The sequence below is a fragment of the Hemiscyllium ocellatum genome, chromosome 26 (genome assembly GCF_020745735.1).
Source record: "Hemiscyllium ocellatum isolate sHemOce1 chromosome 26, sHemOce1.pat.X.cur, whole genome shotgun sequence".
Classification (NCBI taxonomy): domain Eukaryota; kingdom Metazoa; phylum Chordata; class Chondrichthyes; order Orectolobiformes; family Hemiscylliidae; genus Hemiscyllium; species Hemiscyllium ocellatum.
This window is the reverse complement of record NC_083426.1, coordinates 17,740,554-17,812,642: the sequence shown is the minus strand read 5'-3', so window position 1 is coordinate 17,812,642 and position 72,089 is coordinate 17,740,554. Positions and strand designations below refer to the sequence as shown.

Here is a 72,089-nt window from a genome sequence, read left to right as displayed (position 1 = left end):
ACCTACCTGAAGAATTGTGCTGTTGGATTAGTCTTTGATCCTTCCTGTGACTGTTGCAACTGGCCTTAAGTAGAAGGTAGGGGTTCTTAATGGTGCACGTAACAGCTGAAAGTGGACATTCTGTGCAAAATAATTACAATGATGTCCACAGTGTCTGTTATGTTTGAAGCAATATTTGAAGCCTCGCGTTGAACTAAAAGAACTAAGCAACAAATTTATTTTCTTAAATACAAAGAAAAAAATGACCATACAAAAATGAAATGGAGCAACTCTTCAAATAGTGACTTGTTGGTTCAGGAAAAAGACACATTTTGTCAAAAGCTCCCCAGTAACAGCTACACTTGCAACAATAACAGTTCAGCAGGAAAGCCAACATTTGTTCTGATTAAGAGAGTGCTGATCATGGATACTGGAAGTGAATGCTGATTAGTAGAAGTGTTTCCATGGAGAATGCATGCAATTATGTTAATTGACACAAAAACAGAAATTGCTGGAAAACCTCAGCAGGTCTGTCAGCATCTGAGGAGAGAAATCAGAGATAACATTTTGGGTCGAGTGACTCTTCCTCAGGGGTTCTGAGGAAGGATCACTTGAATTGAAACATGAGCTCTGATTTCTCTTCACAGATGCTGCCAGACCTGCCGAGCTTTTCCAGCAATTTCTGTGTTTGTTTCTGATTTACAGCATCCGCAGTACTTTTGGTTTTTAATGCTAATTGACAGTTAACCATCAGGCTTTATCTAAATGCTGAAGTTGGCAGGTTGACTGTGATTGCTCAAGGAATTGTTCTGGGAAATGAACCAGCAACCAATTGTTTTGTTGAAACAGACACAGTGCAATGTCATAATCTTTCCATTTGTAAATTTGTTCTTTGCAGACAAAAAAAAATTACACACGTTATGCCAGTTTCAACTCAACAAAGTCAGTTCATTTTCCATGAGAAAGCTCTGAGCATCATCGTCAAGCTGCCAGATTTAACATTTACATAAAGCTTGGCAGTTAACTGTCAAACAACATTAGTTGGTGCGGTCTCCATGGCAATGCCTTTTCCAGACAAATTCCGCTTGCCAACTTGCCATGCAATATTAGTATTGGCTTTTCTCCTTGAATTTGGATTCTTGTGCATTGTCCTGATGAGCGGAAGATGAAAAGCTTCCAAGAAAGCTTGATTCCCAATAGTAGGAATTTTTTTAAAAGTAGTACAATGAGCATTCAGGATCGATGTGTTCCTCTAAGTGTGAAGGGCAAGGTCAGCAAGTCTAGGGAACCCTGAATGTCAAGGAATGTGAAGAGTTTGAGGAAAAGAAGGAAGCAGATACAGTGCATTAAAACAGGGTAGGCTCTTCAAAAATATAGAGTGTTGGGGGTTGCTTAAAAAAGAAATAAGGATGGCAAAGAGGGCTGCAAAATATATTTGGCAGATAGGATTAAGGAAAACCCCCAAGGCATTTTCTTATTATATTAAGAAAATTACCAGGGAAGGAGTGTGGTCTCTTAAGAGACCAAAGGGGCAATATGCGCCTGGAGCCAGAGGACACGGGTGTGGCCTTAAATGAATACTCCACATCTGTATTCAGAGAGGAGAAAGGCATTGTAGCTGGAGATTTCAGCTGGAATTGCAAGGTTCTGGAACACATTAAGATTAATAAGGAGGATGTATTAGAAGTTTCCGCAGGTGTAAAGGTGCGCAAATCGCCACGGCCGGATGAGATCTATTCCACGCTGCTATAGTAGGCAAGGAATGAAATTGCTAGGACCCTGGTGAAAATATTTAGTACTTTGCTGGTCACTGGTAAACTACCTGATGATTGGAGGATAACTAATGTGGTTCCTTTATTCAAGAAAGGCAGCTAGGATAAGCCAGGTAATTATTGAGCAGTTAGTCTGACATCAGTAGTATGGAAATTATTGGAAAAAGTTCTGACAGACAGGATTAATCAATATTTGGAAAGATACAAAGTTAAAAATCACACAACACCAGGTTATAATCCAAGCGTTGCTACTTCATCAGGTGGCTGTTGGGTATAAAACAAAAGATTGTTTGTTAAGTCTCATGTTGGTTTCAGTTCTTTCATAATTAAATCCCAGAGGTTCTTTTAAAGTTACATTCTCAAGTAAACTTTAGCAATAGGTGCCATGTCGTCTCAGATAATGCATTGAAGGTGTGAGGTGCCCTGTGTAAGGCTTCCAAACAAACCTGTTGGACTATAACCTGCATGATTTTTAACTTTGTACACCCCGGCACCTCCAACTCTTAGAAAGGTAGGGATTGATTAGGGATAGTCACATGAATTTGTTGGAGGGAGATCCTGTCTCATTAATTTGTTTGAGTTTTATTTGAAAGGTGACTAAATGTATTGAGGAGAGTAGAGAAATTGATATGGTTTCCATGGACTTCAATAAGGCTTTTGACAAGGTCCCACATAGAGGGTTGGTCCAAAGGATAAGAACCCATGGGATACAAGATAAGTTGGCAATCTGGATCCAAAAGTGACTTGTAAATAGGATGGTGGAGGGATATTTTCGTGCTTGGAAGCCTGTGACCAGTGGTGTACCACAGAGATTGGTGCTAGGACCCTTGCTGTTTGTTATGTACATTAACGACTTGGATGTAAATGTAAAAGATATAATTAGTAACTTTGTGGATGACATGAAAATTGGTGTTGTTGATACTGAGGAGGATGGTCTCAGGCTCCAGTCTGATACTGGGCAGAGCAATGGCAGATGGAACTTAATCCTGATAAGTGTGAGGTGGTGTATTTTGGGAGGTCTAATAAGGGAAGGTAAATCCCGAGGAACAGAAGGACTTTGGTGTCCATAGATCCCTGAGGGTGTCAGCACAGGTGGACCGGATTATGAAGATGGTATATGTAATGCTTGTCTTCATTAGCTGGGCTGTAGAATATAGGAGCATGGAAGTCTTGTTTCCATTGCAAAACATTGGCTAAGTCACAGATGGAATACTGTGTACAGTTGTGGTCACTACATTATTGGAAGGATGTGGTTGCCCTGGAGAAGGTGCAGAGGAGGTTCACCAGGATGTTGCCTGGGATTGAAAGTGTCAGATACGCTGAGAGATACTGGGTAGATTGGATTTGTTTTCCTTGGAACAGAACAGGCTGAGAGGGATCTAACTGAGGTATTTAAAATCATGAGAGACATGGAGTGAATCATGAGAATCTCTTTCCCCATGGCAGGTGTGTCTAAGACCAGATGGCATAAGTTTAAGGTGAAAAGTAAGTGGTTTAAAGGACTTCTGAGAAAAAGTTTCGCCTAAATATAAGAGGTTGGCGGAGGCAGGTAATCTTGTAACATTTAAGGAGCATCTGAACGAGCACTCAGAATGCTTAGAAGGCAATGGACCTAGTGCAGACAAATGGGATTAGTGTAGTTTGGTGTTTGTTAATCAGCATAGACGCGCTGCATGACTCTGAAGTGTGTCTTTTACAGCAATTCAACAAGCTGTACTAAATTAGCGCTGTGTGTTGTGATTTATTAGGTTTTCGACCCCGTTCTTTTTACTTCCACCCAAGGGTCAGGAACTGACTTTGGTTTTCCACAAAGTTCCAGTTAGTCTATAATGTAAAAATTATCTAACCAATGCCTGTTTCTTTGAGAAAATACATGGAAAAAAACCAAAACAACAGAGCACCTCAGTTAATTCCATAGCAATTTGGCATACTTGGAATGTTCCCAAAGGAAAATGCAAATCAATTACCTTTACCTTCAAAACAACTTCTTTTGATTTTGGGAACCACATGAATTATTTATTTCTGTGTTTGGGAATAAAAACCATCTCAACAGACTCCCAGAATTCATAAGAAACATATTATTTACTGTTTCTTTTAGAGCTTGTTTGATCTGCAAGTCTACATTAATAACTTAAATCTTCCCGGTTCACGCTTCAACTTCAAAAGCCTTTTCTGAAATGTCTTGAGTCAAACAGCCTCCACCAGAAAGATTTGGGTGGGATATTGTGGATATAGGGGAGAATACTTTCACCCACCTACTCAGCAGCAAAATAAAACTTCCCTTTTGAAAAATAATTACCCAAAATTTGAATGATTTGCATCATTTTATCAGTTTCTCAATTAACTATTTCCAATTATCTTCAATTGCCACAAGGTACAGCTATAAAATGCATGCATTATGAAATTAGCTATTCGTAACAAGCGATTTTCTGTGGTATAGCATTACATTAAATACAATTTCTGATGTTTTCCTATAGAATTGCAGCAGGAATTCAAAATAATTGGGCAAAATTGATAAAAATAAGTCTGCTGAGTTCCAAAGTATTTCAATTCTAAAAACTCCTGAAGGCGCGCATGTCAGAAGAATGTAACTTATTTATCTTTAGTCGGGTTAAGATGGATATTGTGTGTTATTATTTTTATTTGGTCTTGCGATATGGACATCCTGGCCAGGTCAACATTGATTGCCTTTCATTTTATGCCCATTGTGTGCTGCCTTGCTGAGCAGCTGCAGTACTCATGATTGAGATTTATTATGAAAGTAGGAACAGGCGTAGGCCATTCAGCCCCTTGAGCCTGTCCCACAATGCAATGGGATCATGGCTAATATGTGGCCTAACTCCATATTCCTGCCTTTAGCCCGTTTTCCCTAATACCTTTGCTTAACAAATGTATGGCTATTTCAGATTTAAAATTAACAATTCAGCCACTATCCACTTCTTTTTGTGGAAGAAAATTCCAAACATCTACTACTTCTTGTGTGTAGAAGTGCTTCCTAAAATCTCTCCTAAAGAGTCTGCTCCTAAGTTTTAGACTATACCCCTTAGTTCTTAAATCTCCAACCAATGGAAATAGTTCATCATTATCTACACTGTCTTTCCCTTTTAATATCTTGAAGACTTTGGTCACACCTTAGCTTTTTAAATTTCAGAGAAAACAGGCCTAATTTGTATGATCTCTAATCAAAATACCCCATGAAGTCCATTGATCATTCTAGTAAACCTATGTTGTACTTCCTTCAACATATATCCTTCCCAAATGTGTGGTGCCCAGATCTGCTGTCAGTACTGCAAGTGGGATCTAACCAGGGATTTTGTATAACTGTAGCATAACTTTTACATCCTTGTACTCTTCTAGGTATAAAAAACAGCATTAGCTTTCTGCATTGCTTTCTGCACCTATTTGTGGCATTTTAAAGATCTATACACCTGAAACCCCAAATCTCTTTGGATATCTGCTATATTTAACTTCTGTGCCATTAAGGAACATCCTGATCTATCCTTCTACTGTCCAAAATGGATAACCTCACACTTACTTACATTGAACACCATCTACTGCAATTCAACCCATTCTCCTAGTCTCTCAATATTCCTCTGTAATTTTCATGAATGTTTGCAATATGGAGTTTTAACTCAGCCCAAGCAGTTTTTAGATATGTTTCAGAAGTTGGTTTGGGAATTGGGGAATGCGATGAATGAAGATGTGTTGTTGGGTAAGAAGAAAGGTGAGGAAACAAGAAAGAAATTATAATTTACAAAGCACACAATATGTATGCAATTTCTATGGCACCAATGTGATATTGAAATATTAATGTTATAATTATAATATTTTTGTTATTATATTATTGTTGCATGGGAGATTACTAAAATACTTTTTGTTTTTCAGACCTGCCATTTATCTTCGTTGGGCACCAGTGAAGCTGTAATAGGTCTTCAGTTTAATTACAGAAGTGACACTACTTTGTCAATAAAGACCACAAATATACCACATCTGATTTTCCTCATCTGAAGACATAAATTGCAGTTTACAAAGAAAAATAAAATCATTGATTCATACAAAAACATTTGTTTGGTGCTTATTTCAATGAATGAAATGCAACAAAATGTAGATAGTTGTGGACAATGCTGAAGGATGTTGTAGGTTACAGAAGGACATAGATAAGCTGCATAGACGGGCTGAGAAGCACAAATGGAGGTTAATGCAGGAAAGTGTGAGGTGATTCACTTTGGAAGGAGTACCAGGAATGCAGAGTGCTGGGCAAATGGTAAGCTTCTTGGTAGTGTAAAGAAGCAGAGAGATTTTGGTGTCCATGTACATAGATCTCTCAAGTTGTTATCCAGGTTGATAGGACTGTTAAGAAGGCATATGGTGTGTTAGCTTTTCTTAGTAGAGGGATTGAGTTTTGGAACCATGAAGCCATGCTGCAGCTGTACAAAACTCTGGTGCGGCTGCATTTGGAGTTATTGTGTGCAGCTTTGGAAAGGGTTCAGAGAAGATTGACTAGGATGTTGCCTGGTTTGGAGGGAAGGTCTTCCGAGAAAAAGCTAAAGGAATGAGGCTGTTTTCATAGAGAGAAGAAGATTGAGAGGTGACTTAATTGAGACAGATAATCAGAGGGTTAGATTGGCTGGACAGTGAGAACTTTTTTTCCAAGGATGGTGATGGATAGCACAAGGGGACATCGCTTCAAATTGAGGGGTACTAAATGTCAGTGGTATTTTCTTTACTCAGAGTAATAAGGGCGTGGAACGGACTGCCTGTAACAGCTGTAGACTCACCAAATTTACTGGCAATTAAATGGTTATTGGATAGGCATGTGGACAAGAATGGAATAGTGTAGGTTAGATGGGCTTCAGATTGGTTTCACAGTGCGGTGCAACATCAAGGGCTGAAGGACCTGTACTGTGCTGTAATGTTCTATGTTTTAATATAATTTGAAAGGAATTCACCTGTATCAATTCAAATTTGGCACAACCCCTGACCACAGTAATGCCAGACAGGCCTCCTGGGAATTGAATTGGGAAGGAAATTTGAACCATTTGGGTTTTGGTATCCCAAATTCTCTGGGCATTTCTCTTCACCGGATAAAAAAAGAACTTCTCTTTAATATGGCAGATTAATAATTTTTGGGGAGGCAAATATGATATGGAGTAGGACTTTGATTTGGCACAATGTTTTTAGTTAGATCCTTGCCTACTTATGGGTATTATTTTATCCTCATTCCTAGGATGTGGGTTTATCTGTCAAGGGGAGCACTTATTGTTCATTCCTAATTATCCTTGAGAAAGTAATGGTGAGCTGCCTTCTGGAACAGCTGCGGTCCACATAGTGTAGGTACAACCATGGTGCTATTCAGGTCAGAGGTTCAGGATTTCGATCTAGTGAAATCAAAAGAATGTTTTCGTGGCTCTATGTCAGGATGCTGTGTGACTTGAAGAGGAAAACTTTGAGTTTGTCCTGTCCCCATGCACCAGTGCTCTTCTCCCTCCAGTTGATAGAGACTGTGGGTTTGGAAGGTAATATCAACTCTTGCTTGTGGAGTTGTTGTACATTTTACAGATGGCACACATGGCTATCACTGCTCACTGGTGACAATGGGAGTCAATGTTTAAGATGGTGGATGGGGTGCAAATCAAATGGGTTGCTCTTGTTTTTGGATCATATTGAGTTTTGTGAGTGTTGTGGAGCTATAACATAATTTTAATGCTGATTACTTGTGTTTGGAAGGATGGAGGCCCAAGCTACAGATTATTTGTTTTTGCGTTATTCATCCATTCTTGCACTCTTCCACTGGATATTTATGTTTGTCTTGGGCTGAGGGCAAAATATACACTAAAAGGAATTAAATCCAAATCAAAATGGCAAAAAATGTACAACTGAAGAATCTTTCAATTTATGCTGTTTTGATGCTGAAAGAACAAACTGTTACAGAGAGAACTGTGGAAAATAAGACTGCTTGAAGAAATTCAGCACTGTAATTGTTCAATACATATAGATATTGATTTTAGATTCACACAACTATTATGCTGAGGTGCTTTGATGACACCATTGCAAATATAGTTGAAAGAGTCCAAATATTCCCAGTTGTGTGATTCCCTGCTGGAGAATTGGAACCAGATGGATCTTATTGAGTACGAGATCCTTGATTGCAGTTGTTAACCTGGGCCAGTCAGGAAGCCCTGGTTATAAAGAGGCAACACAGTGGGCTCAGTGGTTAGCACTGTTGCCTCACAGCACCAGGGACTTTGGTTCAATTCCAGCCTTGGTGACTGTGTGGAGTTTGCACATTCTTCCTGTGTCTGTGTGGATTTCATCAGGGTGTGCCAGTTTCTTTCCACAGTCCAAAGATGTGCATATTAGGTGAACTGACCATGCTAAATTGCATATAGTATTCAGAATGTGTAGGCTAGATGCATTAGTCTAGAGTAAATGGAGAGAAGTAGGGGAATGGTTCTGGGTGGGTTACTCTTCAGAAGGTTAGTGTGGATTGTTGGGCCGAAGGGCCTGTTTCCACGCTGTAGGGATATTATGATTCATTTGTTTAAAAAATATATATAAACAGGGGATTTAGAATATCCTCAGTTCAGGGAACTGACTCTGAGTTGGCTGGCAAAGTATTTTGGACTGGGAGACATTGCCTTCCTTCTTCTTTGTTTTCTGTTTATTTTCTTAAAAAAAATAACCAGGACATTTAGAATCTCCTTAAATCAGGTGAGTGACTCTGAGCTTTTAAAAAAAAGAAAATGTATAATATAAACTGGGGATTTAGAATCTCCTCAGTTCAGAAGATTGACTCCAAACTGGTTGGCCACAGCCAGTGCACTGGGGACAAGAAAGTAAAGGGTGACGTAGTGTTAGGATACTGGCCTCTGTGCACTTACTTCACCTGTTCATTTATTCATTAATCTTAAACCTTGTTGTTAAACAAATAATTCAGTACCATATTGATTTACTGAAATGAAAAGCCATTGTTATTACTTATGACACATTCATTTATTTTCACACTGAATTCTGGTAAATACAATAATGTGAGGATATCAGCAAGTTTATTTTCATTTTGTATGCTTTAATTAATTATTTATTTACGTCCTGAAACAATGCATTATAAGCAAATGTACTTGTCACTAATATATTCATTAAGGCCAATTACAACAATTACAATTTTCATCGAAGACTAGATGTTCAGAACAAATCATGTGGTAGGTTTGTCCAGCGTGACACTGGTAGTATTTACTACGATCAGAGTAATCAGGATATGTCCCATCAGACTTGCCTTGGCAAAATTCATGGAGTACAGTCACAACAGTTGAAGTTATGGCACCTGTAGAGGAAGTCACCCTGGTAGTTGTGCTAAAAGGTGTTGATAGCCCACATTCTGTGAAGCAGAATAAAAATAGTATCTTAATCTTTCTTTTGATTAAGGCTTCCATTTCCTTGTTAGACTCAACTGCCTCCACACATGACTACACTGTGACAACACAATAAGCAACATAAAATATGATGTGGAGGAACTGGTGTTGGACTGGGGTGGACAAAGTTAAAAATCACACAGCATCAGATTATAGTCCAACACATTTATTTGGACGAACTAGCTTTCAGAACAGCTACCTGATGAAGGAGCAGCGCTCTGAAAGCTCGTGCTTCCAAATACCAAATGGGTGGCACAGTGGTTAGCACTACTGCCTCACAGCACCAGAGACCCGGGTTCAATTCCCGCCTCAGGCAACTCTCTGTGTGGAGTTTGCACGTTCTCCCAGTGTCTGTGTGCTCTGGGTGCTCTGGTTTCCCCCCACAATCAAAGATGTGCAGATTAGGTGAATTGGCCATGCTAAATTGCCCGTAGTGTTAGGTGAAGGGGTAAATGTAGGGGAATGGGTCTGGGTGGGTTGCGCTTTGGCGGGTTGGTGTGGACTTGTCGGGCCGAAGGGCCTGTTTCCACACTAAGTAATCTAAAAAAAAACATCTGATGGACTATAACCTGGTATTATGTGAGTTTTTAAACATAAAATATGGCAATAGATTTCATAATAGGAAGTTTCACAACAACCTGTAGTTGTACAGCACTGGAGTGCAAAAAAGTGATTCATGGAGGCAAAGGAATGATACTGAACAACAGAAGGAAAAGAAATGAGTCAATGACTGAAACCAAGATTGAACAGGAAAGATTTGAGGTGGTTCGATTGGAAAACAGGATGAAGAAGTTTTAGGAAGAGGACTGAATAGAACAAGATAGTTGATGGCTCTATCACATTATTGGAGTGATGGAATGAATGAAACAGAAACAAGAGCTGGAAACGCAGCATGTGAATTCCAGCATGTCAGCCTGACAGAGGCGATCAAACAACATCGGGTTGAGGCTATTGAAGGAATATGAAAGCCAAATTGAGAACTTTGACTTTGAATCGAGTTGCTTATACTTACCACAAAAATAAGCTAAATTCAAAATTTACAAGTTTAAGTTTCTACTTTTTTGAAAGCATTGCCATTTGTTTGTGTTGTGTTTACTGAAGAACACAGTCTACCTAAATAAGAAATAGGACGAGTAAGCCATTTGGCCCGTGACTGATTTTGTACCTCAACTCCACCTTACCTCACTACAAACATAAAATAATTGCTCAAAATTCTACTGACTTTTAAAGGGTTGCAAGTTCAACGGATTTGCAAACCTTTTGGCGAAGTATTTTCTTGTTACGTCTGTCATAAATGGCTGACCACTTATTCTGAGAATGTGAACCTTTCCCAGTTGACCAAAAGCATTTTCTCAGTGTCTGTCAAGTCCCTTCAGAATGTTTATACAATGCTTCCATCTGGTCACTTCTCCGTTCTCTAAACTCCGTTCTCTAAATCTGCATGCAGGACCTCAGATATGCTCTATATAATTTTGTAAAACTTCTTTACTCTATATATGTTTTCCTCTTATACTGTATGTGTGGAGTTTAAATACATTCTCCCTGTACCTGTGTGGGTTTCCTCCCGGTGCTCTGGTTTCCTCTCACAGTCCAAAGGTATACAGATGAGGTGGTTTGGCCATATTAAATTACCCATAGCATTCAGGGATAAGCATGCTGGATGGATTGGCCATGAGAAAGAATAGAAGGGTGATTCTGGTTGGGATGCTCTTCGCAGGGTTGGCGTGGACCTGATGGACTGAATAATCTGCTTCCACACTGAAGGGATTCGAAGATTCTATGATAATTCTTCTGTAACTAATGTGCCATTTGGTTTTTAAATTAACATTAACATAATAAACCTTAACCTTCCATGATATTGGTGCATTAGCAGTCAAGACCAAGTGTAGCTTTTGGCTGGGAGCTAGGGGTATATTTGATCATTAGACCATGCGCTTGTGTGTTGTGCAGTCCTTGTTGCAAGTCATTGAAATGGTAGCATAATGGCTATGCTAATCAGATACAAATCACCTGATCTGATTTAATTATCTGAATGCATGAATTCAATAATCAAGAGTTGTAACTTAGATTCAATTCATTTAAAAAAAGACAGTTACGTTAGGAATGGTGATTACCAGATTGTTGCAAGAAACTTGACTGATTCAACAACGCTTTCTAGAGAAGGAAATCTGACCACCCTTATCTGTCTGGCTCACCTCTCTTTCTTTTAAAGTCCAGTAGGCAACCTTTCCTATAGGATAACCCCCAATCCCAGAAATGAGTTGTGCAAACACCTCTCAACTACTGTTAACACAATTACGTTGTTTTTTTCAAATAAGGAAGTCAAAAGCATACACAATCCTCCAGATGTTGTCTTATAAAGACTCCAAAAAACTGTAGTAATATTTTCCTATTTTTAATTTCCATTATCCTTGTAATTGACACCAACATTCCATTTGCAATCTTAATAACTTGCTGTTCGTGTATCCTTAACTTAAAGTTCTGAGACCTCTTCCCATTAAAATAGTGTACTGTTTTTCTATTTTTCTTGTCAGTGTCAGCAATTACTCACAATATACTCCATCTGCCAAATTTTTGCTCACACTCAACCTCTGTCTTCTGTTATTGACTCTATGCCTGTTCTTGACAATTTACTTCCCTATCTATCTTACAGGCATTGTCAAATTTAGCTGGCATCCATTCTTCCCTACATCCATGTCATTGATATTGATTTTAAGTAGGCCAGACTCCCACACTGACACTTACATCCTGTCAACTTGAAAAGATAATTCTTACTTTTTGCCTCCTGTAGGCAAGTCAATTCTTTATGTATATTGATATGTTGTCCCCATCCTGCCTCCCCGTTCTCTTAGCTTATGGGTTCTTAGCAAATTTGTTGTCCTAAACCTTTTAGTTGCCTAATTGATTTTGAGAATGTTGGATTTAGAGAGAGTTCTTGGAGGTAAAAGAATATGGGGAGAAAGTGGTACCAGGGTTGGATGAGTTGGCAGATCAGCCATGACCATATTAAAAGATGGAGCATGTTTGATGGGCCAAGTGGTTAACTCCTGCTCCTATTTTCTATGTTTCTATGTGGTGGTGAGTTGTCTGCTTGAACTACTGCAGTCTCTGGGATGCAGCCATACCCGCAGTGCTATTAGGGAAGGAATTCCAGGTTCTTCGCCCTGTGGCAGGGAAGGAGTGAAGCTGGTGATGTTTCTCTACATCTGTGACCCTTGTCCTTCGAAATGATGAAGGTTGTGTCTTTGGGCTTGCTGCCAGAAGTCTCTGGGGTAGTTGCTGCAGTGCATCTTTTAGATGGTAACCATTGCTGCCACTCTGTGTTGCTGGTGAAGAAAGTCAATATTGAAGGTGGTGGGTGGGCTGCCACTCAAGCAGGTGTCTTTCCTGGATGGTAGCAAACTCCTTGGATGGCTAGAGTTACAACCATCCAGGCAGGTGGAGAATATTCCATCACACTCCTGATTTGTGCCTTGTAGATGATAGATAGGCTTTGGGAAACTGATGAGTTCCGCAGAATTACTTTTTTTAGCCACTGTATTTATATGGCTGGTTTGGTTCAATTTCTGATTTATGGCAACTACTAGGATGTTGGTATTTGAGTCTTCAGTGACGGTTATGCTGCTGAATGTCAAGGGAAGGATGGTTAGATTCTCACTTGTTGGAGCTTGTCATTGCCTGGCACTTAAATGATGTGAATGTTACTGTGCCAGCTAATTATCAGCTCAAGCTTAAATGTTGCATTTGGATAATTATTGCTTTTATATCCAGTGCTGAATGGTGCTGAACATTCCATAATAATCATCGAACAGCGCTACTTATGTCCTCATGTCCTTATTGATGAACTAGCTGGTTGGGACCAGGACACTACTGTAAGGAACTTCTGTAGAGTTATCATGGGACTTGAGGTGGATTTACCTCCAACAACCATAACCATCTTTGTGCAAGATATGACTTCAACCATTGGAGAAATTTCCCTGATTCCAAGAGTCAGAGGTAAGTTGTGCTAGGGGTCCTTGATGGTGCTGAAAATGTGTTGCTGGAAAAGCGCAGCAGGTCAGGCAGCATCCAAGAAGCAGGAGAGTCGACGTTTCGGGCATGAGCCCTTCTTCAGGGCTTGTCCTTGACGGTGATCTCAATCAAATGTGTGACTCTTGTTTTGCTTTATCATCTCCTTTTTACTTTTATCTCTGCACTCTCTATCCTCCTCTAGGCTTTGTGCATTACAGAACACTTAGCTTCCTTTTTTTAGATTTTATCCTCCCTCAGTGCTACTCAGGATTTGTGAGCATCAGTCTTTGTACTTGCAGTAATAGTTTTTCCCATTGCTTTGACACTATTTACCTTCAAGAAACTGTTCCCATGGCACTTGTGTTAAATCATTTCACAGCTTAGTAAAATTATCCTTTGCCCAATTCAAGGTGTGAAGTTTATAAAGGCAGCTTCCATCATAAATGTTGACATCTTAACTTTAACTGGAAAATGTAAGCGTAAATATGATAAGAGGAAATTAAGTTATACATAAAATAGATTTGTGCACTTGAAATGATTTAGCTATAGGGCATAATTCAAGTTTGAGTGGATTAATATAGCATTTGTACTAACCATTAATATTAAGGAGTGTCTTCAATGTGGTGGTCAAAGGGTAAACTCCTTGACCACATTTATTTCCAGTGAAATCATCCAAGTCCAAAGTCCACACCATGGCACCTCCAAAGTTGTTTTCCTTCAACCACTGAACCTACAGGTAAAAATATATAAACATACCATTAAAATGCTTTAAATAAACAGATCATTTTACTGGAGATAATGCTTTTCCTTCTGAAAGTATATATTGGATGAGATTACACTCATATACCACTGAAAGTTACTGAGTTCCCAAACATATGGGTTGGACTGATTTGGAGGTGACCACCACTACAGGTGATCACCATTGCACTATACACACATAGGCACTTCTACACACACACACACACACACACTTCAGACTTAGACCCTTTTACACTCTCACATTCACATGCACACTCTCTCTCACAGACACTCACAACCCCCCACCCCAGAAACACACACACACAAACCCACATGCACACATATACATTTGTGGGGTGAACTTGTACTTGCAGAGTTACATTGTACTTGGCTCAAAAACTGCATGAATCCATGTAAGACTCTGATAACTCATTTTTTAGATTAGAATCAGTCTGAACTGTATGGCATAGACAAAGGCACATGGGGCTTAACACCTTCAACATATTATCTGGGCTGACACCAATTGTTACCAATTGTTAAAGTTAACCTGAAAATGTAACTTTTAAAAAAGGTTTTGTGATTTACATATGAAAGAAGTGAAACCAACATAGTCACTCTAACAGATGAGAGACTCAACAAGCAATCAAGGTCTTTTACAATGTATAATTTCAGTTACATCACATGGTGAACTTTTGCTATAAATTCTGTGTCTTACAATAAAGTCCTCCACAACCACCTGATGAAGGCACAGTGCTCCGAAAGCTAGTGCTTTCAATTAAGCCTGTTGGACTATACACTGGTGTTGTGTGATTTTTACCTTCAAACATATGGGAGTGGAGATCTTTTGAGACATTTACATTACTGAACAAGTTTATGGGAGGACCCCGAATGAAAGAGGAAGAACTCTATGTCAACAACTGATTCATGTTATCAAAGCAGTTTCTAAAATCTCCATTATCAATCTTTAGTGACAAATGAAATTATTTTAGAGTGACTTGTCTGGATTTCAGCTGTTACTGAATTGTAATTTGAAAACTAATGACTTATGTGAGAAACTGCGACAATAGATTTGTAACACATACTTTGGTTATAAAACTCTGCTGATTGTCATATCCAACCCATTGATTGTCCTTGAATGCATATGGAACCTGCTGGTCATCGATCACCTCTGAGGTAGCAACTTTCAAAAATGTACAAATCTGTCAATTAAATCAATAAATATTTTCAACTTATCAAACAAATGTATCTTTTTTTTCTTAGTTTAAAATCCATTTATAGTCATCAGTTAGTTAATTCCCATTGTTAATTAATAAAAGATATTTAATCAAAACAACAGGCATTATAAAACCTTAAAGGGATAGTTAGTATTACATTGATATAATTTATTACTTTAATTCTGACTGAGAATGTCATACTACAAGGCTGGAAGAGGATCGTAATTGTTTTATAAATTGTTAATTATTGTTTATTACGATGTTTATATTTTAAAATTGACTCTTGTTGGGTTTGAAATAACAGCTATCAAACACACAATGGGTTAAATAGTGGCTTATCAAACTTTTGAGCAATAATTAGTGAAAGAAGTTAGTTCAACAACTCTCTGGAGTGTCACACTTCCCTTTTGTATGAACATCACAGTTCAACCATTTGTAAGTCCACTTTACCTTTTAACAGAATCCACTTTTAAGGATTCCATGTGCTGCATGTATTCAATATAGCAATTCTGTGTGCCAGTTATTCTGCTTTGGTTTGCAAGCTGCATGCACAGAAATCAATAATGCCTAACTCATAAATGTAATGAGTTTTGTTGTTTTAAATGAACTAACTCACGGTGTTAATTGATCACTGATGAGTGATTCATTATTAGACAATTATCACAAAAAGTCATGGTGAACACTAGTGGAAGACCTTATGCTGATGAGGCCTATCATGTTTGACTAGTTAGAAAGTAAGTTAATCTCCAGTTATAAATTTGAAAGGTCTAAATCATGCTGCAGTGTATGAGCTAACCCTCACTACTTACGTTCATGACAGAGTTGAAGAGCATTGCTGGAAAATAGACAAATCCTCAGTGAGGGATGAGGTTACCTCACGTAATAAAGCTGAGTGATTCCCTTACATGCTTGATTATAATAAACAGAAAAAGGGCACAATGTCCGCAAAATTTCTACCTTCCTCATAATGGTCTGCTTATTTGTTTTGGAAAATTAGAAGTATGGATATAGTTAAGAAATAAAAATAGGATGATGTACCATACTTTGTAGCTGAAATCATTCAGGTATTTATTTGGCTTGGTCAGTCACCGTGTCCACAAGCTGTAGTTTCCATGGCACAGGACTTAAGAAAGTAACAAAAAGGTCGAAACTCAGGCATTATTGAGAGACTCCCATCTTCTTGTACTTTCTGCCATTCAATGAGATGTTAAATGAAATGTTCTCCTTGCTCTATTGGTAATGATCATATGACAAAGTTTGACCACCAACAGGGAGTCACTACGATTCTTAGTCTAACACTCCAATCACCAACACCAATGAACCTGATTGGGCAGCCATGTGTTGAATTGTTGGGATCTTGCTGAATCTTGATTCTCTCTGCAGAATGGTGTCCTGGTTGCTCAGTCTGTTTTCTATATAAGATTGAAAAATTTTGAGGGAGAGTGCACTTCATTATGAGGCAGCCATATTCTCTCATACCTGATGAAGCATCCTGTGCTTCTTTAGTCAGCTGGAAAGCTTCCTCTGGCCTCCCACCTTAAGAGATGGATCACCATTCTGATTGGATTATCCACCAACTGCCCAAATGGGAAAAATCACGAAGGGGTGATGACACGCTATACAGGGGAGACCCTGACTCCCACTCAGTAACAGATGCTGGGATTCTGAAACCTGTGGTGAAACTCCTGGCCTATTCAATTTAATCCTGAACAATTTCTATAAAATACAATGTAGGATTTATCTTGTGATAAATGAATAATTCTCTCAGCATAATTACCTCATAGTAGGCCCAGAATCCAGCCTCCCTGGTTATTTGGCCTGCTTGACCAGCCCCACTCACTGGAGCGCTAACACCTGTTTGGGAGGTGCTAAGGGTGAAACTACGTCCATAGGTTGGGAATCCAACAATTAAATTCTCAGCTGGGATGCCACCATCTCTCCAGTACTTCATTGCAAAGTCCTGCAAGATAATTTGACAGCTTCATTGAAGTTCTAGAAGTGAAAATGGTTTGCTATGATATATAAACCCAAGGGGAAGCAATGGCACTGGCTTAGTGCTCAAGAATCCCCAGACCAATGGTCTGGTGATATAAGTTTAAACCCCACAATAAAAGCTGATGAAATTCCAAATCAATAAGAAATACTTGGCTGAATGGTAATCACAGCCAATTGTCATAAAAACCCATCGGGTTCACTGTTGGTCCTTCAGGAAGGAAATCTGGACTGGCCATATGCGTCCAGACCACATGACAATGTGGTTGTCTCTTCTCTGGCAACTAGGGGTGGACCAGCTGGTGACATGTATTAAAAAGAAAAGGGAAGATACTGTAAGTGAGAATGAAACCTAGTTTCACATACTTACAACATTAAAGTAAATAAATTTTCCTTCATCGGTAGACCCACGATACAGAGGACTATTGTGACCAGTAATGTTCTCCCAAGCACCATGAAAGTCATACGTCATCACACAGATAAAATCTATATATCTGTTGAAAAAAAAACAGGAGGCAGCTGCTGAATGTTATTGCTGCAATGGTATAATTAACAGGAAAATGGACAATCAGCATAGTGAGAGGTTTTAAAGGATGCACTGGAGGCATTGTGGAAGTGAACCAGGGAAGAGATGCTAACAGTTTCAAAGGGACCAAAAATAGCCTTTGAATGGAATGGTAGAAAATGACGGATAAGTTAGTTCCTGGTGATTCACTCAGAAGAAGCTGGTGACAATGCCACAATAGCCACATGTGCGTTCTTGAGGTCAGTCAGTGTAGCCTCATATGCAACCACTTAGCACTTCAGTACAGCCTCCCACACAGTCAAATGCTGTGCACTGACATGTTATTTTGCCTTGTTTCTTGCAAGACAAAAGAAATAAACAAACCAGGTAAAGCAAGGGTCACAAAGCCTGAATCAGAAGAAGATGGCTCTGCGTACAATTGGCGTGACTGCAATGGAGACTGTGACTTTGCTGAGAATATTATGAATTATGGCATATTCCACTTTTTTGTCCCTTCTCAACTTCCCCTTTATCCTACTCCCTGTTGTCATGAACAAGTTGCAGATTGTGGGCTCATGAAGCTTTTGCTTTCCTTTCTAATCCCTCCTCTCCACCCCCAACTTTTATCTTCTAATTTTATGCTTTCAGACAGCCAAGAATTGTCACATGTGTAATCACAGCATCTGCAGAGGAAGAGGAGAGAGAGCTACACATTTACATTGGTGGAAAGACACCATCAGTTGATCTGACACGCTGTCACCAGTTTCAGGTACTGGCACGTTCCTGGCACCCAAGGGACAAGAATAGAGGTGAAACCTGTTCTTGGTGACCCACTCTGAATGCATGGAGAAAATGAGGACAGCAGCTGCTGGAAATCAGCATTGACAGTGTGGTGCTGGAAAAGCACAGCAAGTCAGGCAACATTTGAGGAGCAGGAGAACCAACGTTTCGGGCATAAGCCCTTCATCAGGAATGAGGCTCATTTCTGATGAAGGGCTTATGCCCGAAACATTGATTCTCCTGCTCCTTGGATGCTGCCTGATCTGCTGTTTTTTTTTCTAGCACCACACTCTACACTCTGAATGTGTGGACTGTAGCCAGGCCAGGGATAAGGGATGGCTCTAGTGCCAGCTCACCAGAGAACAAGCTTACAAATAGATCCTGTTGCAGAACGCTGAGGGCAGGGCTCAGGCAGGGTGACAGGCAGGGTAACAGCTGATAAGCTTGGTGCATTATCTAACCTCCTATGGAGTGTCCTCTCACTGTCAAGGGGAATTGTGGAGATGCAACTTGGAAGAGGTCTATGACAGCATATTTAAAACTAACATTTTCAAACCCTTCCAACTATTTATAAGAAGGGAAAGGAGACTTCAAATAGCTTATTCAGAATATATTGTATAATCCATAATGAAAGCTTTTCTCAAAGCCTGTGAATTCCAAGCGTTCTACAAGTTGCACTTACTTTGAAATTTCAGTTATTTCATATCCAGCATCAATGGTATCTTTACCACCAGCAACTGCAGCTGTAAGTAAGAGTCTGTCCTTTCCTGAAGACTCTCCTTCTGTTTTAAAGGCTTCCCTCAATTCCTGCAAATGATGAGAACATTTTGATTTTTAATCATAATAGACATTATTCAAAATATAGACTGCTGTAGGCAAATCTCCTCTGTTATGCTGTTTCCATTGAATATTGTCATTGACTTCAGTGATCTGTGTGTACTCCTTTGTGATCCTGGTTAAACTGAATACATTAAGGTCATCCTTCAGTGCTGGTCTTTCAGCCATTTCCATGTAACCTTGACTTTAAAATAGAAAATACTGAGAAAACTCAGCAGGTCTGGTGGAACACAAGAACCCTGGAACAGAAAAAAAAGGTGCAGGGAACATACGTTTTTGAACCTGATACTCCATTGGCAATCTCTTGGTTGAACAGGTCTTGATGTCAACTTCACTTACTTGTCTCTTCCCATAACCCTTGACTGCCCAATAGTACAAGAATCTCAGTCTTGTATATATTCTCAATGATTTAGTCTTCAAGGCTCTCTGAAGAAGAAATTCTTCTCACCTTTGCCTTATGTGGGGAGACCATCTTTGGAAACTACACCTTTAGTTCTACAACACCCCCCATCCCCAACCCCTATTTCCTCTGAACATTCTAATGAAAGATCATTAATCTGGAGTGTAATATCTGTTTCTCTCTCCACAGATTCTGCAAGATCTGTTGAGAGTTACTGGTATTTTTATTTCAGATTTCCAGCAGTTGCAATACTTTGCTCTTGGGAATGAAATGGCAGTTTTAGGGTTTCCCAGCTGATTGGTGCTTGCTATGTTTTTCCACTATCCAAATAACTATAATCTTATCTTAAAGGATATACTAGAGATTTTGTTGCTGAAGTAGCTGTGCTCTGTAATACTAGACCTTAAAAAGTATATAACCTTAGACCTATCACCTTGACCAATGCTGTAAAACGTTGCTTATCTTCTGGTGGACTGTCTCGGGAGCCAGGATACTCCCAGTCCAAGTCCAAACCATCAAATCCATGGGTCCGCAGAAAACTGATTGCAGAATTGATGAACGTTATTCGAGTTTCCTCTGTAGCCACTACGCTTGTAAATCTAATCACAGAAATAGATTGAACATAGGTGAGCATTCAGTGAGTAAACATCTTTTGGAGAACTAATGTGTATTTATTTCTAACCAGTAGTGCTGCTTTGATCACTTAACATTCTCATACTAAGCTGCACTGTTTAAAGTCTTAATTCCTGCAATTTTTAAGAACAGCACAGAGAAGTATAAGATCAAAGCTTAATTTAGGAACATTTTTCTGTGTTATAACTATCCTGTCACCTACTCTGTTTACATTGCAAGTTTGTCTGTTTTTTATTTTATTTAACTTCTCTCAATAATCACAAGAGGTTCAAGCCACAATGATCTCGCTCAGGAAAACACAGATACATTGAAACTGGAGAATGTTCCTAACTCCAATCTCTCTCCCTCATGATGTTACCAGCTCTGAATAATCATAAACCAACCTTAATGTTAATTTCTCTCATTTGCCGTTTGAGCTGGTGAAGTCAAATGGGTCTTATAACATGTAGTGATTCACTGAATGTTTATACATCAATTGGTCTCTAACGCATAAATGCTGAACTCTGAGTAAGTCTCTCACCACTAAGCAGCAAGAAGACTACTTCAATTTATAACCATGCATTTATATCTCATCACAACCTAACCTTGCCTCATTAATTCATACTTTCCTATTCTTTAACCCACTAGATAAAAAATAAATGATGAAGAGGAAGTCAAAGTGCTTATATGGTAACTCCAGCTTACTGCTATCTCTTTCAGTTGTCCATCTTGGATACCAAGCAAACAATATCTTAAAGCATGCTCCATGGTCAGGAGCTGCATGTATTCCACATCCATAGATGTTGGCACTCCGCATGTACAGGCATCACGACATCATTATGTCCCACCTCCCATCCACTTAGAAGATGGTTTTGCATTTCAATTTGCATGTCGGAGTGCACCAGCATTTTCCCTTACAATGCTGCTGCCAAGGTACTTTACAGACAGGGACATGCTTCCATCTCATGTATATGGCCAAGCTGCAACTCAAGGCTCCTTGCTTGTTCTCTTAACGCTCCATCCTTTTGCACCTGATTGCATGCTCATAGCAGAGATTCTACCTTTTTGTTCTTTTATGCTTCTTGTAATTCTGCCTTTTAATGGAGACACACAGACAGGCAGGTTTCCGTGGCTGTCAGCAATGAGCAGACAGGACAGTTGACATGTTGGTGAATGTCACCATGTTATGTCAGTCTCACACCTGCATCATCTTCCAGCAAACCCATTGCATGAGCACCAACCAAATGGACAAGTGTCAAAGTCTAACTTGTGTGTACTAGATTTGTAGCTGCGTTAAACAATCTCTCTTTAGCCTGTCAAGAACCTTTGTAAGTTTAAGTGTTTCAAGAGGTCACATCCTATACTTTGAAACTCCAAAGGGTATCAAACCAATTTATTCAGCTTTCTATCATGGAACAACACTCTCCACCAAGAAATGAATGCAGTGAAATTTCGCCGGACATTCTCTGAGGCAAATATACCCTTCCTTAGCTATGATGTGGAGGTCTGGTGTTGATCTGGGGTGCACAAAGACAGCAGTCGCATGACATCAGGTTATAGTCCAGCAGTTTTATTTGAAATCATAAGCTTTCAGAGCGCTGCTCCTTGGTCAGGCTCCGAAAGCTTGTGATTTCAAATAAACCGGTTGGATTATAACCTGGCATCATATGACTTCTTCCTTAACTGTGGAGACCAAAAAAATGCAGAATGTAAAACTGGGAGTCAGGAATTACAGTCTCAGATGAGACCTCTTTCATTGGACTTGGCTGCAGAAAAAAGTAATTGAAAGGTAATAGAGACACAGGTTCCAATTTATTAAAGGTAAATTTTGGATTGATGCAAAGTTATTTGGTTTCTCATACAAAATGCTGAAAATGTGTTGCTGGAAAAGCGCAGCAGGTCAGGCAGCATCCTGAAGAAGAGCTTATGCCCGAAATGTCGAATCTCCTGTTCCTTGGATGCTGCTTGACCTGCTGCGCTTTTCCAGCAACACATTTTCAACTCTGATCTCCAGCATCTGCAGTCCTCACTTTCTCCTCCTTCTCATACAAAATGTCAAGCTATGAAACAAGCCCTCCAGGACGAGGAAAGGAAGAAAAGCCTTCCATTGACAGCACACCTTTCACATTCTCAGCATACTTTAAAGAACTTATTTTTAACTGGAGTCACTATTTCAGCTTAATGTGTGCCAGACATGAATTAAAATAATTTAAGCAGTGATCAGTAGCTGCATGAGAAAATAGAAATGATGACTTCCCTTATCATTAACAATCTTGAGCAGCTGTGAAATGCAGAGAGGAATATGGGGATATTCTTTATTAAATAACTGGGACATCATTTAGGACAGATGCCATCCACATAATCATTGACAGATGATTTATACATCTCCTCGATGATTGAAAACCTGCAATATTTCATAATAACCTTTGGAGTATTTCAATTAATGTCACTGTTTTATAGACACTAATTAATTATCCAATGTCTTATATTTACACTCTTTGTTAATAGATTCATACAAGGCAGAAAAGGCCCTTTGGCCTGTTGAGTCTGCACTTACATAACCACCACTAAAAGTGCACTAATCCGAATTTCCTGCACTTGTTCCTATCTGCTAAAGTTACCATATTGTTGGGTTTTCTGACTGGCATCAATCTATAGTTCTCAACATTCTAGTTGACAAATATGATAGGAAGGACAGAATTCCTTCAGCTCGCTATGTGTTGATGAAATATTTTCTCATAATTATAAATTTTCAGCTGGACTTTAACAGCCAATTTGGAGAAGTTCTGACATTGTCAGTTGTCAGTTCTCAAACATTACTTTTGCCTTTTAATATTTTGTGAAAATTAAAATATGATCAACATTACCTGGTGGTACCAAAATTCCAACCTCCAACAGCTAAAAGGGTTTTCAGATTATTATTTCTATTAAGAGAAAGAATACAAACTGTGATTTTCAGGATTTCCGTAAAGTATGTTGCATGATTATTTAATTTCTCTGTGAAGATTATGTAATGGTTCTAGTGGTTATCACGGTCACACGTTTTAAAGTAATACAATGTGAGAAAACTAAATTGCAAAACGCATCTGAGATTTGTACATTGTAAATGGAGTAGGCCATTTAGCCCCTCAGGTCTGTCCCACCACTCAATGAGATCATGGCTGATCCATGGCCTAAAGCTCCATTCCTGTTTTTGGTCTATATCCCTTTGCTTAATAAATTTATCTATCTCAGATTTGAAAAGAACAGCTAGCAACAAATGCTTTTTGTAACAAATGCAATGCAGAAGGAATGAAATGGCTTACCTCATTTTCAGATCATTGAATCTCTTGAACATGGGCTCATCATTCCATTCATAGGTAGTGAGTTCATTGTTTGCCAAACTGCCAAAAGCATAAATCAGGTGGGTGCACAAGCAGGGGTCAACATTTTCTGGGAAGAATTTACCACCTTCTGGTCTGTACTGAGCCCAGTTTGTATAGTAACAAACTAGTTTGTAGGAAGAGACTAAAGTATGAAGAAAATGTTGAAGTTATTTCAAATATTAAAGCCGATAAAGTGGCAAATCTGAAGAAAAAGACCCACGATAGACTTTGCTGTGTCCTTGGTCAGAACAAACATTTGATGAGGTTCTAAGAGGGCTATTACTTTTGATTCCAGGATAATCTTTGCATTTAACTTAATAATAAACTGTCTTCAGTACTTCTGCAGCAGCACTATGCGAAGTAAATGCAATTTGGATTCTTATGTTCCATAATGCTTGATCAATTAACATTAATTTGCATGTTTTAATTTGCACTTAAGCCAAAAGAAATTGAGGTGTAAACTTATTTCTGTTTCTGGATAAAATAAACAGAAAAAGAAACAGAAATAGTCCAACAGGTTTACTTGGAAGTACCAGCTTCCAGAGCTCTGTTCCTTCATCTGATAACTAGGTCTGATGAAGGATCAGCGCTTTGAAAGCTTGTACTTCTAAATAAACCAGTTGGACTATAACCTGGCGTTGTGTGATTTTTAATTTTAGATAAATCCAGCTCAGCTTCACACTTTACACACATTTAATTGTTAGTGATTCCAAGTACTGCCTCCACTTCAATGGGTTTCTTTGGACATGTATTTCACAATTTGAGTGAGAAAGTTCAGTCAAGAATTTGTGTCTTACTGCAAACCTCGTCAAAAAAATGTTTTGGCTTTGAGTGTTTGAAACTTTCATTATAGTGAACAATTTGCTTGGACTAATTTTGTCACTCTTGTCAAACCTTGCAAGTTCCAATTAGACCAGAGAAAGCTAGTCAGATGCCAGAGACCGACTTTCTCCTTTGCCTTGAACTTTTCACTGCCAAATTTACCCTTGCTGTTTCCGTCAACACCCTATCAAGTACAATGCTATAAGTATCCTTCATTTTCTCTAGTTTTCAGAGACAATGTTCAACCAAGTTGGCAGATAACCTCCTGGATCTACCTTAAAACAAAATAAATTAGAAAGTCTTTTCTTTTTTAAATGTAGAGTAATTATATAATTAAATACTTTTATAATAATTTTAAATTAACAATTGAAACTGTGATACATTCTAATGAACAGGTGAAATGAATGCTGAATACTGTTCGGACTGGTGAAAAAATTCTTCACAACCTATTTGGAATTTTCATGAGACAATACTAAATGTGAACAAATAGGTTTTGCTAAGAGTTTGAACCTGACTTGCTGAGGGTGGTTATTGAACTGATCGGTGACTATGATACTTCCAGTGTAGACACTCAGCACTTTGACAGGGAGAGAGAAATAAAACATGAGATAGAGTTTCTGCATTGTCTGAAACTGAATGCAAAGTAATACTGTTTCAGAAAGAACTATTCTGCAAATTTCTGAAAAAAAATGTGTTTGTGTACTCCTGAACACCAAGTATTTGTAGACCTGTAAAATTGAAAAGTGCTTTAAAATATAACTTTTAAAAGTATTGCTTGATATATTTCAGAAGGATAACTTGAAAGTGATGTGTTTGATAGAAGTGAAAATAGATTTGTCACACTAAAGCTCTTTGAGTCATGCTGTCACCTTCAAGTAGCTGCATTTTAAATCCCTAAAAGTGACCTGGTGGACCTATGCAGAATCATATTTACGACTTACGTAGGCCTATAGTAGTCAGTTTCTCACCAAATTAAAAGCTATGTTCAGGAGTTTTCAAAAGTGTCCTTGCAATCAAAAATTATTAAATTTTCAGAACCTCCATGAATGTAATTTTGAGACAACCCTAATTATGAATATTTAACGTTGGGCTATACAAATCGGCTGATTAGACCAGATTTGAGCAAATAAAAAATATAAACTTGCAGAAGTGATCGTGAAACTGTAGCTGTGCTGAATATAGTTTGGATTTTTCATTACCTGATCTTTTGCACTGGTTAAGCTAATTTCTGTTGAATTCTGCTGCAAAAGGCATTACTGTCAGGGGAAGCTCCAGCCATCAGTAAAACTCATTCATCCAATATGTAGGCATCAACCTGTTTTCATGCTGTTTAGGAGAAAGTGAGGTCTGAAGAAGGGCTTATGCCCGAAACGTCGAATCTCCTGTTCCTTGGATGCTGCCTGACCTGCTGCGCTTTTCCAGCAACACATTTTCAGTTCATGCTGTTTAGGTAATTTTGACCTCAGCGAATTGCATAAATTGAGTGATATTGATTCATTCAACCTTTAAATATATCTCTCCTGACTTTCATTAACTTATTTGTTTAAACCAAATTCAGATCATCAAACTGATGTGGTGGGATTTGAATGCAAGTTCATTTGGATTAGTATTGAAATAAAGTAATCACTACATTACTGTTCCCTGGGCTAGTGAAGCTTATCACTGTATATAAACTATAAATGTGTTTGACTTACCCAGTGATACTTGCAGAAAGAAGATCACACTCACTAAAATAGAAATAAATATACTTTTTTATTTCATTTCACATTCATGGTAAATACCTCCAGGATGTTGAAAGACATGTTGCAAAGTGAAATTAATAAATTAATCTGATCATTTTGTGATGTAAAATGCTTATCATACTTGCTAAACTACTATCCCTGCCTTTGGTGTTGATCCCTGTACAGGTAAACTGACTTGAATTAAAATTAGGTTCATTGTCACAAATTCTCAAGAAGTATAGGAGTACAATGAAAAGCTTACAATATCACCCTGATGCTTCCATCTTAGTACAAATTAGGTACTTAGGAACCTAGGTACAGATCTTACATACAAAATAGAGAAATTAAAAAAAAAATTACATTACCTTACAGTTACTAATAGTGTAAATATAACTTCAAACAATGAAATAAAAAGATTAGCTTTGCAGTCTTTCATTTACGGACCTGTAGTAGATCAACGCAGTAGATCACTTGTATGTTTTACATAGGTTGGTGATTTGTGAAAATGTAAACAAGCAAAACATTAAAGAATAATTATCTGGGAATGATTGAAGGGTGATAAAAACACATGCTTCCAGCACATAATGGGACCTCCAAAAGAATGATGCTATTGGTAGTCATGGAGTGATGGAGTCATAGAATTGTAAAGCATAGACACAGATCCTTTGGTTCAACTCGTCCATGCTCCCCAGATATCCTAAATTAATCTAATCCCATTTGCCAGCATTTAGCCCATATACATCTAAACCCTTACACACTTAAAATAGGGATTGAGTCATAGACCTATACAACATGGAAACAGACTCTTCGGTCCAACTTGCCCATTCCAACTAGATATCCTAAACATACCTAGATTGATTTTACAGCATTTAGGCCCTATCTCTCTAAATGTTTTCTAGTTCATATACCCATCCAGATGCCTTTTAAATGTTGTAACTGTACCAGCCTCCACCACCTCCTCTGGCAGCTTCTTCTATACATGCACCACTCTCTGCTTGAAAATGTTATCCCTTAAGTCTCTTCTAAACCTTTCTCCTCTCACCCTAAACCTATGCCCTGTAATTTTGGACTCCTCCACCCCAGGGAAAAGATCTCAGCTAATCACCCTATCCAAGCCCCTTACGATTTTATAAACTGTATAACGCCAACCCTCAACTTCCGAAGCTTTCGGGAAAATAACCCCAGTCTATTGAGCCCCTCCCTGTAGCTCAAATCCCCCAGCCCTGGCAACATCCTTGCAAGTCTTTACTGACCCCTTTCAAGTTTCACAACATCCCATGGCCTCATTCCTGATGAAGGGCTTATGCCTGAAACATTGATTCTCCTGCTCCTCAGATGCTGCCTGGCCTGCTGTGCTTTTCCAGCACCACACTCTCGACTCTGGTTATTTGGCCATAGTTGCCTTTCATTCAGTTTTGAAAAATGAAAATAAGATTAAAAATATACAATACTAACCACTTGAGAGAAGTTCCTTCCCCATCTTAGTGCTCTGAAGATGTTCAGTCACAGGTTTTACCTTCAGTGGTGCCTTTGATAGTACGTGCACGTAATTTTGAAAAGGGCCTAAGGAATAAATCATATATACAACATTAATTCACACAGAACATTATCTTAAAATATGAAAGTTATTTTAATTCAGACAGAACAGTATGGGAAGGATGGTGGAGGGTGTATGTGGTGTGGCAGCACTGTGTTAGAACATAAAGTGCATGGTCAGGAAGGGAGGGGAGGAATGGAGGGGATATTTCACATCAGGAGTAAGGTATGCAGTGAGGAAGATGAAATGGGAGGGCAGGAGGAAGGCGGCATGAATTGGGAATTTTTGGCTTCGAGCACAGCATGGCAGACAGGGGTCAGTGTGGGAGGAAGGATAGGCTGGCATGGGAAATGTGGCATTGGGGATGGAAATGGGATAGTAATGGAATAGTGACATGGTGAATAGGGATGGAGCAGGATAATGATGTGGAATAGGGATGAAATAGGAATGTTTTCAGAAAACTGGGAGGAATGTGATCCTTATGTTCTGAGAGAGATGACATGAGAAAGATTGAATGGCATGTGGTTTAAAGAAATATTTTTGCATTAAAGATGCTAATTACACTGCAAATGTTTCACAATCCTCTGTTGGTTAAGTAAGATTTGTATTGGAAGATTGGTACTTCTGTCTTCCATCCACTATGAAACGTGTAACAATTCAGGGACATACCAGTCAATTGGATGTAAACTTCAATCATATTGTGATTGTTGCTGTGTAAGAGTGCATGTATTTGGAAGCCTGGATCTGAATGTGCATAGCATTCTTAATAAAATAAATTGATTAGTAACTCACCTTGAGGTAAATAAATAAAGACAATCTGATCACAATTTGGAGACATGGCTGTAGGATAACGGGGACTAGGTCCTAATATTGAGAGGTACATGACGAGGAAAATAGAAAGCTGGATAAATATGGAGAGAGAACACTTAAAATGACAATTTTACAGTGGTTAGACATAAAATTGGTTAAGGAGAGATTAGCAGGCAGACTCAGTTTGGATGGAGTTATGGAACAGTAAAGGAAGGAATGCAGCCTCCCGAATAATAATAATTGGGGGCAGGCTCCCCAGTCTGACCCAAAGTATCCACGAAATATCGGGTGCTTGTGAGACAGAGACATCAATATTCATAGGTATCTTTAATATACATGTAACTGGTCAACTCAGATTGGTAGCAGTCCCCTTGTTGGGCAGTTCGTCGAATGTTTTCGTGATAGTTTCTTTGAGTAGCATATTTTGGAATCAACCAGAGAGCAGGTTATAATTGGGTCTCTATTGTGTAACGTAACAGAATTGATGAATGACCTCAGTGTAAAGGTAGCAGCAACCATAACACAGTTGAAATTTACAGCCAGCTTGAGAGAGAGAAGAAGTAGTATAAGGCTCAGATTTTAAACATAAGTAAAGACAACTATGTGTGCATGAAAGCTAAGTTAGATGAAATGAACTAGCACACTCTGCTATGGGATTGATCAATACAGGCATAATGGAAGAATTTAAAGAGATATTTCTGAATATTCAAAGTAAATATGTTCCTGCTGTAATGAGAAGTCTTAAAGGGAGAACTACCATGTAGGCTTAACTAAAAAACTTAGGGAAAGCATGAAACATAAGGGAAAAGTATATAACTGTGTCAAAACGGGTGGCTGGTCAGAATATAAAGAACAGCTGAACATAATTAGAAGATTAACCAGGAGGAAGAAATTAAAAGTATGAGAGGAAGCTAGCTAGAAATGGAAAAATGGATAGCAAGAGTTTTTACAGGTATTTAAGAAGGAAGTGAATAAACTGAGTTTCGGATCTTTGGACAGGGCAAATGGGGATTTAATTGTAGACAATAGGTAAATGGCAGATTCAATGTACAAATATTTTGCGTCTGCATTCAATATAGAAGATACAAGCAACATTCCAGTTAATAACAGTAAATCAGGAAGTGGAACATATAGATGAACTTAGCATAATTATGATCACAAAAGAAGTGATACTGGGAAAACTGATGGAGCTGCAAGTCTCATCAAGTCATAGGGATGCTATATTTTATTAAAAGTGGAATTGAATGTAAAAGTAAGGATCTTATACTTTGTCTATTTGCCAGACCACATCTCAAATGCTGTTCCTTATTTAAAGAAGGCTGTAAAAGTGTTGGAGGTGGTTTATTGTATTGATACCTGAAATGAATGAGCTGTTTTATGAGGATAGGAAGGCAAATGCAATGTCAGCTTTCACTTCAAGAGGACTAGAATACAAAAGCAGAGATGCACTACTGAGGTTGTAAGAACCTCTGGTGAGGCACCCTTGGAATATTGTGAGTGGTTTTGGACCCCATATCTAAGGAAGGATCTGCTGGTAGTGGCTGGTTCACAGCAGACTTACAAGAATAATCCTGGAAATGAAGAACTTGTCATATGAGGAATGGTTGAGGACTTTAGGTCTGAACTTGATGGATAAAGGGGGTTCTGGTTTAAATTTACAGAATATGAGAGGCTTGAATAGTGTGGATGTGGAGATGTTTCTGCTGGTAGGAGAGATAGGACCAGAGGACACAGCCTCAGAGTGAAGAGATGACCCTTTAGAATGAGAAGAGGAGAAATTTCTTCAGCGAGAAGGTAGTTAATCTGTGGAACTCATTGTTTTAGAAGGCTATGGACGCCAAATCATTGAGTGTGTTTAAGACAGAGATAGATAGGTTCTTGATTGGTAGATGGATGATGGATCACAAGAAGATAGGAGAATGGGGTTGAGAAACTTATCAGCTATGACCGAACAGCAGAGCAGACTGGACGGGCTGAATGGCTTAATTTTGCTTCTATATCTTATGGTTATTGTCCTTTGATAGGTTGGACAGGCTAGATGTATTTTTACTGGAGTATTGAGGGGTATGGGGTGACTAGATTGAAGTGTACAAGAATGGTCTTGACAGGGTAATTTGGATGTTCTCTTTTGGATTGATTTAGAATGAGGCTGCACTGTTCTAAGTTAGGAATAATCCTTTCAGACAGAGATGAGGGAAATGTCTTTCTTTGGACCTCTGCCTCAGAAGGCAGTAGAGACGAGGTCATTAAATGATTTTTAAAGACAGAAGCAGATAGATTCTTGATAGGCCAGAAACTCACAAGTTATCAGAGATAGTTGGGAATGTAGAATTCGAAACACGGACAGATCTTATTGATGGTGGAACTGGTTCAGGAGCTGAATTGTCTATTTCAGTTCCTATTTCTTATGTTCATATGTTTATGCCTTAGTTTCCTAAGAAAGCATGTAGGTGACTTTTTTCATATGCACTGAATTTGATGGTATTGTATATCTATGTGGTAATAAATGTTTATGTGATCAACTGTTTTACTTAGCTGAAAAGCTAATGAAGCACAGTTATGAAACCTGGAGCTCACCCTCGTGCAGCCACCGTCACCTTCTGTGGATGTGTTTGTCTGGATTACATTGTGCATCTAGAACCTTTCACAAAATGCAGTACATACGCTCCATTTGGCCAAGCTGACCTACTATCCTGTAACTTTATAAACTATTTATTAGAATTAGAATAGTTGAAAACTTACCAGTGCTCACCAATTAACTTCTGCCCTCCACTGAAGTTAAGAGCCAACTACTGGAGGAAGGGTCTCACCAAACACTATCTTTTCTTTCCCCCTATAGCAGAGCAAGGATAAATTCTAATCAGCTTCAGTGAAAGGAAAACAGACACCATTGATTATGATCCCCATTTCAAACTTCATTCCCAGCTACTGAAATCATTCCTGTCAATGGCAACAGTCTGTTTGCAGCCTAAGTGTCATATTTGATGAGTTTCTGACCACATATACATGCTGTCATTAAGAAAATTCATATCTGCCCCTGCAACATTACCCAATTTTGCTTGAGCTTATCTTCAGTTGCAAACCATTTATCTTTACCTTTAGACTTCACTATTCAAACTTGCTCTTAATTTGTCTCTCACATTTCTTCCTCTTGTGCTCTTTGGGCTACATTGTCTCCTGGTCAAGTAATATCTTGATTGTAAAGTATTCTTCCTAGCTGTTAAGTGTCCTCCATGGTCATATCCCTCTCAATGTCAGAAATTTCATGCAGTCCTACAATCCTCTAGGATATCAACTACTCCTTTCATTCTGACCTCCTGAGCTTCTCGATTTGAACTGGTGCATCATTTGAGACTGTGTCTTTAGCTGCTCTCGCTCTACGTTTTGAAATTCCTTCCCTATACCTTGATCTCAAGATCCTGCTTTCCTTCTTTATGACACTCCTTAACATCCACCTCTTTGATCAAGGCTTATGACTATCTAACTTTATATCTCCTTATGCAGTGTCATATTTTACTTCACAATGGCCGTTTGTAACACCCTGAGATATTTCATTACATTAAAGGCAGTTTATGAACATAATTCCTTTTTTGTGAACAGGTAATATAGGGGAGCTTCTGCTCTGTGATAAGGAATGTAGTAAAGGCCGTGACTAATTATTGCAGAAATTAACAGATTTTGCTCCATGCTTCATCTTGATTGTAAATTATTAGTTGTCTGAATTTGTTGAGTAGTTTGGATTTTCAATGACATGACAGGCACATTTAGAGTTGATGACGCACTGTATTGAAAATGTTTTTGCTATAATCTGGATGATCTACTTCTGGTGTCAATCTTGACTTGGTGCAGTTTCGTGCGAAGAATCACTAGTGTGAACTCGAAATATATCAGAAAAATCTTAAGATCCAACATAATATTAAAAATGTAAATGGTCAGCTGCCAGAACGCAGTGCATGTCTTTATTATAAATCTTTTACTCAGGGTTTATTTCAACCCTGAGTTGCTTTTTGAGCATGCCGCATTTTTAAACTTTTTGAAGTTGGTCACGTTTTGTGACATTTTTATTGTTTGGCATACCAACGATTGGTTTCAATTGTTGAGAAAAATTTGACCTGGTTGTTTTGACCCACTAGAACAGCATCACCATTTTGTTTAAGGTGTTGAGCATTTAGATTTTTGTTCAAGCTTTCAGGTACTTACTTTCTCTCCTTCCTCTAGGGACTGACAAAAAGATGTTGTGTATATTCACAGCTGAAGTTCCAAATAACTTGCAACGATCCATTTTCACGTGTCATATACAGAGTCATTATTGAGTCATCCATCTATTGTGGGGTGGGGGAATGGGATGGAGGAGGGGGAGGCTTGGCTGCTTTGTTAAAGCTATTGTTCAGTAATTGAATATGTGCGGCATTTTAGAACATTCCCATTTCAAGTAATATAATTCTGTGAAGTTGTGAGCAAATTGGATCTAATGTTAAAAGAAAAAAATACACTGATGTGGGGATGCTATTACAATGGTAACCAGGCCAAAAGCATTTGAATCAGGTCAAGTTTGGTTGATTATGTAACATGCTTGGTCCTGTTGTGGTGCTGATAAATATTTACAGAGTCTGCTGAGGTAAGGAAAACATTGACTTTATTTTTAAAACATCTTAACATTTGTCATGGTGATGTGAAAAATAGCAAGGTTAAATGACATCACATCACTTCCTGTGTTTATACAGATATTTTCCAATCAACCAGTTCAGAGTATTATTGCACATCTGTAGACCAAATGGGTCTTGAACTCTGCTTCCCTACCTTAGAGGTGGGGACACTACCCTGTGTCACAAGATCTCTCCAGTGAGCATGTATTCTGGGTCCACTGAGCATATCACATAATCAGCCTGCTGTATTCCTGATGAAGGGCTTTTGCCCGAAACGTCAATTTTCCTGCTCCTCGGATGCTGCCTGACCTGCTGTGCTTTTCCAGCACCACTCTGATCTAAACCCATATCACATAATCAGCCTACGTTATTGTGGTCCATGGGTGTTGTCCATCAGAGCTTATGACTTTGAGTTTGAGTTCACTCAGAACTCTTCAGTTTCCTACTGAGAATCATCTTGATGGCTACGTAAAATCCACTCCAAAGAATGTAAGTTTCCCAGATCAACAAATAACCTATTATATCATTTTAAACTATTGAAGCAAATATCTCTCAATCTATTTCACCAGATTGCAAGTTCAAGTCTTGCCCTGATAACTATGTCACCAGGCTGCTTGGCTCCTAGTTACTCTGTCAGTGATTTTTCACTTGGCATGTCAGGTTGAGTCTGTAAGTTCAGTCATATCTCACCGAATGATGAATGCAATTCTGGACATTGCAAGAAGGTTCCATAAGGTGTGAATTGCATGGTTTCTTTTACTATGAATGCAATGTTCTTAACTCACCTGCAACCATTAATGCTTGCCAACTGGGCTTGTCAGTACTTTAAGCCTCAGCAAATAATAGTGATGAACCCCAATGTTTGTATGGAAAGTTGTGGTCTTGGTTAAGAGGTTTCCTGTTTACCCAGGAGGATTTTTTGCAGCCCACACATGTCTGCTGCATTGTCAGCTGATGGGAGCTCTCACCACTGAAAATCATCCCTCGTCCCATGATTCCCTTGCACCACCATTTTAAACCAGCAATAAAGAAGAAAACAAAAATGGAAGTTAATTTCTGATTCCGTCATTGTGATTGACATGCCACATTTCAAATTCCACAAACAATTATCTGTCATTCATGTTGAATTTAATATCACTGCTACTTCGCTCCAATGGTATATTTGTGCAACCTGAGTTGTGTAATATGCTCATTGGACCCAGAAGACATGCTCACAGGGAAGATCTTGTGGTACAGGGTAGCATCCCTACCTCTAGGCTAGGGAAGTTGGACCCACATGAGGAGCCTCCATGAAGGCTGCACTACACCTGCTCCTCATGTTTGAGCCATGTAATTCAACCACTGACTTCAGACAAAGTGGCATAATACCAATACACGTCACCTTTAACTGAATGTGAACTAAGTGACACTAAATTTTGGCAGTCACTTACTTAATCGCAAAGGTAGAATATAAGTGTAACCAGTTTTAATGTGATGAGAATTGATAGAACACAAATGTATTAGAACTAGGAAACTAGTGGGGAGATGTGTGAGGTCCACTAACATAACATCTAAATTTGAATCTGCTGACAGGATAGTGGAATTTTAACTCCTGCTGAATAAATTCACCCATGTTTTCTGCTCTTGCAGGCACCATACAATCTCCCTCAAAGAAGGTGATTTCCTCAGGCCAAATTGTCACCTTTTCAGTCAAATACTGAGGCTCCTCATGTGGTTCCAACTTCCCTAGCCTAGAGGTAGAGATGCTACCCTGTAACACAAGATCTTTCGGGTTTCCACTCTGTACCAAGTATTTTTGGTTTGGATGTCAATGTCTGTTGATTCACTGGCAAAGCTCAGACTTGGCACCACTCCCACAAACCACTAATCTGCAATGCAATGTGCCTAGGTTTAGGAGCTGGAAATTCTTTCTGTTCCACCACAATCCTTATCAGGTCTGAAATAATTCCTATGTCAGTCTTTGATGTATTTTTCAGTGTAAGGTGTGAACATAATGTCTTTTATTTGTTTTTATTCCATCCAGATTCAAATTGTCCTGTCACAAAAGGTAAAACCAAACATAGGGTCATACAGGAGAGATGTCTGAGAGAGGGAGGATCAGCATGGATCTGCTTCTTTGGATCTAGCAGCTTCATATCCACTGATTTTTTTCTGTGAACAGCTAGACTGCTAAAACCAAACCAAATTAGAGATAAGTGGAGTTGGGAAAACTGGCTACTCCCCTTTCATTGTGCAAGTGTTTTTTAAAAAAAAACCTGAAAGCCTCTTGCCTGAGGCAGTATCTGTTAGGTATAATCAAACTGGCCCTACAACCCATGTAAGCCAGACCTTTCGGAATCGCTGGTTTTACGATCTGTCTGAAGAAAAAAGCAAAGAATAGCATAACTTTGTTAAAATGTTGGCCTGTCTCATCTGTTCACATCCCTTGTTTTGAACTAGGGGATGAAGAGTTGAAGTAAATTATTTCGTTGCCTGTCCACAGCTCCAGAAGAAGAATTGACTGTTGAGTATCACTATGTTGAAGAAACACTAGCATCAGGAGACTGTTAGCTTTTTCTTTCCATTCCCCTTAAATAATTTCTGCAACCATTTCCTTTTGTTCTCGGTTTCAGTCTTCTCACCAGACTTTCTCCTATTGCTGCTCAATGTCCTTTTCTGTTTCTGTAGAATGCTTGGTGACTTCAAGGTTCAATGTAAATGTAATTCTTTATGAAGCAGTACATCTTACTATAGAATGAATGGCAGAACTGTTAGAGGTTTTGATATGCAGAAGGATCTGGGTGTGCAGCTCCACAGATCACTGAAGGTGGCAGCACAGGTAGCTAAGTCAGTCAAAAAGGCCTGTGGCATGCTTGCCTTCATTGAAATGGACATTGAGTGTAACGGTAGACAAGTTATGCTGCAACTTTTTAGAACTTTAGTTAGGCCACACTTGGAATATTGCATACGGTTTTGGCCACCACACTACAAGAAAGATACAGGATGCTTTGGAGAGGATACAGAAGAGGTATACCAAATTGTTGCCAGGAACTAGGGGACCAGTAGGGACCAGTAGGGAGGTCCACTAGTGTGATATTTAAATTTGAACCTGCTGTCAGGATAGTGGAATTTTAACTCCTGATGAATGAAGCCACACACGGTTTCTGGTCTTGCAGGCCACATATAATCTCCCCCAAAGAAGGTGATATCTTCAGACCAAAGGTTGACCTGTTACATCCGTTCCACATCAACCAGGGGATGATGTGTTGAAGTAACTTATTTGATTGCCTGTCCAAATCTCCAGAAAAAGAGTTTACTGTTGAGTATCAATATGTTGAAGAAATATTGGCATCAAGTGACTGTTAGCTTTTTCATTCCAGAGGAGAGAGTCTTGAGAGACAGGCAGTGTCAAGCTGTTGGAAACTGCGAGCGAGAGAGAGAGACACTAATTTCTGAGTAGAGTGCTAACTCTTCGTGGTCTTGTTTGAATGCAGCTTTGCTGGTTGTTATATGTTGTCTTGTATAATTTGTGTGGCTTTGTTCTCTGGAACTCGACATTTGAGGATACTTTGGGTTTAACTTGTATTTTGGGAATGTATGATGATTCGAAATTGCAGTTTGCGTCCATAATGAGTTTGGAATATGTATGGTTAAAATGATGTCAGTTTAAGAAACGTTATGGTGATGCAAAGATAAAATCTGCTAAGAATGGTTGATTTTGAATTTGTGTCTTAGAGCATGGCAAAAGAATTGATCATAGTTAAAATTATTTGAAAATCAAAAACAAACTTATCTCTTCCTCCTTAAATCGTCTCAAAACCAAGGCATGTGCTAATACATATGCAGAGGAGAATGGTCTCAAACATAAACAGTAGAGAAAAGTACAGCCGGTTAGGCAGTATCCAAGGAGCAGGAGAGTCGGCGTTTTTGGGCGGCACGGTGGCACAGTGGTTAGCACTGCTGTCTCACAGCACCTGAGACCCGGGTTCAATTCCCGACTCAGGTGACTGACTGTGTGGAGTTTGCACATTCTCCCCGTGTCTGCGTGGGTTTCCTCCGGGTGCTCCGGTTTCCTCCCACAGTCACAAAGCTGTGCGGGTCAGGTGAATTGGCCATGCTAAATTGCCCGTAGTGTTAGGTAAGGGGTGAAATGTAGGGGTATGGGTGGGTTGCGCTTTGGCGGGTCGGTGTGGACTTGTTGGGCCGAAGGGCCTGTTTCCACACTGTAAGTAATCTAATCTAATCTATAAGCTACCTGTTCTAGGATGGCTGCCATGTTGATAGTTTCTCTGGTTAGCTTGGCTACATCTGGGTAACAAGACAACAAAGAATCTGTATGTTTCTGTGATGGCACATTTATGCTGTTTCAGTGATCCATCCAAGAGGGATGACATATGGCATATGAATGGCACCATGTAACCTAGGTAACATCATCCTGTCCAAGAAGACAGTAGCCATGCCTCAGCTTTATGTCCACACACAAAGTATGTGCCATTGTACAGGATAAAGTGAATTATATATTCAGAAAACCTGACATAATTAGAAGTTCCTGCATGTGAAGTTGGTAAAATTAAGTTTAGATGTAGGGAAAATGACATTAAAATATTGAAGGCAACTACTCTGCTCTGCAGACCAACCCCCTGGCTTGGCTCTAATAAGGCAAATAGAAGCAACTGGTCTTTCTCCCCTTGATGTCTTGTTAATGGTAACAAATGGTGGTGCATGGAGAGCATTGAACTGAATGTTGACACTCCTGCTCACTCCTTGGATGCTGCCTGACCAGCTGTGCTTTTCCAGCGATACCCTCTTTGACTGATCTCCAGCATCTGCAGTCCTCACTTTCTCCCAGTTGATTATAAACAGGAGGTAATCAAGAACTGGCAAATAAGGATGGAGATGGTAAGAATTGCTGGAGTCCTGATAGATCAATCTTGCAGACAGTGTTTGAAAAAAAAACAAAGCACTAATCAAGGATATCACCCAAAATGGTTGGATGAAGTGGCAGAATTGATTACTCACCAAAATGAATTGTCAATGACTGGGGTTCTCATGGCTGACAAATCTTCTGCAGAGACCGGGATATATTGGCTAGACATAAATGGTGCCTAGTTAAGTGGAAGTCAGCAAGCCACAGCTTTCCTGCTTTCTAATGCTGTTATCAACTTCAGTTCATTACCAAGACATCAAGGGGAGAAAGACCAGTTGCTTCTATTTGCCTTATTAGAGCCAAGCCAGGGGGTTGGTCTGCAGAGCAGAGTAGTTGCCTTCAATATTTTAATGTCATTTTCCCTAGATCTAAACTTAATTTTACCAACTTCACATCAGCAGGAACTTCTAATTATGTCAGGTTTTCTGAATATATAATTCACTTTATCCTGTACAATTTGTGTCTTAGAGCACGCCAACGACATGCTCCTCACTTTCACCGACCCGGCTGACCTGGGGAGGATGCGCGAGTGCCAGGCCGTGTACTCGGCAGCGTCTTCCACCAGGTTCAACTGGGCCAAATGTTCCAGACTACTGGTCAGTCCATGGTGGGTGGACTCCCTGCCAGAGGAGTTACGGGGTTCAGCTGGAGTACCACCCATCTCCTCTACCTGGGGGACTACCTCAGCCCGGCCGAGGAATCCTGGCCGGCCAACTGGCAGGAGCTGGAGGTCAAAGTCTCGGCTGGCCTAGGCTGCTGGACAGGACTGCTCCGAGTGCTATCTTACAGGAGCTGAGTGCTGGTCATAAACCAGCTGGTGGCCGCCATGCTGTGGTACTGGCTGGTCACTTTGGTCCCTCCTCCTCCTGGCTTTGTCGCTGACATCCAGAGAACGTTGGTCGACTTCTTCTGGGACAAAAAGATGCACTGGGTCACTGCGCAGATTCTGAGTCTCCCTATTGAGGAGGGCGGTCAGTCGCTGGTGTGCATCTAGGTTGCGACATTCCGCCTTCAGACCTTGCAGCGATACCTTTACGTTGAGCCTCCTCCTAGGTATTTTTTCCGCCAGGTGCGTAACCTCAACTACGACACGCAGCTCCTGTTCGTCGCCCTTGACGGTTTGGAGATCGCCCTCAAGGTGCTGCCTGTCTTTTACCAGGACCTGATCACTGTCTGAAACATGGTCGAATTGCGTCGCGCCTACCCTCCGGCAGGAGTAGCGGCTGTCGTCAGGGAGCCGTTGCTCAGGAATCCGCACCTCCGTGCTCGCGGGTTCGAGTGGCTGTCGGAGGGGATGGCCGTGGCGGCGAGGGTGACCAGGGTCGGGGACGTGCTGGGTGCCGGGGGCCTGGGCTGGACGCTGCCGCAGGACACAGCGAGCAGGGCAGCGGTAGACGTCCGGTGCGTGGCCACTGCCATCCAACGCCTTAAAATGGCATTGCTTGGACCCGACGTAGTGCACCAGTTGGAGGGCGCTCGGGTGTGCGGTGGGATCCTATCCGCGCTCACCCCAGCCCGGATGGAATTTCACATTGGTCCCAAGGTCCCGTACTTCCCGCGGGAGCCTGTGCCCCACAACCTGAGCCGCCTCCGGAATTTTAATTTTGTTTCCTTTCAGGCGGTGAAAAGGCAGGCCCTGTATCGACTGCTGCTGGACACCGTCCACCTCTTCTCCCTCATCCACCGTCCGGACACGCCTTGGCGTGCCCATTTGCCACCGGGTAGTGGGGATCCCCAGTGGAGGGCCCTCTACGCGGGAGTCCTCCCCCTTTTTCTCGTGGATCTGGGGTGGAGGGTGCTGCATGCAGCAGTCCCCTGCATCCACAGATTGTGGTGGTTCACAAACTCTCAGCCCAACTGCTTGTTCTGTGGCACTGTGGAGTCCATGGACCATGTATGTATTGGATGTGGGCATTTGCACTCCCTCTTTGATTTTCTCAAAAACCTCCTCCTCTGCTTTTAGCTGCATTTTAGTCCCACGCTCCTGATCTTCGGGCACCCGGTACGGAGGAGGGAGGGCAGGTCTGAAGACCTCCTCGTGGGTCTGCTCCTGGGCCTGGCCAAACTGGCCATAAACAGGTCCAGGCAGCGGGCCGTGGAGGGGGTCGTTAGGGCCGACTGCCTGCCCCTCTTCCGCGGTTACGTTAGGGCCCGGGTGTCCTTGGAGAAGGAGCACGCGGTGTCCACCAACACCCTGGAGTTGTTCAGGGAGAGGTGGGCGCTGTAAGGAGTGGAGTGCATTATTTCCCCCTCCAACTCTATTTTGATTTAATCCCTGCCCTTCCCTTGAAGAACACTGCTTGTCACAGGCCACTCGGGTGTTTCCTTTCATCCTGGTGGTGGAAATTGAATAAAGATTTGTACACCTTGTGTCTCTCACTGTGTCTCACACCTGCTCATACACACCATGGATGCTGGGGAAAAATAAGCACTACCGCAGTTAGATGGTAGTGTGGGGGTTAATTTAAAAAAAAAATGAATAGGAATGTCTATTTGATCACACAAAAAAAAATGAACAGGAGATTCAGAGTCTCCTCAGTTTAGGGGACTGACTCTGTGCTGGCTGGTACCACAAGCAGTATGTTACTGTTGTAGTTGGTTTCTGCTACTTTTTTCTGGGTGGAAACCTAGTTCCTGAGCTGGCTGTATTATTTAGCCAGTTTGTTAACTGGCATTTCTTTTAGTGAGGCCTAATTGTTAAACTCCTGATGCACATAATGTGTTTCAGGTGTAGCTCAGTTCTCATTAGGGGATTGTTGTTTCACTGGCTAGTTATAGCTTGTGTGTTACTCTTTTTACTCCTTTGAGAAAAGGACAATGTTAATTTTATGGTAGGGCTTAGCCCTTGAACTGTAATTTCCTTTGTTTTTTGTATGTGTCTTCACTTCTTATTGGTGTTTTGACTGAGCCTTTGTGGAAGACATACATTTTACCAGAGGAGCTGTTCCTGTGGGGAGGCCTAGCCCTGGGACTGGGCCTCTGAAGATTGAACACCTGTGTGTGTGTGCTGGGAGGTGAGAAGTTGCTGTATCCTAGAGTTTGGGAGAAGACCTTTCTTTCAGGTGGACCAAACCCCTGTGAGTTACCTGCACCTGTACGATGTACTGTGTTCCTGTGAGTGGGCCAGGACTCCATGGAGACTGAACACCTGTGTGCTGTGGGGTGTGCATTTGCTGACTCCAGGAGTAGACTCTGCCATTGGTTGTGGACTCTGTTTTTAGCAACAGACTCTACAGTTTGGAGCTGACTCTATTTCTGACAATGTACATTGTATACTGGCGTGGACTCTTCCTAGAAATGGATTTTATATTTTTGAAGACTGTATAGATTTGGACTGTGTACCAGAAAGAACTGGTAACTAACTGTATTGTGGTATTTCCTGGGTCTATCACCTGCACTGTCTTGCATGTTTCTAGGTCTGGCAGGCCTTGCTGTGAGCTGGGAGGCTCATGGGTCATCCTGAAAGCTGTCAGCCTGAGAGCCGGAGGGTGGGTAGGCCATCCTGTGAACCTGAAGGTTGGTAGGCTGTCCTGAAAGCCGGAGGGTGGGTAGGCCACCCTGATGCCAGTTGCCCCAAGAGCCAGATGGTGGGTAGGCCATTCTGAGCGCTGTTGTCCCGTGAAAGTGATCGGGACGGGCTGTCATAGAGGTCGAAAGGTATCGGAGCAGCCAAGAAGCAAAAGGTGCGTAGGGCCAGGCTGAGATCCGGAAGGCTTGTGGGCTACCCTTCATGCTGTCTTCCCAGGGAAGGGGACGGGCTGTCCTAGAGGTGGCTGAAAAGGTGTGCCAGGATAGCCCACTGGCTGGAGGTGCATCAGGGTGGGTGAGAGCCCAATGGAATGTAGGAGCAGACCAAGAGCCAGAAGGTGGGTAGCTGTCCTCAGCGCTGTCACCCTGGGCAGGTACCGGATGGGCTGCCCTAGAGGTGGTCAAAAGATGCTGAAGGTGGTTAGTGAAGCCGGAAGGTGTGTAGGCCATCCTGACTGCTGTCACCCTGGGCAGGTACCAGGTTGGGCTGTCCTAGAGGTGGTCAAAAGGTCACTCAGGGCAGACTGAATTGGCAGGGGCATGGGGTGGATAGAGCCAGAAGATGTGTGGGGTGGGCTGCCTTAGTGGTCAGAAGATGGGAGGGACAGAGCTTGCTGGGTCTGTATTGTATGCACTCTTATGTAATTAGATTGTCCCTTTTTATGTACAATTGTCACTGTCTTATGTGAAACTGGGATTTGAGGTTTGTCCACATCTCTGTAAACTGGTTGAAGGTAGGGTTTGGGGCCTAGCTTTGCTGCTCTTCTCCCTTGTAAAATTGCTGTTGTATACGGATTTAAATATTAACTTTTTTGTGAACTTTAATTTTTAAAAAAAATTAAACAGGAAGTTCTATCTCAGTTTAGGGGACTGGCTCTGTGCTGGCTGCTGCTACAGTCAGTATGTTACTGTTAGTTTCTGTTCCCTTTTTTTTTGGAGGGGGAAATCTGATTTCTGAACTGGCTGAATTATTTAGCTAGTTTGCTAACTGGCATTCCTTTTAGTGAGGACTGATGCACATGTGTTTCAGATGTAACTCAGTCCTCATTTAGGGGATTGTTGTTTCACTGGCTGGTTACAGCCTGTGTTACTCTTTTCTCAAAAGTAAAAAAAAGAGAAAATGTTAATGTTAATTTTGTGGTAGGGCTTAGCCCTTGGACTCTAGTTTCCTTTTTTTTGTATGTGTTCTCACTGGTTTTGTTTGGACTGAGTCCTTGTGCAAGACATACATTTTACCAGAGGAGCTGTTCCTGGGGGAGGTATACCCTGGGACTAGGCTTCTGAAGACAACACCTGTGTGTGCTGGGAGGTGAACACCTACTGTATCCTGGAGTTTGGGTGAAGATCTTGCCTTCAGGAGTGGATCAAACCCCTGAGTTATCTGCACCTGGACAATGTACTGTGTTCCTGGTTTTCCAAGGCTGGGCCAGGTCTCCATGGAGACTGAACATCTGTGTGATGTGCATTTGCTGCCTTTGGGAGTGGACTCCACTGCTGACCATGCATGCAGTAAACAGGAGTGGACTCTGTTCCTGAGAATAGTTTCTATATATTTTTGATAACTCTATATCTGGATTCTGCGTGTACCAGAAAGGACTGTTTTTTTTGATAATTAACTGTTCTATGTTGGTGTCTATCACCTGCATTGTCTTGCGTATCCCTGGGTCTGGCAGGCCTTGCTGTGAGCTGGGGAGCTCATGGGTCATCCTGAAAGCGGTCGCCCTGAGTCGCAGGGTGGGTAGGCCATCCTGTGAACCTGAAGGTTGGTAGGCTGTCTCCAAAGCCAGAGGGTGGGTAGGCCACCCTGATGCCAGTTGCCCAGAGAGCCAGAAGTTGGATAGGCTGTTCTGAGCACTGTCTTCCTGATCACCCCTGTTTGGGAGCTGGAAGGTGTTGGGGTGGGCTGCCTTAGTGGGTGGAAGGTGGGACGGACAGGGGGGCTTGCTGGATCTGTATTGTCTGCACTTTATGTAACTGGATTGTCTCATGAACAAGTGTTGTTTTTTCCAGTGTGAAACTGGGATTTGAGGTTTGTCTTCAATTCCCTGTAACCAGGTTGATCGATAGGGTCTGGGGCCTGGCTTTGCTGCTCCTCTCCCTTGCAAAATTGCTGTTGTATACAACTGTAAATGTTAACTTTTTTAAAACTGTTTTGTAACTGTTTAATAAAATATTAATAGAAAACACCCGCCATCCTGGGGGTGGAGGGTGCTGCACACAGTGGTCCCCTGCAACAACAGGTTGCAGTGGTTCACTGACTCCCAGCTTTCTGCTTCTTCTGTGGACTGTGCATATGTTGGGTGTGGGTATTTGTATTTCCTTTTTTGATTTTCTCAAAAACCTCCTCTGCTTTTCGTTGCACTTCAGTCCCACACTCCTGCTCTTTGGGCACCCGGTACGCAAGAGGGAGGGCAGGTCTGAGGACCTCGTGGGTCTGCTCCTGGGCCTGGCCAAATGGGCCATAAACAGGTCCAGGCAGTGGGCTGTGGAGGGGGTCGTTAGAGCTGACTGCCTGCCCCTCTTCTGCGGTTACGTTAGAGCCTGGCTGTCTCTGGAAAAGGAGTACACGGTGTCCACTGACATCCTGCAGTTGTTCAGGGAGAGGTGGGCACCGCAGGGAGTGGAGTGCATTGTTTTCCCCCTCCAGCTCTGATTTTAATTCCCGACCTGCTCCTTTCACTGTATGATCAAACAGCATTGCCTTTTGATGTGAAAGACTGCTTGTCATAGGCCACTCAGATGTTTCTTTGCTTCCTGTTGGTGGAAACTGAATAAAGTTTCATGTACCTTGTGTCTTTCATTGTGTCTCACACCTGCACACACCCACAACATGGGCCTGGGGGAAAAAAATAAGCACTACTAGAGTTAGGTGGTAGTGTTTTAAATTTAAAAAAACAAGAGCGTCAGAGATGTTCAATCTGTGAGCTGGTTCTGAAGAAGCTGGATCCAGGCCAAGGGCTTTCATGTGTAAATAAAGGGTGACTTGGTGACAGGACACCAGCCTCTGTGGAGTTATCTTACATCCATTGGCACGTGTGGAAGAGAGATTCAAACATCTACCACCCTTCATGTGTCGAAGTGATTCCTAACCTCTCTTTTAAATGGTCTGACCCTAATTCTCAAATTATGCCTCTTGGAATCTCCAATCAATGGAAATAGTTTATCTTTATCTACACTGTTCAAAAATTTGAGGGGCAGCCACTTAAAATGTTTAACAGAGGTGCAGAAATAAAAAAAAATCCTAGCATTGCCCTGTGATATGAAGGGCACAGCTTGTCATAGGCCACTCGGATGTTTCCTTTCTTTCTGGTGGTGGAAACTGAATAAAGATTCATGCAACTTGTTCAAAGTTTGAGAGAAGATTTGTAGCTCGGGTGCTTGTTGTGTGGTTCTGTTCGCTGAGCTGGGAGTTTTTGTTGCAAATGTTTTGTCCCCTTTCTAGGTGACACCCTCAGTGCTTGGGAGTCTCCTGTGAAGAGCTTCTGTGCTGATAACTCTGCCATTTATATTGGTTTGAATCTGCCGCTTCCGGTTGTCAGTAGCTGTCCGCTGCAGTGGCCGGTATATAGGGTCTAGGTCGATGTGTCTGTTGATAGAATTTGCGGATGAGTGCAATGCCTCGAGGAATTCCCTGGCTGTTCTCTGTTTGGCCTGCCCTATAATAGTGGTGTTGTCCCAATCGAATTCATGTTGTTTGTCATCTGAGTGTATGGCTACTAGGGATAGCTGGTCGTGTCGCTTTGTGGCTAATTGGTGTTCATGGATGTGGGTTGTTAGCTGTCTTCCTGTTTGTCCTATGTAGTGTTTTGTGCAGTTCTTGCATGGAATTTTGTACACTACGTTGGTTTTGCTCATGCAGGGTATCGGGTCCTTTTTGTCCTAGTGTGTTGTTGTCTGAGAATGGCTGTTGGTTTGTGTGCTGTTATGAGTCCTAGTGGTCGCAGCAGTCTGGCTGTCAGTTCAGAAATGTTCCTGATGTATGGGAGTGTGGCCAGTCCTTTGGATTGTGGTCTGTTCTCATTTTGTTGTCTTTCCCTGAGGCATCTGTTAATGAAATTGGACGTTATTCAAAAGGGCCACAACACACTGCAGCACACCAGAACTATAAAAAGAGGAAGAAGAACACCTATACAAGGTATTCAACAAAAACGGATACCCGCGCAATTTCATTCTGGCCACCAAACATAGCCTCTCACCAACATCTTCATTTTGGAAACCCCTGGATGACCCAGTTGGAGGTCATCCAGTTTTTGGTGGCAACCTTTGCTCAGGACATTCACTTTTGCTCACCATAATAATATGTCACACTCTACTATGATCTGAACTTGCCGGGTTAAGAAAGATTTCAGTCCTGGTTGTGATGGTCCTTCTCTTTCCCCCATTATCACCAGCTGCTTTAGATCTGCATGGATAGAATTGTTTGTCCATGGTCAGGTATTGTCAGTGGACACCGGAAGGGTGGCCAGAAAGTTTAATACTAGAACAAAGTCTTCTAGTGGCAACATCATCGGTGGTCTATCTGCCGGTAGGAGACAGCTCAAGGCATCCACATTTGGCAATTGGCCTCCTGGGCGGCTTTCCAATTTGTAATTGTACACATTCAGAATAAAAGCCCACTGCTGAATTCAGCCTGAAGCTATGGGTGGAACTGTCTGGCCTCTTTGACCTTAACTCCATGCCATGTCTACTCAGTTATTATTACAAAGTTACATCCACAAAAAGGTACTTGTGGATCTTTCTCTTGCCCAAACTGACCACCAAACCTTCCTTCTCCGTCTGGACATATCTTCACTCAGCATTAGCCAAAGTCCAGGAAGCATATATTTTCAGGGTCACCAAGTGAGCCATCACTACATCAATACCATTTAAGGAGGCATCACATGACAGTATCACATTTCACTCGAGGTCAGAGTGTGCCAACACCTTAGACAACAATAGCTACTTCTTCACTTTCCTAAAGGCTGCATCTTGGTTACAAGACCATTTCCAAGGCTGGCCCTTTTTCAATAGCAAATGTAAGGGTGCCTGAAGGAGGTCAGCTTACCTATGAATTGACCAACCCAAGGAAAGACCTAAGCTCTGGTACAGATGTGGAAGCCAAGGCACCATTGATTGTCTTAACTTTATCCTCCAACAGCTATAACCAGTCTTGTTGACTCCATAGCACAAGTAGGTCACTTTGGGTGACTGGCTGACATTGCTCCAATCACTACAGTTTGACACATCATCTCTACTGTTACTAATGAGACAAGGTTATGAGGCCAAACTGAAAATTTAATCTGAAATGCTAACACTTGTCTGTGTCATCTATCAGCAATAATTTGGCCGCTTTGATGGGATAGTGCCCAGATTGCCAACAAAGACAAAGATTACAGCCAACATCTCCCTCACATTTATGGGAATGGTCAGTTAAACCCTGGATTCGGTTACATGCTGGCTATACCGGTCCTTTCATGGGTTGTATGTTTTTAGTCATGGTGGATGCTCTTTCAAAGTGGTTTGATCTGCATAGAATTCATTCATCAAACATGGGGGTGACAATTGAAAAATTGCGAGCATCTTTTGCAATATATGGACCCGCAGAGGTGTGTGTCACAGACAATGGGCCATCATTTAGCAACAGGGAATTCCAGTATTTCCTAAAGTCTATTGGCATTCAAGCTTGTAAGGACAGACTACGCAATCCATCATCCAATGGCCTGGTGCAAAGAGACAATCGAAGGCCTGATGCGGTCTGGCTTGCTGTGTTCTTCCAGCCTCCTGCTTGTCTACTATTAAAGAAACAACTAATAGCTTCACTCTATACCAAACTGTCCTGACTCCTGTTTGAGTGCAGGGGCACCTCTAGCAGAGTTGCTGATGGGGAGAAGACTCCACACTAGGTTGAATCTGATCTTGGTGGACCTAGAGGGAGAGTGAAATGACATCAGGAATGCTAATGCTGGACACAAGACTCGTCCAAGGGAGAGAGAAAGTTTATTTCAGGGGACCAGGTTTGGTGTCGAAACTATGGAAATGGCCCTGCATGGGAAAGAGGAATGGTTGGTGCAAGGTCAGGTCTCGTGGTGTACAAAAATTGGGTGGGTGAGATGGTCCTGAACAAGCACATGGACAACATGAAAGCTGAAACCTCTGAAATGGGGCAGGAACAAAACATACATCAAGACACACTTCAAAACAAACATCACAATGTCAGAGCTGTGGGTTCTCCACATGGTATCAAAGTATTCTCAGAATCTGAGACGTCACAGCTTCAACATCATTACCACCTGAAGAAATATTTCTGCTTCGACATTTGGGCGCAAGAGGTGTGTTACAGTCCAGTACATGTTGCCAATATCTGAGGCAGAGTCGGAGGAACCAGACCTTGTCCGAGAACACCCCAGGAAAGACTACAGGAAAAGCAATGGGCCTACATCCCATGACTTAGAGGGAGGGTCAAACAGGCAGAAAACTAGCCACCAGGATACATGAACATCAACTAGCCACAAAACAACATGACCCACTCCCACTAGTATACTTACTTTTCGACTGGGACAATGCATCCATCCTGGGACAAGCAAAACAGAGACACGCATAAGAACTCCAAGAAACATAGAGTTCCGGTTGGAAGGCCATCAATAAACGCATTAACTTGGATCTCCTTTATCACCCCCTTAGAAAAGAACAGGAAATGACATAACCATAGAAAATGATGTCACCACAAGAAATGACATCACCAAAACCCCATTTTACAAACATGACAAATTAAATGACCTGTAAACAAATACCGGTTTGATCCTGGATACACTACAATTATCCAAACGTTTTCCACATCTGAAAAGATTCCTAACTGTAAGGAGCAAAAGATTTTGGATCCAAGGGAAGAGTCTGAGATGACGATCTAGAGTTTTATAAATGACAGTGTAGTGAACTGGATGAGTGTCATGTTCATGTTAAAAGGTACAAAAGTGACCAGCGCAGTAATCACCCATTTGATATGCACGTAGAGGCCATATTTGCTGATGTTGTAGATGTCACAACGTTAGCTTGCAAAGAAGGAGAGCAGTAAAGCTAGAGTGCAGAGCTGACCATTATTACATAAGTTAAGTGTTTGAAAAGGTTAATATTGGACACTGCATTTAGCTGCATCCAGTCTGAGTATGTTATATGGACTTAGCTTGAGAAAGACAGAATGTATTATAGGATGAAGGCTTGTGTTCACAGGTCTTCTAAAAGTTTAATGTTATAACAATGTCTAACTTGTACCTGATTGCTATCATGCAACAAAGTACATCTTGCATAATGCAAAAACCTCTTCTCATTAGGACTTACTTTTGATTTTCTCTACCACGGTGTGCCAAGTAAGCATTTAGATCTCATCCAGGGGGGTGGGGGAGAGGGGAAGTTGGGGGTGGGGGGGGATGTTGGTTGGAATGGTGACAACAAACTAACCTGAGCACAACCTCGTGTTGGTTAGCGTTGCAGCACATACAATAACCACAGTTATTAAAGGCAATGTCAATCTTTTTTTAGCTGTAGATGCCTCTGGGCCTAAGGCCTCCTGCAGTTCCATTGATGTGAACCATCAGCTGACAGTGCTTTTGAGGCCTGATCAATAGGAGACGAGATTACAAGTGACCCTGGTACTTTTCAGTGGCATGTGAATCAGACAGGCTTTCATTTATTAATTCATGTATGATGATCTTGGAATTATAAACCAGCAGAGTTAAAAGTGCACAAGTAACATGGTTCCTCATTAACTAGCACCTTCTTCAGGCTCTGCTTCTGTTTTGCAGGCTTCCTCTGCTGCCAAAATCTGGTAGTGTTACATGAACCAAATGAAAATATTGTCATTTAAATCCACAACGGTCTTCCCTTCTTAGCCTTAAACAGTTCTTTCAGTTGAGATGGAGGTTCACCTGCCTCTCCTCCAACCTGGTTTGCTGTATCTGGTGCTCCCGATGTGGTCTTCTCTACATTGGGGAGACCAAACATAAACTCAGGGCACATTTCCCTGAGCATCTCAGCTGGGCCCACAGGAGCCGACCTGACCTCCCCATTTAAAACATCTTACTAACTGCCTACTTTACCCCCGTAGTGTTCCTCACATCCGATTCTGGCTTCAGCTTACAACATGCTATTCTTGGCACAACTTGCCACGTAGCAGATTATCCACTGAAAGACAGACATCCTTGCACCTCCTCCACCTATTAAAGGTCACCGTGTGCCTGGACCTTCATCGGCAGTCTGGCATTGCCCCTGACTGGCAAGGTTTTGACACAACAGTCACAAAGGCAGACTACTCCCACTCATGACATATAGTGTTGTAAGATGGTTGATATTCCCTCTCATGTGCAACCACATCCTCTTACCCTACTTCCTGTTTAACCAACACAACATGGAGTTTACCTGTTGTAGCTACATTCCACCTAAACAATTTCTCTAAGTCAGTGGTACTCCGTCCCAAAGCCCAGTAGGCACACTCAAGTTGCATTATTCAACAGGGGTACATCACATCCAGGCAAGCAATTGGACAACTCCAGTCACGAGCTTGTATTTGCAGCCACTGCAATGGAACGTAAACAATCCAGTAGAGGCTTCGGTTTACCTCACAATGCAAAACAAATGTTGCTATTTTCTGTAAACTGTGCACAAGACCCTTCAAAAAGAATCATAATTTCTTGGATGCTTCAATTGTATGTCACTTTTTAAATCTGTGCTTGCTCACTTGGCTTTTCCTGTTATGATTTGAGAATAGCTTCACCCTGCTTAATCTGACCCAGCCCACTCATGATTATGCAAACCTCCATCAAATCTGCTCTCAGCCTTCTTCTCGCCAAGGAGAACAGCCCCAATGTCTTCAATCTATTCTCATAACTAAAACAGATTATGACATACATATTTCAACATTTTGACCACTGCTGCAGGTCAGTTAGTCTGATGAAATCAGATACTGTGTTACTCAATTTGGCTAATACAAAATTTCAACATACTGCAGTTTGCATCCCATGGTACATTATTGTTATTTGAGTATTCATCAAACTGTTACCCGTTAATTTCTTCATTTGCATCCCAGGTTGGACTCCATATATCTCATCTCATCAAACATTTCTAATTTTTAAATGCATGAATCTCTCTAAACTACAAAACACTCTGAACCTCGAAGGCACAGTCGATTTGAATGTTTCAAAGTTTCGAATTTCTAATTTCCCTAAACATCGAATATCTTTTCATGAAGATGTGCAAATGCGTGGCTTGAAATGTAAATGCTGTAAAGATGTTTTAAATCATCCTGTAGTGATTGTAACGATGTCAGTCAGATGAATCTAATAGAATATGTATTCCCTGATTGGGGCTGTTAAAGTGGTGCAGTCAGGGACCCTGGCTGACTGATATAAACAGGAGACTCAGGGTTTCAGCTCACTCCAGGAGTTGGCTCTGTGCTAGCTAGGTTGGTGTCATGTACTATGCATTTGTAAATAAAGAGTGACTTGTTGATAGGACAAGTGTTGTGCATCAGAGACTTCCTAGCCCCTGGGCTACTCTTGTAGCCACAGTATTTACATTGTGATGGAAGGTGCATGCTATATCGACGATTGAAAATCATTGATTTCAGAGTTTACATTTGATCTAGTGGCCTGTGAGTTGTAGTGTTTGTCTGAATGGGTTTTATGATTAATTTGTAGGCTTTTCAGTAGTGATTTATTTTTAAAAAATGAGCAAGTGCTCCAAGTGTATCGTGAGTTTTTGTTAATGATCTGTTGCCACTATATCACTATTCACCATCACACTGATACATACCTTTATCAGCAAAGCTGTCCCACTGCCGTTTCTGTTTTACCTTTTGCTTCCAGAAAATAATAGCTATGAAACCATATTCATACATTTCTTTTTGCGCATACAGCTCTTCTACCTTGTTAAAAACGCTGCAAGCTAAACTTGCCTTATCTTGAGCTTTATCTTTGAGCTTGTGATAAAATGTGGAACAATCTTTTTTTTCTTCAAATATGCTGCTTGACTTGCCAAGTATTTGCTGCACTTCTTGTTTTTATTTCAGATTTCTAGCAAATCTGCTACGTTTTTATTTTACTGTATATACCATTGTTGATTTTAATAAAATCAATGGAAGCAATATTACAGAAGTTTCAATTCCATCAGATTTTAAACAATTAACTTTTGATGTATCATCCAGAGATTGCAAAATACTCAGACTTGCCTTGTGATTCGTTTCATCATAACCAGACTATATGACTCATGAGAAGCACAGGACAAAGCTGCACATATTTTGTTTTTAGAGCACTGTGATTTTAGCTCAAAACTATTACTTTTGTCTTTATTGCTTGGTCATCGAATAAATTCGCAATATATGTCCAGGTCAGTTCAAAACTGCACATGGGCCCAGCACAGCAAAGAGAATCAGGGTAGAATCTTCCCAGCCCCTGAACAACGTGGGCATTGGCCAAGATTGTTGGGAGAATTGCATGAGATGGCCAGCGAGGAGCTTCTAGCGTTGAGAGCAAAAAGTCTTAATTTACAATCAAATGTTGAAAGGAGAGACAAGATTTTCAATAGTGAGCAGGATGAGGCTTGTTTAATACATTAGCATGTTTTAACATCTCATTATCTTACCTCATTAATATGCAGTTTTCTATTCTCTGAAATATTGGATAGAAACTTGATGGCAACAATTCCCGATATGACAATCAGAGCTTTCCCTTGCTCACTCTAACTTGCTGCTTGCTCTGCTGGACTGCTGTTTCCTTCCACTGTGCTGCCAATAACAAGTGTACAATGGAGCTGAGAATGGCTGCCACCACACCCAGGGTGTTAGGGAGGGGTGTAAGTGTTTCATTCTGTGAGGGAGGGGGCTTCAGTTTTAAGCAATTTGAGGCCCTTCAAAGAGCAACAGTATTACATAGACATCCAGACAGTACAGGTGAAAGCCAATTGCAAGCTGTTGTAAATTGACCATAACAGCCACTGATCCTGATGAAAGGTTTATGTCTGAAGTCGTCTTTCCAGCTGCCTGACCTGCTGTGCTTTTCCAGTGCCACACTTTTCGACTTTGATCTCCAGCATCTGCTGTCCTCACTTCCTTTCATAACAATCACCTCAGTTCCCAAAGCCTTCAGGCTACATACCTTGAAGCTATTGAAAATTGTTTGTGCTAAGGATGGCTAAGCTCTGCACCTTCACTTTTGTAGTTGTGCCTAGACAGACATTCACTCACAAAAAGCGATCATATATTTCCAAATGTTTGAATGTATTGACAATGAAGTGTCCCTTACATGCCCTCTGAAGGTTCTCTTCTTTCTTTCCCTCCAATTACAGCTTGGTACAATTCCAGGGACCCCCAGGTGGACTGGAAAGAGCCTATTAGTATTGGAGCCAGACTTACGGAGTTTGTCCTGCCCAGATGCAGTTGCACACTCCTTGGCTTAACTTCCTATAGGCCTGAGGGTGACCACCTCTGGTGTGGGCAGACAGGAGACATGTGGAGAGTGTGTCTGGCTTGGCACTGCCCCAAGCTCCTTCTCACGAAGGGGCAGCTGGAGTGAGGTCAAGCTCACTTATCCTCCTGTTGTCTGTCTGGCTAATGTTGCTGAGCACCAATGGCTAGGGCAGTGCCGTATATATCCATGCATGAATCAAGCTGAGACTGGATGTGTTAGATATATATCTCCATAGCAGTCACTGATGTGACCATGTCCTCACATGCCTGAGGTGGCATGGTGCCAAAAGCATCCATGGAGTCCTGTAAACTTGGTGTCAATTTGTCCAGTGCCTCTGACAAACCTGTCTGAGGCTCTTGTGTCTGCATGTGCTTTTCAGTGAAGTTCTGAAATGCTATGTGTTACAACACAGGGTAAACACTCCTGCTTGATTAATCCAGCAACACAGAAAAGATTTATCCCATGCAGTAATCTGTGAAAATTCGATAGGCCAAGAACTACTTAATGTGAAAATAACAATTTTATTTCTTAAAGTATAACAGAGAATAATTAAATAACAATTATTTGCAACTCCTTCCTCTAACTTATCTTTTACCTTCCATAATACTCGTCTGATAATAATACTAGTCCGATAAAACCCCTGATTAAGACTTACAAAACAAAACTTCTCATCTCAAAACCAGGCAGCTTTTGGTTCTTCTCTATATTCCTATCTTTTCTTCTTCTTGGGAATTTTGCTTCACAGGTTACTGATCGATAAAGGTACCTTTAAGAGATCTATTTTTCTGGCAGTCTCTACATGCTAGCTTGGCAGTTCTCCTCTGCACTACCTGCCATGGCCTCCATTTCCATTTTAGGATTCTATTTTTCAGATAATAACCCTCTGGAATATTCTCTGCCTCCTTTTCAGAGTACGCATCCACAAATATATCTTTTATTGTTTTGTCTTGCTGTAGCAAGTTGCTTAGCCTTTCAACATTAAACACTTCTGTCTGATCCTCTGCCTGTTCCAGTTTTTCCTGCACCATTACATCAAACAGGGTACCAGCTAACTGAACCTCAACTCCTTCATCTTTCTCTTTACTTTTTGCTTCATGCTGTGACTTATGATAATGGGATCTGGTTACCACACAATCTGGGAAAATACCAGGGATATTTATATTTTAACTCCTCAGTTTCTTGGTCTTCCTTGGGCTTCTCCGCAACAAGGGGTGTCACTCCCACCTTGGATCCTGCCATATTATTCCCAGGATCAAACTGAATTCCTAGAACTGACACTCTGTCAATCACTCCCACTGTAACTTACCCAGTCTTGAGTTGGCACTCCAACCTGATCTCACATAGGGGAATGTTAAATTTCTGTTCATCTATCCCACAAATTACCACACTCTCAGGTAACAGATCAAAAAGAATGCATATTCGCTCATCTCTTACTATCAGCGACTGGTTAGATCCTGTATCTCTCAAAATTATAACTTGTCATTCTCCCCCTGTTCTTTCTGAGTAAACTTTACCCACAGAGGTGAATTCTTTGTAGAGATCAGGTACTAACTCCATCCAGCCATTGCCTAGACTGTGCAAAGCAAAGCAATAGAAATTGTCAATGACAGTGCTTTAGGATGGTACTTTTCTATCAGGCCGACGTGGCTCTAGGCTTTATTACAGCACCCCAAACATTGACAAAAGGATTGAATTTACCAGCTAGTATGAAAGTGACATCAAGGCCAAATTTGACAATATGGTACTAAAGATCCCTACCACAATTTATGCCATCAAGATTTGGAAAAATTCTCCATTGATTGGACTTGCAATGCATACAAAGGAAGAAGATTTTGATTGTTGGAGGTTAATCATTTCAAGGCCAGAACCATTTCTTTGGCCCAACCATCTTCATCGATACATTTTCCTGGGATATAAGGTCAGAAATGGGGATGTCCACATCAGAAACCTCGCTAGGTCTCTCAGAAAGTAACCCACCATGAACACAAGAAAAATGCCACATTGCCATTTTGTGGTGGATTTCAGCCTAGAGTTTCCTTGGTCATACAGGGGGCCCCATGCAATACAAATTCCCCACAGGTTGTGGTCTATGCCATGATCATTCACCTCATCATTCTCAAATAGTCTGTATTGACACTATGCTAGATGATGAGAAAATGTTTCCATTAGTGGGGGTATCTTGAACTGTGTGAATATAGTTTCAGAATAAGGTGACATTCACTTCAAATGGAAATGCAAAGGAATTTTTTGTCCAGAGGGTAGTGAATACCTGAAACTTTCCATCTCCAGAGAATCGTGAGGTTAAATTATGGCAAGTGTTTAAAGAGGAAGTAGAGACATTTTTGAAATATGAAGGAGTTGATGGTCATGTGGCGCTGACATGGTAGAGGAGTTGCGGCCTGGAGCAGATCAGCCATATTCTTATTGATTGGCGAGGTAGTCTTGAGGGGCCAGATGACCTATTCTTACTCTTATTTCTAATGTTCCTGTTAGCACATACTCGGTAAAATTTTAGCATGAGATGAATAGTGGCTAATGAACAGAAGGCAGGTGTGGTACTCTACAATAATGCATATCGCTGATACCATGAGGTATTCTGATGATGTGCCTTGGTACCAGCCATTGGTGGCTTGTGATTGAGATAAAATGCTGCCTCTAATCCTCCACCCTAAGTCTTAGGGACATTAACTCTTGCTCACAAGATGCAGAAAGCTACCAATGCATTCATGCCAGAACCAACTGATTCTCCACAAAGGGGCTATGTGATATCAACAGATTGGAGAGGGAGTGGGATAAAACAGAACTTTTGCAGATGCTGAAGATCTGAAACAAGCACAGAAAATGCTGGAGGAACACCACATGTCTGGAAGCATCTGTGGAGAGAGAAGCAGAGTTAACATTTTGGCACCAAATGACTTTTCTACAGAACTCCACTCTGAATGAGATGGGATTGAATGACAAAAATAAATAAACAACAAACAATGAGCCTGGGAGAAGATAATGGCATGTTGAAGCTAGACAGAATGGAGCCACAAGCAAGATGTGTGTGTGCATCTTTTCAATGGTTCATATGGTCATGGTGGGCCTTTGTTTTGTTAATTGTTAAACTATGTCACAAGATGCTTTCACATTTGGGTGGTGGGAGATGATGCTGTATTCTCGGCTGTGATCTGATCAACATAATGACTGATTGTAAATAGGCAACTTGGAGCCACTGGGTTTGGCTGATGTGGGGACATGTACACACAATAATGCCCGAAGGATCAAAAGCAGAAAATTCAGCAGGCTTTTCAGCATTTGTGCACAGAAAGCAGAGTTAATGTTTTGGGTCTGGTGACTCTTTGTCAGAACTAAAAGTAACTAGGAAAGGGTTTGATATACACTGAAGACTGGGGTGTGGATGCTAAATGTGTAAATGATAGGTAGAGACATAGCCCAAATGGAGAGAAATACAGTTGGACAGACAAACAGATTAAATGTCAAGCCGGAGAGAACGAAGAATTGCTAATGGGGACCGTGAGGGGGTTGGCTGTGCTGCAACCAACTCCCATCATGACAGAGTTTGGAGCATGGGAGTGGGTGAAGGAAATGGAGGAAGGGAAAGCAAATCATAGCAGGACTTATACACTTAATGGTAAGGTCCTAGGGAGTGTTGCTGAACAGAGATACCTTGGACTGCAGGTTCATAGCTCCTTGAAAGTGGAGTCACAGGCAGATAGGATAGTGAAGAAGGTGTTTGGTATGCTTTTGTCTATTGGTCAGAGTATTGAATACAGGAGTTGGGAGGTCATGTTGTAGCTCTATAGGACATTGGTTAGGACACTGTTGGAATATTGCGCGCAATTCTGGTCTCCTTCCTATCGGAAAGATGTTGTGAAACTTGAAAGGGTTCAGAAAAGATTTATAAGGATGTTGCCAGTGTTGGAGGATTTGAGCTCTAGGGAGGGGCTTAACAGGCTGGGGATGTTTTCCCTGGAGCTTTGGAGGCTGAGGGGTGACCTTATGGAGGTTTACAAAATGATGGGCATGGATAGGGTAGATAGGCAAAGAATTTTCCCGGGGTCTGGGAGTCCAGAACTAGAGGGCATAGGTTTAGGGTGAGAGGGGAAAGATGTAAAAGAGACTTAAGGGGCAACTTTTTAACACAGAAGGTGGTACATGTATGGAATGAGCTGCCAGAGGAAGTGGTGAAGGCTGATACAATTGCAACATTTAAGTGGCATTTGGATGGGTACATGAATAGGAAGGATTTGGAGGGATATGGGCCAGGTGCTGGCAGGTGGGACTAGATTGGGTTGGGATATCTGGTCGGCATGGACGGGTTGGACCGAAGGGTCTGTTTCCGTGTTGTACATCTTTGACTCTATAGTTCCCTCTTATGCTTTGTTTCTAAAATCACACACTTATCATATTCCGGTTTTTGCTGAAACTATTACAACTATTTCCATTAACAAATAATCCAACTACACTCTTTTGAATAATTCTCTGTATTTTTTGAATGGCTAATCATCTTTAATTGGAAATAACCCACTCATACCAATCCATTTATTAAGTTGAAAGTTAACTGTCATTAATTATGACACAATCCAAAATTAGTACATTGAATTCTGGTAATACAATTGATAACAAGCACATTGTCAAATTCATTTTCTTTCTTATGCTTGAATTTTTCAAGCACTTTTCTAATTTAGTCCATTTGCTCGTGCATCAATTTTCATGTACAAGAACAACATTCATCATTAAATTTCAGTGTTTGAGGACAAGACATGATATTAATCTTTCCATTGGCACGATTGTAAAATTTTTGAGTATTCTTTGGGCGAGGATAAAACCCGGTAGGTTTGTGGAAACGCAAACATTTCATTTCAACCTCTTCTATTGATTTTACAAAATGCCAATCCTGATGAAGATGATGTCACACATCCTGTAGAATAAACTCAACAATTCTACTCAAGACAGTATGAAACATTATTTGTAATTTGAATCTGAATATTTAGAGAGCTTGAAATTGCTCTCTACTTGTGTAACATTGAACTGTTTACAAAAATATGACTCACCCTCCATACATTGCACATGAGAAGTCAAGAGAGTGTGAAGCTTTTAGACAGGAGCAGTAGTAGTCAGTTGGCATATAATTGGATCAGGGACTGGTGGCTTTAAAATGTCCTCAATGAGGAAGAGGGTCTTGGTAGACTGGTAGCAAGTTCAAGTTCCACCTCTTCTGGGGGTGTGTTGCAATTGACTGTTTAAAAATGTACATTCAAGAGTCCTCAGTGAAAGTCAAATTGTATAGTATTACTTCTAGCACATACTTCATTTAATGTTTTAAAAGTTTGCATGTTAATCACGAGCCTTCCAGTAAGATTGTGCAGATATCAACCTAAAATTTGCTGTGTTTGCCAAAAGTAAGTTCAGTGAAATTAAATGAAATGAGGAGAAAACATATGAAATTTGATGGTGACCTCATAACTAGATAGGCCACTATTTTTAAAAAGTTTCTGTGTTTTGCTGAAGGATTTTTCATGATGATGTTTAGACAAATGTGTTGTAAGTCAGCTGAAATGGACTGAACTGTCACAGTAACACTGAAAAGCTGAAGACCTGTATAACAACAGTCAGTGAATAAGAAGTGATAAATGACCGTTGGCTAAAATTATGATCATAATAGAATTGTGTTGTATAACTGCCATACGGCTATTTTGCTGGCATAAAGTACAAACAAGCTGAAACTGCGAACTAAGTTCATTAAAAGAAGGAAATCAGCCACTTTCCAAGGCGACACAAGGACATCTTAATGACTTCATTGATTGAACTGAAGTGAAAAACAAGGCACGTTTATTATGTTTGCTCGTGGTCAAACTGATCATTTCTAGAGGCTGGAAGATTGTGCGAAAGATTAAAAGCCCAGGTTCTTTGTATGGAAAGAGTATAGAATCCCTTTCCTCACAGAACAATTAGCTCGATCAGGGAGGGGTGGTCTGAGCAACAGCTGGAAAATTGGAGAAAGCGGCTGATCACCTGTTCCAGGCTTATCTTTGAGACAAATCCACAGCAAGAGGTTCTCTTATAGTTACCAGCGTCATTTGGGTAAAATGTTTGCAGTATTTTCTGAAATGTACTTTGCTTTTTGAAAGAACAATAGGTATATTCCATTTTTAGAACTGACTTGTGTTTCTGATATCTTGAGTAAACCTAATGGACCTGTGAAATTGGGAATAAAAGCTCTACAAGAACAATAGTCTCATAAATATTTTACCAGAATCATTAACGGCAAGGGCATATTTCAATGTATTGGTCAAAGGGTAAAATATGTCATTGTAATGTTTTCCATTGTATTCATCTTGGTCCAAAGCCAACAGCATGGCACTACCTAAGTTAAGATCCTTTAGCCACTTTACCAACAGGTCAAATGATATAATGATACATTTAAAAACTGGAAAATAAAATTGGCCTTTTATTAAATAATGGGTGCTTTTGCCTCAAAAATTGAATTTCTAGTTGTATTGACTCAGATATTGATCTATAATAACTCTGATGAATATTTAGTTCCTGAACACTTAGGAGAGGTAAAGGAAATGAGACCAATGGAGCTGAATCTGCTTAAAAGTCATTTCTGTCAAGTTCGATGGAGGGGTTTCCTCTTGAGGCCCAGTCAGTTTTCTTGCATGAGCTTCCCAAACTCTCCTCATTAACTGCCTACCACGTTCACATGGAACACCGATGTCCAATGCAACCCGATTTTCCCACTCACCATAGCCAGAAATACTTGCCACTGTATAGATTTTCTGGGATTCCTGTCACCTTGACTATCTTTAAAAGGAAATTACATATGAGGTCAAGTGTTGGAAGCACAGAGCACAGTAGACAGTAAGAAACTGGTATCTCGCTTTTTGGGCAGGGACTGCAGCACCGAGTGGATAAGTCAATTCCAGGATTGACAGAGGTGGGGGGGGCTCATATCAGACCCTGTCAGCCTGGACTGAGATTGCGGGTCAGTACAGGGCATGAAGCAATATCGCAGACATTGGTTTTGGTATGTAGACTGCTGGCATGTGCTGTAGGTGTAATATTGGGACAGGATGCTGCTGCGTAGCAAACTGTTCACTCCCCTGACTGGTGGCTGCCTTGCATTTTGTCTGCGCCAAGCAGCAGGCCAAGACAAAGCTCTGAGCCTTTAAGGTCTGGTTCAGGGGGCAAAACAGAAAATGGCGTGGAAAGGCAGGAAAGCTGTGAGCACTCAGGTGGGTGCAAAACGAATGGGCAGAGGGAGAAAATGAGCTGCTAAAGATCCTTCCTGATCCAGTCAGTGAGCAGACTGTCTGCTTGCTCAATAGCTCACTGTTTATTTTCCAAATCTCTCACCATAGCCCATGTCGATCAGGGCTGAGAAAATTCCACCCATGCTTTTTTAACATTCCTTTTGAGATTGTAGAGTTTTTCCTGAAGCAGAGGATCAATAGATTCTTTCATAATTGTTTTAATTGATTATTGCACCTCAATTATATTATACTGTGATGTGTTTACTCTCAGAATTCATGTACTGTAATAGTTTGAAATATGCTTCTTTCCTTTTTGATAATGTTTATTGTTACTTCAGTGAAAAATGATGCACTGTGTAATCTCATTTAAACAGACAATTTCACAAATGTTTCCCAAGCTCTTGCAGTCTCAGCAGTTCTACCTAAACCTCATATTGCATCCTCTTGCGAATTGTGATGGTAATCTGTCAAATTTATTGTTGTTTTCAGTGCTATATATGAATTAGCTTAATCACAGAAAATGATCTGTGGAATCAGTTTGCTACAGCACATGGAGGGTTGAATTAAATGACTTGAAATTAATTTGTATAACTATAGGAAATATTGACTCCTGATATGCTGTACTTGTGATGTTGATTGTACAGTGACCTCTTTTAATGTCAGGCAATTTTTATTATAACCTTAGATTGAAATTACTTTTCTTACCATGATCGGATGAAATTATTTGCTATAAATTACACTGACTAAGGAAAAGTCGATTCTTATGTTTTCATGCTCAGGTACTTTTTAAAATATTACTTTCTATTTTCGGAGATTACATTCTGTATTCGGAGAAATACGAAGTTTATGTGGTGTAGGGCATGATCCCAAGACAGAGACCCGAGGACTTATATGACATTCAGAGTTATGTGTGCAATTACTGGATTATCCATTTTACCAGACTATACTTACTTTCTTCAAACTTTACTGCAACTTGAGAATGTTAACCTTGCAATTTAGTTTGCAATTTCCAAATGACATAATACAATCAATGCTTCTGTTTTAAAAGAACTGTACTACTATCCTCTAAACTGATGAATATAAAGCTTCCCTGATTCACCTTTATTAACATCACTAGCTTACTTGAAGAAGAGGAGATCTCTGTTAAGGAAGAACTGTAACCTGCATGTGTGAAAATATTGCAGGAAAACCAAGGCTCCTACTTTGATTTCATAGATCTTCTGGTTGTCGTATCCAATCCATTGATCATTCTTGAATGCATAAGGAACCTTCAGTTAATGGTAGTGCCTTTCAAGAATTCACAGATCTGTAAATCAAGAACATTACGTTCTGTTAACATTTCAGACAAATCAATCCTATTGTCATAATTTTGATCCCATTTACATTCAGTATTTATTCAAAACAAATTCAGAATTAGTGACAAATAGTTTTAGATGTAAAATGCCATCACATTTATGCCAGAAAAGAAAAAAAACCTTTTCAAAAGAAAACATATAAGAAAACCCCTAAAGTAAAACAACATTGAGCAAAAATTGATTGTAGCATTATCGATTTATTCTGATAGTAAAGATCAATCACATATGATTTGAGGATGTGTTTTCTTGACAAACCTTTTTAAAATTTGGAGATAGTGAGGACAAATATTTTAAAAGCATATACTATAAACTTTATGAAGTATTGTAACTTTGGATGGGATAAAAGTATACATTTTCTCTGTTTCTAATGGATATTGTTATGATCCTAACTGCTGGTCCTACTGGACAGGTCAGATGACCGAATGAAACCTGGCTTGACAGACTGTATGTTTAATTATTTTTAGTTAACTTATATGGTGGTTAGTGAATGAAAAATGTTCATGAGTCTGCAGTTGTTATTTAACGACAAAACCTAAATTTATTACACTGAAGAATGTAAACAGGATCAATCAAAACATCTTATAAGGGGAAGTAATGACCTTGTGGTATTATTGCTAGACTATTAATCCAAACACACAGCCAATGTTCTGAGCATCTGAGTACAAATCCCACGATAACAGATGAGGGAATTTGAATTCAATTTTTTAAAAATATCTGTAATTACGCATCTACTGATGAACACGAAACCATTATCGATTGTTGGACTAACCCATCTAGCTTAATAATATCCTCAGGGAAGGAAATCTGCCATCCTCACCTGGTCTGGCTTACTGTAACATGGTTAACTCTCAACTGTCCTCTGAAATGGCCTAGCAAACCACTCATTTATGTAAATTGCTACAAAGTCTCACATGGATTGCAGTGGTTCAATCTATTTCAGGGGTAACTATAAACGACCGATAAATGCTGACCCAGCCAGAGATTCCTATGTGGAGTGTGAATTTGCACGTTCTCCCCGTGTCTGCGTGGGTTCCCTCCCACAGTTCAAAGATGTGCAGGTTAGGTGAATTGGCCATGCTAAATTGCCCATAGTGTTAGGTAAAGGGGTAAATGTAGGGAAATGGGTCTGGGTGGGTTGCACTTCGGTGGGTCGGTGTGGACGTATTGGGCCAAAGGACCTGTTTCCACACGGTAAGTAATCTAATCTTTAAAAAAAGTAGCTGTTCTTGTTCTTCAGTTATTTCTGCCTTTCTGATTCTGTAAGACTTTGGTACCTCCTGTTTTCTTGTCAATTTAGTTAACCTAGTTTTTAAAATTCATTTAAGACTCTCAGGACCAACTCTGCTACTTGCAGGAAATATTTAAATATTTACATGACAATTAAGTGCCATTTCTTAATTACAGTACAGAAACTGGCATTTGGCCAAGTTTGTAATTTATCAATATCACACCCAAATCCTCATTGTCTCTGTTTCAAACTCAGTCCTAAGAAGAGCCACCAACCTTTACCATGCATCGCTGAAAATCAAGTCCCAATTTTTTTGGATTCATCTCAAAAGATTTTGTTTAAAAATTTATGGCTGTATGTGGGGTGCACAATTCAACTTTCTGATGGATTTACTTAAACAGAAAACATGGAGCACTTTCTGTATCCAACAAGAACTATTCTATGAATTTTCAACATATAATTCAACTTGTAAAATGATAGCCCACTTCTAAAGACCCCATACACACACAGACAGACAAAAAAAGATATTGGTGTTATAGGTGGAGGAGAAAAAAAAACCATTGGAGAAACAGTTCAATGGCTTGAGTTCTCAGAAATTAATGGGGTGTTTCTTTTGTTTCCCAAGTCCTTCAGTTCTCTGTGTCCTTCAGGACCGTTGATTTCATCACAAGAGGCGCAATGAAACTGATTCACACATGATAGAATTCCTGACTTACTGGTTAAAAGCTTTGACAGAAAATGCTGGGAGAAAATATCTGGTTTTCTTCAGGCTTCAGGTGACCTCCCCTTCCAGAAGTCTGAAGGCTTTTCATCCTCAAGCTGTTCAGCTCTCCAGGAACTAATCAGAGAGTTGTCACCAGGTTGTGACTTTTGACATCCAGACTGCTCACAGTCATTCAAATCAATCGGTTATATGTTGCCAGCCAAATCTCATTTCACACACACACTCCTGGTGTCAGCCCCACTGCTTAAGATTAGATTACTTACAGTGTGGAAACAGGCCCTGCGGCCCAACAAGTCCACACCGACCCGCCGAAGCGCAACCCACCCATACCCCTACATATACCCCTTACCTAACACTACGGGCAATTTAGCATGGCCAATTCACCTGACCCGCACATCTTTGGACTGTGGGAGGAAACCGGAGCACCCGGAGGAAACCCATGCAGGCACGGGGAGAAAGTGCAAACTCCACACAGTCAGTCGCCTGAGGCGGGAATTGAACCCAGGTCCCTGGCGCTGTGAGGCAGCAGTGCTAACCACTGTGCCACCGTGCCGCCCAGTTAAAGCATCAGTGTAAACATAACTCACAAAGTGTCCTACTAACTTGCTTCTTAAAGGTGCAACAATCCCTTCCAAACTCTGGTGGTTGTAAAACTGTACTCTTCATAATTCAGTTCACAGTTAAAAATATTTTGAAGTAAGAATGGTCTTCACAATATTATCAGCATTCATTTTCCTCATTTATGGGATGTGAGTGTCTCTGGTTGGTCAGTGTTTTACTACCCATCCCTAGTTTACTCTGAAAATATGACGGTGAGCTGCCCTGTTTAATCATTGCAGTACACTTCTTGTTACATACTCCTATAATTCTGTTAAGGAGTGAGTTGTAGGATTTTAATTGACTAAAAGAACAACAGCATGGTCACTGGGGATGGCATGGTAGCTCAATGGTTAGCACATCTGCCTCACAGCACTAGGGGCCCAGGATCAATTCCAGCATTGGGTAGCAGTCTGTGTGGACTTTGCACACTCTCCCTGTGTCTGAGTGGGTTTCCTCTCAGTGCACCAGTTTCCACCCACAGTTCAATGATACACATGTTAGATGGATTGGCTATGCTAAATTAATCATAGTGTCCAGGTTAGGTGGATTAGCCATGGGAAATGCAGGGTTATAAGGATAGGGGGTGAGATGCTCTTCAGGGAATTGGTGTGGCCTTGATGGGTTGAATGGCTGTAGGAATTCAATGGTTTCCTGAAAACAGGGTGATAAGTGACTTGAAGAGATTGTGTAGATGGTTGTGTTAATATGTATCCACTGCCCATATTCTTCTCGATTCTGGTATTCATGAGTTTGGAAGGTGCTGTCTAAAGACCTTTTTGGAGTTATACAATCCCAATAGTGCAGAAAGAGGCCATTCTGCCATCGAGTCTGGTCTGATCCTTCAAAGAGCATCCCAGCCCCCTACCTACCCCTAAAACCTGCATTTCGCATTGTTGACCCATCTAGCCTGCACATCCTGAGACACTACAAACAATTTAACATACCCCCAAAAATGTGAATTGGCTATGAGAGGAAAAACATTCAGACATGGGGAGAACATGCAAACTCCACATAATCACCCAAGGTTGGGATTGAACCCAGTTTCTTGGCACTGTGAGGCTGCAGTGCTAACCACAAAACCACTATGCCATCACATTGCATCTTGTTGATGGTATATGCTGCTGTGACCGTGTGGTGTTGGTGGAGGGCGGGATATGCAATGGAAATAGAGTGGGTACTTTGTCCTGGACAGTGTGAAGCATCTTCTGCATTATTGGGCAGCACGGTGGCTCAGTGGTTAGCACTGCTGCCTCACAGCGCCAGGGACTAAGGTTTGATTCCAGCCTCAGGCAACTGTCTGTATAGTGTTTGGATATCTTCCCCTATCCCAGTGGGTTTCCTCCGCATGCTCCGGTTTCCTCCCACAGTCCAAAGATATGCAGGCTAGGTGAATTTGCCAAGCTAAATTGCCCATAGTGGTTTAGGATGTGTAGACTAGGTGGATTAGTCAAGGGAATTGTAGAGTAATAGAGTAGGGGAATGGGTCTGGGTGGGAAACTCCTCTTCAGAGGGTCAGTGTGGACTTGTTGGGGCCAAATAGCCTGTGTCCACACTGTAGGGATTCTATGATTCTATAATAGAGCAGCACTCATTCAGGCAGTTCAGGTATGTTCAATTTTATCGATGGTGGGCAGACTATGGGGAATAAAGAAATGAATAATTTACTGCAGTATTCCTAACCTCTGACTTGCTGTCATAGCCATAGCATTCACATAGCTAGTTACTTCAGTTCCTGGCCAATCCTGAATATTTGGAACTCTTTACCACGAAGGCTGTGGAAGTTCAATCACTGAATAACTTCAAGACCGAGGTCAATAGATTTCTGAAGTCTAATGTCTCAAAGAATATGGAGAGACCTCAGTTAAGTGGGGCTGAATTAAAATCAATTATTCAATCAAACGCTTTTAATTGGCATCAACTTTGGAGAACATTGCATGCTATAGTGTAATAACATTTCATGCACTTACCTCATTGTACATCATGAATTCTTTTATACCGCTTCATGGACCAGCATTACCACCTCCAGGTACTGGAGCACCATGACCATTGTTGGAGGTTGTGAGAGTGTAGGTATTTCCAAAAGCTGAAAATTCAACAAATAGTTCCATTGCTGATGCACCATACTTTAACCATTATTGCAAAGCAACATTCAGTAAGATTATTTAGTGTGATGTCTTTATAGAGTTTTGACCAGGCAAAAAAACTGTTTTCTGAGAGTATATTAATAAAATAGTCATAATAATGAAAATAATAAATATAGATATCACTTTCCATACACCTACTTATAACATTATATTGAAAACAGCCAGGATACTGGGGACTATTTCTCAGCTCAACACCAGGTCGTGTTCTTCATTTTGTAAGAGAACTGTCTCAGACAATGGGAAACATCAAGCAGCCTCAGCCTCCAAAGGAGGATCTCATGCTGCTTCATTCAGTGAAGCTTTTGGAATCAGGCCGACAGTTACAGCCAAAGTGTGCCTCAGTTCTCCCTTTCGAGAGTACCTGTCTGCATTTTGCCAGGGTTAGTCATTAAATCTCAAGGTCTGCAGGGTTGTATGGAAACCTCCAATACCCCAAAGAAATTCTACAGGGCGGCCACCTACCTCACCGTTGACCAGTGGTCTACCTGCACTATCCCACTTCTTGTCGCAGACTCACACTGGGGAGGCAGAAGCCTGACACCATCGTGCAGATACCTCATAGGTTGGGAGTGGGAGCTACATGGATTGGCAAGTGTCTACAGCATAGATTGGAGCCAGCTGAGTTGGGCCTTCTTACGGGAAATGGTGACTGCCTCTATCACCCCTTGGTCCAACTGTAGCCGGTGGTCTCTGTGGCTGCAAGTGCAGCCATTCAAGGGCTCAACATTCTTACACATTGTGTCCTGTGCACCCGCTGTGGGAGCACCGCGCTGGCTGCCAAGTGTTCTTCTGCTGTGTCCCTCTATCTGTCCTAATGGCTGTGTAAGGTGGAACTGGGTTCCTTTAGGAAGAGATCCCCCCTCTTCCTTCATTCCTCCACATTGGTCCCTGGTTGGAAGTTCACAAAGAAAACATTTTCCCTTCTTTCTCTGTTTTACTGTTGTTTAGTTCATAGGCTTCTTTCTCCCACATCTGGGACATTCTTCTCAGAACCCATACCTCATTGTGGTTTAGCTCTGTAGGATTGAAGTTCACACAGGCCTTCCTGCTCTCTTTGGTGACAGGGAACTAAAGTCCAATCTCACTTAGCTGAGTCAGACTTGGATAATTGATTCCTGCTTAAGTCTCCGTACACTCTCCTAAAAGGTGCACCCATAAAAGACTGGCAAAGGCAGTCAGATGTTTCCCCTTCTTTTGTCTTCACCTTTTTTTTTAACCCATCCATTGGGGTTTCTCTAATTGTACCCAATTGTGGCTAGTGACATCTTTTTCATATCGGTGAGGGTTCAGTCCCCTACATTTAATGGGGCTAGGATTGCGGGCTGCACTGACGGGCTCAGACACATTGCAATGAGTTTTACTTCCTCTCTCTCATCTAACCCGTGTAAAACCTTTTGTGCTTGATCCTTTCAAAGAACCTACATGGATCGGCCGATGGCTCAAAACCAGAATCTTTTTAGCGATTTCTGCTGATTGTGCCACTGTAAATGGGGTGGTGCATGTTATCTCTGGGGCATGGGCATCCCCAATCCGTCTTTCAGTGGTAATCGGGTTCATTACAATGGGATGGGGTGGCCCTAGGGGTGCTGAAGGTGTTGGCTGCATATTGCTGTGCGTCTTCCCTGAGCTCATCCCAATCTGTCTCCTGTCCTTCTCCTCCCTCTTTAACTTTCCTATATGAGCACATTATTCCATTAGATTGAGAGTTGGGCTTTTAATTTTACAATCTCATGCAGGCACTGAGTGTGGTCTGCGGCTGTGTGTTTCTTTTCCTTATTTGATTGGTGCATTATCTTTACTGCTGCTTGCAAATCTGCACATGTATTTCTCAATTGACTCACTTCCTTCTCAGTGGCCTCTTTAGCTGCTGCTGTGCACTGGGTATCTTAGTCTGCTCTCTCACACTGTATTTGGAACTGCCCCATGTGTAGTAGGTTTGCCTGATTTCTTTGGTCCTGAGCTGAGTTTTTCAGTTTTAACTCCATGACTTCCCTTTTTTTGCATCCTTAAATTCTTTATGGACTGTTTTCAATTCCTGCTCCATAGTACATCATTGCTGTGACCTTTTCCAGTCTGAAAGTCTGCTTCCGTTGAATTTTCCTAAAATCATCCCCATATTTTTGTGCTAGGGATCCTGGCCCTGTTTTATCAACAAAATTCTGCCCATATGAGTCTCTTTTTTAACTAATGTATTGCCTTAGCCTCTTGTCCCACATGGGACAATCTTCCACTCCACGCCTTTCTCTGCCATTCTCGACTAACTAAGTGGTATGGGGGTGGATCAGTGGTACGGCTATCACTGTGTTCAGGTCCTAATTCCATCGGGTCTCTATTGACTTTCTGTGTTTTACCTTACCGCTATCCCACTACAGATTCCACACACACAGACACAGTGACACACACACACGCACACGCAGGAAACAGTCATTTGCTTGATCAGGAGTAAACTTTATCTTTTAAAGAATAGTTTAGTTTAGTCCTTTATATTCCCTTCGATTTAGTTGAATTTCTGGCCAACGGCTCAGGCAAAATCTCAAGGAATGTTAGATTCCATGGGATTGATAAAGTCACTTCTTTTTTAGATTAGATTAGATTAGATTACTTACAGTGTGGAAACAGGCCCTTCGGCCCAACAAATCCACACCGACCCACTGAAGCTCAACCCACCCAGACCCGTTCCCCTACATTTTCCCCCTTCACCTAACACTATGGACAATTTAGCATGGCCAATCCACCTAACCTGCACTTCTTTGGACTGTGGGAGGAAACTGAAGCATCCGGAGGAAACCGGAGCATCCAGAGGAAACCCATGCAGACATGGGGAAAATGTGCAAACTCCACACAGTCAGTCGCCTGAGGTAGGAATTGAACCCGGGTCTCTGGCGCTGTGAAGCAGCAGTGCTAACCACTGTGCCACTGTGCCGCTCACACTGTGCCACCGTGTCGCCCACTGTGCCACCATGCTGCACTTATTGAGGTCCCGCCTGGGGTCCCAGTTTATTGCACCTGCTAGACAGTGTTTTAACTCTTATATTACAGAGGAACCGCAATTATCTGAACGATCCGAGGGGGGAGTATTTTGCTTAGATAATTGAATGTTTGGATAAGCAAATGCCGGATAATCCAGGTTCCCCTGTAGTAAAGAAACTGTAAGTCAACTCTTAATAATAATAAAAGATAATATTTATTTACATAACACAATTAATACTACAACAATAACACACACTATAAACTAATAGTTTACATTATAAAACTAATCAACTATCTTCTGCTTTAACTCTGGATGATCATAAGCCACCACACTAGATTTTGGCCTTGACCCACATGATGATGATCATCTGGTCGTCTTCTCCCGGTGGTCCCAGAACTGTCTTCTCCTCAGGGTGGTTGGTCTTGATTTACTGCCCTTGAGGGTGATGTTGCGGTGATGTTATACCAAGTAGCTGTTCCTGCCCTTTTGGGAGGTTCTTTAATATCTTTCAATAGATCGATCGGACCCATGAGTTGACACTTCGATGGCAGGGTGGTCCTTCGGCATCCTGGGTGCACATATGTCAGGTAGCCCTCTCCAGATAGCGGTGTGAGGTGCCCCTGTGTCTGGCAAACAACTCAAGGTTCTGATTGTCCTAGGGATGGCATTCTACTTGATTCTCTTCATTACAAATTCAAATGCATGTTATATTGTCTGTAGCTGCTGGGCTAATTACTTACTGTCAGTCTGTAGCTGCAGCCTGTCTGGATTCTGAAGCATGTTTATTAGCACAGGCACTTTGGTCAAGGCTTGTTTCAATTTCCCAGCATGCCTCATTTATTGTCCATTTTTAGTAAATCCAACACAAATCCATCATTTTGAGTGGCCCATCTGGCCACATCACACACAAAATAAGTGCCATTGTACAGGATAAAACATGTTATTTATTCATAAAACTGGGCATGATTAAAAGTTCCTTTTGATGTGAGGCTGGTAAAATTAAATTTAGATGTGGGCAAAGTGACGTTAAAATATTAAATGCAAGACCAATTCCCTGGCTCTGATCTAATAAGGCAAATAGAACGATTGGTCTTCCTACCTCTGATGTCTTGGTAATGGTAACAAATGGTGGTAAATGGGGAGTAATAAACGGGTTGGTATCAACCTTCAAAAGAGAAAAGCTGGTCCCTACTGATTCCCACTTGTCTCAGGTATCATTAATGTCCACCCACTATAATCTGGTTTCACAGAATACTTTTCCGCCGTGGGAACCTCAGCCATTAACAATTCATTTTGGTGGGAGATCCATTCTGCCACTTCAGATGCAAGGAAGAGAATAGGTCTCAGATGGATACCGCGTTTGAATGTATGAACAAACTCAGCACCGGGAGACATGAGTTTGGCATAAGCATATGACATGTATATAAACGTGTTTAATATCAAGTTTTACCACGTGCCTGTCTGTTTGCAGTAGTATCAAAATCAAGAGGAGCTCACAGAGGAGTTGCGTCTTCATGGTCATGCAACAATCAGAGTTATTCCACCGTATAATCACATTAACATATGTATTTCTTCAAGTCCTCAGAGTTATATTGATTGTTGGTGAAGTTCTGAGATGACGTTGCTAAGACACAGAGAGCAAGACAAAGAGAGGGGGAGGGGAGAGAGAGAGAGTAAGGCAGCAGACCAGCCTTGCTGGCAGCTGTTAGTTCCCATATACATGTAATTATGCAGGATGTCTCGATTTACCAATTCCAATTTCATTAACAAGCACGCTCCTATTACTTGTTAATATTACCTCATGAGGTCCATCCCATCGTGGCAATAAGTCTCCCTTGCTTGAGATTCTTTTCATCAGTCTCTTTAATCCTTGGGCTGGCATTCCTATTTGCCCTGGGCATCCCTCAGACTCCCAGTTGTTGACATGCTGCTGATCTTGCGCTTATCCATAATGTGTGTGCAAATGCTTACACAGGCATTTCATGGGATCCCAGACTTATCCCTTGCTGTTAGTCAGTTCTGTTTCCCCAGTGATCAACGCCCTTGAGAGCGTTGCTGTGTCAGCCATTAAAATGGGCCCACTTAACCGTTATCCTACCATTGCCTTGATCAGAGCATTTTTCAGAGTTCTTTTCATTTTCTTTTACATTCCTGAGCTTTGTGGGTGGTAGGGAATATGATATTTCTGTGTTACTCCCGAGACTTTGTATGCTTCTTCCAGGTATTTGCCTGTAAGGTGAGTCCCTTGCCCTGAGTCCAATTGAAGGGGAACTCCCCACTTAGGTATTAATTCTATAGCAAACATTCTTTCTAGTGTGGTTGCTGTACAGTCCCACATGGGGAGGCCTCTACCCAACTGGTGAACTGGTCAACCATGACCAGGCAGAATTTTTATTCTGACTTTGTGTGGGTGGCCCTATAAAGTCCATTTGGATGTGCACCCCTGATCCCCGTGGATGGGCAGGAGGCTCACTTTGATTTTAATTCCTTGTCCTGTGTCTGTCTGTGCACATACTGTGCTTCTTTGACAAAATCTAGCTCTGTCTCTTCCCATTCCTTTCCTCCACCAGCAACTGGATATCAGTTGAATTATTTTATTACTCCCTCCATGTGATAATCCATGGTAAACATTGCAAAGGGTCTGTTGACAGAATGTGGAAGCTACCACCTTATCTTCCTTCCTCCAAACATATTGTGCTCCACATACTGCCCCATCTTTAATCAATTCTGTTTTTACTTCTAAACTAGCTGCTGCTTGTAAACTTAAAATGTTCCATTCATCGTCCTTA

At 41.1% G+C, this 72,089-nt stretch overlaps 2 protein-coding genes across 2 annotated transcripts in view; one reads left to right on the top strand and one right to left on the bottom strand.

Annotated features, from left to right (window-relative positions):
- Window positions 1-69, top strand: part of LOC132828100 (acidic mammalian chitinase-like) — a 17,307-nt gene extending 17,238 nt beyond the window's left edge. The window contains exon 11 of the mRNA XM_060845011.1: window positions 1-69. This exon is cut by the window's left edge and continues 170 nt beyond it. Within this exon, the coding sequence (XP_060700994.1) occupies window positions 1-69 (69 nt within the window).
- Window positions 70-13,760: 13,691 nt separating this feature from the next.
- LOC132828099 (acidic mammalian chitinase-like) lies at window positions 13,761-51,452 on the bottom strand. The gene is made up of 11 exons (XM_060845010.1): window positions 51,368-51,452; window positions 27,613-27,720; window positions 26,131-26,163; window positions 23,555-23,756; window positions 23,117-23,173; window positions 20,071-20,236; window positions 19,083-19,207; window positions 17,486-17,609; window positions 16,901-17,083; window positions 14,992-15,108; window positions 13,761-13,901 (listed from the first exon to the last, which is right to left on the bottom strand). Exons 1-11 carry the CDS (start codon window positions 51,450-51,452, stop codon window positions 13,761-13,763), a joined length of 1,341 nt encoding a protein of 446 aa, XP_060700993.1.
- Between the last annotated feature and the right edge of the window lie 20,637 nt (window positions 51,453-72,089).

Excerpts from the sequence above, each read along its gene's own strand:
- LOC132828099 (XM_060845010.1), bottom strand. The coding sequence starts at position 51,452 with ATGTATGAATATGGTTTCATAGCTATTATTTTCTGGAAGCAAAAGGTA. Across the intron at positions 27,721-51,367 it reads GGACAGCTTTGCTGATAAAG|GCCCTTTTCAAAATTACGTG; the intron begins GTATGTATCAGT and ends TTTATTCCTTAG. Across the intron at positions 17,084-17,485 it reads AATTTATTTACTTTAATGTT|GACTTTGCAATGAAGTACTG; the intron begins GTAAGTATGTGA and ends ATTATCTTGCAG.